The 55,492-nt window shown below is 53.7% G+C and overlaps 17 protein-coding genes across 17 annotated transcripts; 8 read left to right on the top strand and 9 right to left on the bottom strand.

Moving 5' to 3' along the window:
• Positions 1 to 467: 467 nt before the first annotated feature.
• Positions 468 to 2,528, top strand: N0V96_003927 (uncharacterized protein; the record flags this gene model as incomplete). Its single annotated transcript, XM_053187992.1, has 1 exon — positions 468 to 2,528. The coding sequence occupies one exon, from the start codon at positions 468 to 470 to the stop codon at positions 2,526 to 2,528; it is 2,061 nt and encodes a 686-aa protein (XP_053053954.1).
• A 650-nt stretch (positions 2,529 to 3,178) lies between these two features.
• N0V96_003928 (uncharacterized protein) lies at positions 3,179 to 6,124 on the bottom strand (the record flags this gene model as incomplete). Its single annotated transcript, XM_053187993.1, has 1 exon — positions 3,179 to 6,124. The coding sequence occupies one exon, from the start codon at positions 6,122 to 6,124 to the stop codon at positions 3,179 to 3,181; it is 2,946 nt and encodes a 981-aa protein (XP_053053955.1).
• A 1,612-nt stretch (positions 6,125 to 7,736) lies between these two features.
• Positions 7,737 to 8,531, top strand: TMA22 (Translation machinery-associated protein 22; the record flags this gene model as incomplete). Its single annotated transcript, XM_053187994.1, has 4 exons — positions 7,737 to 7,803; positions 7,885 to 7,904; positions 7,970 to 8,057; positions 8,116 to 8,531. 4 exons carry the CDS (start codon positions 7,737 to 7,739, stop codon positions 8,529 to 8,531), a joined length of 591 nt encoding a protein of 196 aa, XP_053053956.1.
• A 184-nt stretch (positions 8,532 to 8,715) lies between these two features.
• N0V96_003930 (uncharacterized protein) lies at positions 8,716 to 9,882 on the bottom strand (the record flags this gene model as incomplete). The annotated part of the gene is made up of 3 exons (XM_053187995.1): positions 8,716 to 9,331; positions 9,385 to 9,643; positions 9,693 to 9,882. The coding sequence occupies 3 exons, from the start codon at positions 9,880 to 9,882 to the stop codon at positions 8,716 to 8,718; spliced, it is 1,065 nt and encodes a 354-aa protein (XP_053053957.1).
• Positions 9,883 to 10,819: 937 nt separating this feature from the next.
• On the top strand, positions 10,820 to 11,772 carry RPN10 (proteasome regulatory particle base subunit rpn10; the record flags this gene model as incomplete). The annotated part of the gene is made up of 2 exons (XM_053187996.1): positions 10,820 to 11,110; positions 11,167 to 11,772. 2 exons carry the CDS (start codon positions 10,820 to 10,822, stop codon positions 11,770 to 11,772), a joined length of 897 nt encoding a protein of 298 aa, XP_053053958.1.
• A 230-nt stretch (positions 11,773 to 12,002) lies between these two features.
• On the bottom strand, positions 12,003 to 12,718 carry N0V96_003932 (uncharacterized protein; the record flags this gene model as incomplete). Its single annotated transcript, XM_053187997.1, has 3 exons — positions 12,003 to 12,366; positions 12,431 to 12,556; positions 12,630 to 12,718. The coding sequence occupies 3 exons, from the start codon at positions 12,716 to 12,718 to the stop codon at positions 12,003 to 12,005; spliced, it is 579 nt and encodes a 192-aa protein (XP_053053959.1).
• Positions 12,719 to 13,304: 586 nt separating this feature from the next.
• N0V96_003933 (uncharacterized protein) lies at positions 13,305 to 13,930 on the top strand (the record flags this gene model as incomplete). Its single annotated transcript, XM_053187998.1, has 3 exons — positions 13,305 to 13,489; positions 13,603 to 13,730; positions 13,809 to 13,930. The coding sequence occupies 3 exons, from the start codon at positions 13,305 to 13,307 to the stop codon at positions 13,928 to 13,930; spliced, it is 435 nt and encodes a 144-aa protein (XP_053053960.1).
• Positions 13,931 to 14,655: 725 nt separating this feature from the next.
• N0V96_003934 (uncharacterized protein) lies at positions 14,656 to 15,998 on the bottom strand (the record flags this gene model as incomplete). The annotated part of the gene is made up of 2 exons (XM_053187999.1): positions 14,656 to 15,212; positions 15,272 to 15,998. 2 exons carry the CDS (start codon positions 15,996 to 15,998, stop codon positions 14,656 to 14,658), a joined length of 1,284 nt encoding a protein of 427 aa, XP_053053961.1.
• A 1,221-nt stretch (positions 15,999 to 17,219) lies between these two features.
• Positions 17,220 to 19,404, bottom strand: puf6 (Pumilio y domain member 6; the record flags this gene model as incomplete). Its single annotated transcript, XM_053188000.1, has 2 exons — positions 17,220 to 19,054; positions 19,128 to 19,404. 2 exons carry the CDS (start codon positions 19,402 to 19,404, stop codon positions 17,220 to 17,222), a joined length of 2,112 nt encoding a protein of 703 aa, XP_053053962.1.
• A 362-nt stretch (positions 19,405 to 19,766) lies between these two features.
• On the top strand, positions 19,767 to 20,512 carry GIR2 (the record flags this gene model as incomplete). Its single annotated transcript, XM_053188001.1, has 2 exons — positions 19,767 to 19,833; positions 19,893 to 20,512. The coding sequence occupies 2 exons, from the start codon at positions 19,767 to 19,769 to the stop codon at positions 20,510 to 20,512; spliced, it is 687 nt and encodes a 228-aa protein (XP_053053963.1).
• A 318-nt stretch (positions 20,513 to 20,830) lies between these two features.
• Positions 20,831 to 21,979, bottom strand: N0V96_003937 (uncharacterized protein; the record flags this gene model as incomplete). Its single annotated transcript, XM_053188002.1, has 1 exon — positions 20,831 to 21,979. The coding sequence occupies one exon, from the start codon at positions 21,977 to 21,979 to the stop codon at positions 20,831 to 20,833; it is 1,149 nt and encodes a 382-aa protein (XP_053053964.1).
• Positions 21,980 to 22,943: 964 nt separating this feature from the next.
• N0V96_003938 (uncharacterized protein) lies at positions 22,944 to 26,454 on the bottom strand (the record flags this gene model as incomplete). Its single annotated transcript, XM_065756980.1, has 2 exons — positions 22,944 to 25,890; positions 25,946 to 26,454. 2 exons carry the CDS (start codon positions 26,452 to 26,454, stop codon positions 22,944 to 22,946), a joined length of 3,456 nt encoding a protein of 1,151 aa, XP_065614193.1.
• An 8,482-nt stretch (positions 26,455 to 34,936) lies between these two features.
• N0V96_003939 (uncharacterized protein) lies at positions 34,937 to 35,629 on the bottom strand (the record flags this gene model as incomplete). The annotated part of the gene is made up of 1 exon (XM_053188004.1): positions 34,937 to 35,629. One exon carries the CDS (start codon positions 35,627 to 35,629, stop codon positions 34,937 to 34,939), a length of 693 nt encoding a protein of 230 aa, XP_053053966.1.
• Positions 35,630 to 36,371: 742 nt separating this feature from the next.
• On the top strand, positions 36,372 to 37,082 carry RIB4 (lumazine synthase; the record flags this gene model as incomplete). The annotated part of the gene is made up of 2 exons (XM_053188005.1): positions 36,372 to 36,577; positions 36,686 to 37,082. The coding sequence occupies 2 exons, from the start codon at positions 36,372 to 36,374 to the stop codon at positions 37,080 to 37,082; spliced, it is 603 nt and encodes a 200-aa protein (XP_053053967.1).
• A 702-nt stretch (positions 37,083 to 37,784) lies between these two features.
• On the bottom strand, positions 37,785 to 40,972 carry N0V96_003941 (uncharacterized protein; the record flags this gene model as incomplete). The annotated part of the gene is made up of 2 exons (XM_053188006.2): positions 37,785 to 40,350; positions 40,704 to 40,972. 2 exons carry the CDS (start codon positions 40,970 to 40,972, stop codon positions 37,785 to 37,787), a joined length of 2,835 nt encoding a protein of 944 aa, XP_053053968.2.
• Positions 40,973 to 48,445: 7,473 nt separating this feature from the next.
• ade5 (Bifunctional purine biosynthetic protein ADE5,7) lies at positions 48,446 to 49,301 on the top strand (the record flags this gene model as incomplete). Its single annotated transcript, XM_053188007.1, has 3 exons — positions 48,446 to 48,860; positions 48,969 to 49,093; positions 49,161 to 49,301. 3 exons carry the CDS (start codon positions 48,446 to 48,448, stop codon positions 49,299 to 49,301), a joined length of 681 nt encoding a protein of 226 aa, XP_053053969.1.
• A 3,339-nt stretch (positions 49,302 to 52,640) lies between these two features.
• On the top strand, positions 52,641 to 55,061 carry N0V96_003943 (uncharacterized protein; the record flags this gene model as incomplete). Its single annotated transcript, XM_053188008.1, has 6 exons — positions 52,641 to 53,059; positions 53,210 to 53,848; positions 53,942 to 54,055; positions 54,118 to 54,216; positions 54,364 to 54,569; positions 54,817 to 55,061. The coding sequence occupies 6 exons, from the start codon at positions 52,641 to 52,643 to the stop codon at positions 55,059 to 55,061; spliced, it is 1,722 nt and encodes a 573-aa protein (XP_053053970.1).
• Between the last annotated feature and the right edge of the window lie 431 nt (positions 55,062 to 55,492).

The raw sequence follows: 55,492 nt of genomic DNA on the forward strand, positions 1-55,492 counted from the left end.
GACCAGCCACTTAGTCCAAGCAGCGACTTTTGGAAGGCCATCGGCTGCCATCGTGGGCCCCTTAATGCCTTTTCGGACATCATGCTCCCAAGTCAGTACTCGAGTTCGAGAGGAAACAGACCCAGTCTAACAAACAAGCTCCAGTATCTCCAAGACAATCACAGACTCCAATCACATCTCCGCTAGCCCAGCGGAGAAGCATGAACGAGCATCTAGAAAACAGCTATCGCATATCACCGGACATATTGCACGCAGTCAAAGCAAATCTTGATTTTGATGACGGGTTCTGGTGGACGGAAGCAAGTCTTCCTTTAGCTAACTCTACGCTTCCAAACTACCCTAGAGAAACGATCGATCGGCCACCACCAATCTTGAATATCCTCACAGCAAGCTGGAATGGCGGGGGAACTGCATACAACTTTCTCCACCTTCTAAAAACGAGCGGCCTAGTTGCGGCCACGAGAGAGATGGAGGAAGCAGTATTCCCAGTGCTGTATCGGGCTAAGCTCTTGCTGCGAGAGGTCATATTCTGGGACCTTCAACAACCGGAACCTTCGATTCGCCTTGACGGAGGCCCGCCCCACCGACCCCTATTCACTGATGAGATCGACCAAGATGCTCACTGTCGTTTACTCTATAATTGCTTGGCACAGTTCCTACAGGCGTTTGAGAGTGCCACGGTCAAGAAGGGCCCACAGGATCCGAAGAGCTGGTCCGCGGTGTTTATTGCACTTTGCATCTTCAGTGTTGTGCGAACAATCTTGGTGGACATTGCTTCTTATCTGCCGAGACGCCTATCATCGCACACTCCTCCAACCTGGAGGGGTACAGGCGGTGTGCACGCCATGAACAGCGTCTACAAGCTTCTTGTCACGCTCTTTGCAAATTCCGGGCCCATGTTACTTGATGAACAGACCGTGGATCTTGATGAACGAGACAGGGCAATCATGGACTCCCTGTACATGGTTATGCGAAAGGACATCTGGGCTCAGCAAGGTTATGTTTCTTCCAAGGATTTCTTGATACATCTTGGAGATGGCAACATGGAAGGCGCTGCCACGTTCAACGGGTTCCTCAGGCAAAGAGTTCCAGCACGTACCAGTACGTTCGTTCTCCCGCCCATCGCCAAACCTGGCGAAGAACCCAGACGTCCTATGCACGACCCCCGAGCTCTGGGCGATCCGTGGATCCCGAACCCTGCCCCGCTATCAGATCGAGACCCTTTTGCCGCTACGATCGGTCCGGATTACCTCACTTCGCCCCAAGGTATAGATCCCTTAGGTCGCAGGCATACAGTTGGAGAGAGTCCAACGTTTCCCCGAGGCCCCTTGAGGCCCTTGGAATCGCCGCTGTCGGGCGGTAGAGGGCGGCCTACCTATCAGCGGCCTCCGTTGCGTCGAGTCTACTGCATAAAGTGCAACGAGTACCCTGAAGGGTTCAGGGGCGAACACGAACTCCGTAGGCATACCGATGCTAAACACGCTTCACTGGTGAGGCGCTGGGTATGCACTGAGCCAGACACTTACAGCCCAACGTTGCCGCAGCCTGTCATACCACTTGCAAAATGCAAAGCGTGTGTGACGCAGAAACGATACGGGGCCTACTACAATGCGGCGGCACATCTCCGGAGAGCACACTTCAACCCGCACAGAGGTGGGAAGGCCAGTGGAGACTGGCCGCCCATGACTATTCTCAAGGACTGGATGAGAGAGGTGCGGCAGTCTGTTGATATTCAAGACCAGGACGACTCTAGTGGAGGGGAAGAGGCCGATTACAAACAGCCGCTTGAGTACTTCACTCAAGCGCCACCTCCACCGCCGCCTGCTCGATCTCCTACGTTCGGCCCAACGATGCTAGCGGCAGCACCGTCGGCCGTCCCCTTGATGATAGCTCCCGCTGAATCAATGGTGTCTTCTCAGATGAGCAGCCCTTCAAGCAAGACTCTTGATAATCGGACTCGGTGCCCTCACCCAGATTGCGGCCGCGTCTTTAAGGATCTCGCAGCACACATGCTTACGCATCAAGAAGAACGTCCAGAAAAGTGCCCGATAGAGACTTGCGAGTATCATACGAAAGGATTCGCGCGCAAGTATGACAAGAATCGACATGCGCTGACGCACTACAAAGGGACGATGGTTTGTCCGTTCTGCCCAGGGGTGGGCACTGCGTACGAGAAGGCGTTCAATCGTGCGGACGTGTTCAAGCGACATCTCACTTCGGTACACAACGTTGAACAGACGCCTCCCAACAGTCGGAAGCTCATCATCAGCGGATCCGGCAATGTCCGAGGAGACGGTGCCAAGTGCTCAATCTGTCAGAGTTATTTCGGAACAGCTCAAGAGTTTTACGAACATCTTGACGATTGTGTTCTTAACGTTATCGTCCCGACATCGGCCAAGACGCCTAGGGACTCGTCGGTGTTGCCCTCAGTATCAGGTGTGGAAGAAAGGGAGCGATTAGGCGACAATGATACCATCAACGTACAGACCGGGTCACCCATAGGCGAGAAGATGGATACCAACCCATAAGGACGATTCGGAGTTGGGTAGATGGGACATTGCTTTTGTTCATGTGTCATGTATAGGCTGGAATCATATTTCCCAAATACCCCCAGGCTTGTAATACTTTTCGATTCAGCTTAACTTATTAATGAAACGATACCAAGGGTCCCTTGTGGCCTGATTATTTGACGACAAACATTCTGCCAGAAGCATATCCCCGGTGATAATTATCGTCCTAGCTATGGACGTACTTGTCTATCATGGAAAGAGGGCTGAGCGAATATCTCATGGAGCACATTGCGTTCGAGGGCAAAAGACAAGGTTGCTGACCGAAAGGTCAAAGTATCATTTAGCTACCAGAACAAGCCTATTCAAGGTGCTCGACATCTAGTCAATCACCGGTATCCCCGTTCCCATGCACAAGCCTCCAGCGCCTGTTGACCGCAACCACGCGCGCCCGCAAAGTTCATTACAGCCCATATGCACATACGTTTCCATACCATATACTTGATTTTTTCCGTCGCTTCCTTACTCGTATCCCTTCCTGCTATCGTTGCGTCTGAACAAAAGAAAGGGGAAACAAAGGGAATTGGGGGTGTAGTATATATATATGTAAGATGTGGAGATAAGGCGAGGGGAGATGTATCAGCATCAGCTCGACTCTGTGCGAGCATTTCTCAAACCTCGAAACCGACAGAAATGAGTCCCGTGCCGGTCTTGGGCTTCCTCGCATAACCGTTCAGCATCCTCCACCCGGCGCCGCATCCACGTCCCTCCTCGACAATGGCAGCGACGCCCTCGACGCTCTTGCCGGCCTCCCTCATCGCCGCGCCGGCCGTCACCGTGTCCGCAAGCCGCAGCTCGCCGCTGACCTTTTCCATCTCGCACCGCAGCAGCCAGCGCTCCCAGCTCCAGCCGCCGACGATGCCCGTGATGTTGGCGACGCCGTCCGTGCTGCCGGTGACCATGGCCTCCATCTGCACCGTCCTGACCTCCTCGCCGTCGGGGTTCTCCCGCACGGCGAGCGGGGGCAGCGAGGGTAGAGGTTTCTGCGCCTGCGTTTGTTGGGACTGGGGGCGGGCGCCCATGGGGAGGCACATCCACGCACGGCGGACCTCGTCGAAGCCCGCGCGCGAGAGGCGGCCGAGGAACATTTTTGTCGGGCTGGGGTCGTAGCCCAGCGTCTTGAGGTCGAAGCCGAACTCGACGCTCTTTGCGAGGCCCATGGGCCCGGCGTTCATGATGTCCGAGTCGAGGACCGAGAACTCGAGGTAGCCGCCGGGCTTGAGCACGCGCATGCACTCCTTGAGACACGTCTCCCACTCGTCTTCGCCGTTCTCGCCCACGAACTTGAGGATGCTGTGCAGCTCGCGCGCCGAGATGAGGTCGAACTGGTCGTCCTTGAAGGGCAGGCGGGTCAGGCGCTCGACGGCTACCTGGCGGTGGTTGGGCGGGCCGCGGACGTTAGAGTTGGACATCTGGCGGATTGTCTTTGTGGTGACGGTGTAGATCTTGGTATTGGGGTACTGGAGGGCGCAGTGCCAGGCCCAGTCACAGGCGGACTGACCTCCGAGGTCGAGAATGCGAGCCCTATCGCGGGCGACGCCGTCGCGGCCGGGGGCCATGCGGGAAAGACGCCCGAGACGCTTGGCGACGGGGGCGGAGATGAGCTTGCCGCCGTTGAGCATCTTCATGGCGGCGACGTGCCAGGTGGGCATGGCCATCTGGGACATAGCCTCGTGTTCCTTTTCGCGGCGCAGCTTCTCGGGGTCGTCGTGGAGGATGTCGTCGCCGCGGGCAACATTTGCGCTGAGGCGCTTCTTGGCGGACTGGGGCACGACGCTGAGCTGGTATTTGCCGAGCAGCTGGTTACGGTGGAACTCACGGAGGCATACGCGCTGAGCCTGGAGAGCCTCGAAGCGGGGGAGCTGGTGGACGATGACGTCCTGCTTGCTGGAACGGACAACGTAGTCCTGGAAGGCTCGGTAGTAGGCCGATTCCTGTCTGGAGAGCTTGGAGGGCAGACGGCGGGGAATATCGGTCTTGGAGACGACTTCGGAGAATCGGACCATCTTCTTCCTGGGCAAAGAAGCAGGAATCTCCTGCTCGGGGAAGTGCTCGACTTCCTCGTCGGCGGCCTCGGGAATGGTGTCGAGGCTGTTGTCTTCCTCAGTCTCCTCTGCAGCCTCGACAGGCTTCAGGTATGCGCGCTGGGCCCTGAGCCAGAGCTCGGTGCGATCCAGGTTTGAGAGGGTAACCTCCTGTTGCTTGCGAGCGTACTCGGGGTCATAGACCGTCACGATCTCTGTTGGTACGTCCTCGGCGTCGGGGGAGGTTGGCTCAGCAAGCGTTACCGATGAGCTCGAAGCGTTGACGGGGACGATGGGCCTGGCAGTTGGCATGTCATCTTCATCCATCTCCTCATCGTCCACCTCAATAATTTGCTCTACAATCGCGGAGGATGAAGGGACAGAGCTGCGATAGAAGTCCTCGGCAGCATCGTTGATGATAAGCTTGGCGGGTGCTGAAGGCACTGGAGGCACGGAAGCGTCCATGTTCCAGGGGCAGCGGTAGAATTGCTCGGCAGTGGTTGATGTTGGCGGCACCACATCCTCGATGGTTGCCGCGGGCATGTGCCATGTTGTCCTTGTCCTAGGAGAAAGTCCAGAGAAGAAGCCGCCAGGGGAAGGGATGTCCAGTTTGGTGAGGTCGGCCAGAGACTGACGGCGGGAATTGGGGGTGAGGACGGCCGCGTGCGGTGCTTCAGGACGGATATTGGTGAACAGGCGCAGAGGCTGTTGACGCATCTCGGGGATGGGCTCTTGAGGAATCTCGAGGACCTGGTCCGAGTGGTCATGGTCGTGATCGTGCAGGCTATCGTTATCACCAGAGAGGGCGTGCAGAGTTGCCAATGCGCCGGGTTGCAGTCGCACGCCTGACCAGTCTTCGTCCTTGCCGTTGTCGCTACCGATGATGGGGGTTGGTGGCGCTGACATGTGTGCCAACTGCTCTGAGCTCAGGCTGCCATCGAGTGATGGTGGTGCCGAAATTGTAGGGATCTCTTGAGCCTGCTTCGCCTGCATGAATGAGAAGACCTGAGGAGACATCTCGACGCGTGTTGGCGGTGTTGGTGGCACTGGTGATGCGAGGGTCTTTTTGAGACTAGCAGCAGACCAATCATCCGTGGAAGTGTTCCGAGCGCCGGGAATGACGAGGGGAGGCAAAGCTCTGCGAGCACCAGTCGCGTTCTGCTTGATCATCTCATTGCGACCAGAGTTGCGCCGCCTCACGGAGGCCTTGCGGGATGGTACTCGGCGCAGCGAGGTTGGCTCATCCTCATCGGTGACATCGTATAGGTCATCGAACTCGGTGACATCGGTCATGACGCTTGATCGGTTGTTGTTCCACGGGTTTGACGATGTCGAGGGAGAGCTACTCTCGTCGGCCGACACAGTTGATGGCGATGACGGCAAGATGGGAGCGGAGAGGAAGTGGAAGCCTCTTGGTGTCGGGAAGTGGTCGCTTAGGGGCGATAGCCAGGCCTCAATGTTGAGGTTTGAGGTTTGACTCCTAAGCTGCCTTTTGTCGGTGGCATACTGTACATCCTCGCTCTCCTCCTCCATTATAGTATTAAGTGACCTCCCCTGCCTCCGAGCCTGCGAAGGGGAGGGAGGTCTGTATGTTGATGAGGGTAAGTGAGTAATCTCAGCCATTTTCCCCTATGCAGTCAGATATCCTGATATAGACTTGCGGTTCCTATGTGCTGTAACGGTATAAATATAGGCAAAATGCGACGTTGGGTGTAAAAACAGCGTTGGTCGTAAGACGGCCGGCGTCGTTGCTTGGTGAATGTTATTATTCGAATGGGAATAGGAAAATCGTGTAAACGACAGGCTGCCTCGATCAACGAAGCCTTAAAGGTTAGTTTGCAAACAGCAATGACGCGGAGAAAGAGATGAGAAAAGGAAAAAGGAGGAATAGAGGAGGCTCGGCGGTTGGCCAGGGCCAAGTGATATACTCTGATGAGGCCTTGTTCATCATCAGTAGCGTGGGCGGGAGGCGGCTAACTAGTAGGCCGCGCGAGTGGGTTGCGAAGTACGAACACGTTATGCGCACACATAAACGCACGACGGAACGGTGAGATGCGCACCCAAGACGGACAGCACAGCATCTTTGGACTGATGCATTGCAGTCAGTCGGTAGCACTTTCAATGCAGCGCGCCTGCTGCACACACTGCATTGGCCCGAATGGGGATGTGCTACCGGCGCATGGGAGGCAGTGATGAGGAGACGATGTACACATCCCCGTCCCAAAAGGTTAACCCATCGAGCGACGAATCAGTCTTCTGGCCAATGGGCACACAAGGAAGAGAATCTAATTTAAGCACATGGAAGAAGAACATGGCCTTTGTGAGCGTCCACGGCGTCGACTGGCTGGCGCGCGCGAAGACGGGAGGCGGGAAGGTGGGAGTGAGCCTGATTGGGGATGCAGAACTATCGTGCCACCGACCAATGATAATGACAGGCGCTCGGCGGGCGCTTAGAAGCGACCTCGATTGGATGGCTGGTCACTTGACAAAGTTACATCTTGTAGTTGAAAGGTCTCTGAGCTGGCCTTGCGGAGAACAAACTATTGATTGTCGCATGGAGCTCATACGGCCTCTTCATGCAAGAATTTGGTGAAATATCGGTCTTGACTGCTCGATCCGTGAAACAGCGTGCGCCGAGCTCAGGCTTGGGCGTCAACGTTCTCATGCTATAATGTTCTGGTTCAGTCCCGCCAAGAGCAAAGGCGGTGACCTCACCTTGAGAAACAGAGGTGAGGGACTCCGTAGACCATCACCGAATGCGAACGGCGAGCGGCGGGGATGTTGATGCAGGTTGAATCACTTGCATGCTGAGTCCGCGTCTTGTTGGTGATGTCTGTGGGGGAAGTGAGATGGAGCTTGACATTGACAGCGGCGTGGTCGGCGGCAGTCAACTTCATTTGTGGCTGGAGCTATGCCTACCTGCCCCTCCCGCATCACACCAGCCACAAAATTACCTAAGCAGAGAAGATGAGGTGGTCTGCTGTGGCAGTTGATCCATTGCCCCGCCATCGAAATCAACCCCGCAGTCGGCCGTCCTTCGAAGCAGAAGAGAGAGAGGCACGCGTTCCCTACGTACTTGATTCCTCCGCTTCACATCCTTTTCGAGCGATCCTTTTACTGTCAAAAACGGCTCTTTCATATCGTGATGGCCGACAATGACAAGTCAGAAACCACTGGTGAGCCTCAAGGCCGCCAAGTAACCTACTGCGGTGGTAAGTTAACACGCCCGAACCTGACTTTCAGAAAATACAAATCCTCGAGGCGCGAATATTGACTTGTTACCCCACGTGTAGTCTGCACCCTTCCCCCAGAGGTATGTTCCAGCTAACCGAAACGCCGCAAGCCTTCGGGATACTCATTGAAACCCTCCCGATTTAGTACTGCGAGTATGGAGGCACCGTAAAGAAGTGCCAGGACTGGCTGGAGAAGAAGCATCCAGAACTTTATGCGAGAATTTGGTCAGCAGGTATGTGGTCCCGCATCCTCAAGCCACTGGGACGATATGCTCACAACTTCATCCACAGAGGCCCTTGAACAAGCAACCGCATCCCTTTCAGTCGACGCCCAAAAGCGAGCTGCCAAAGACGCACAGAAGAAGGCTGCCAAGGCCGAAGCCGCGGAGGCCAAGCAAGCCGACAAGTTGGCCAACAGTATGGTCACTATCAAGCGGATCGAGCGCAACAAGAGAAAGTACGTCACGTCAGTCTCCGGTCTCGAGTCATTCGGCCTCGAGAACAAAAAGGTTGCCAAGGAGTTTGGAAAGAAGTTTGCTACTGGCTCGTCCGTCACCAAGACCCCAAGCGGCAGCGAGGAGATTGTCGTTCAAGGAGACGTCAGCGACGAGATTGAGGAGTTTTTGTTGGAAAAGTATAAGGAGATACCCGAGGATAACATTGAGTTGGTCGAGGACAAGAAGAAAAAGGCTGCCCCAACAGCTTGAGCCTGGAAAGGCGTAATCCATCAATTGAGTATGCCTGGCCGTCATCATGTTTCTGTCATTATTCCCAATACGCCATGTAAATCCAAACCATAGTGATTATGCCCAAGTACGCCCAGCACACGCCCCGCCATGAAAGTGGCGGTATAAAGACAATGAATGGTTGATCCTGTGAATCCTCGCAGACCTAACCCCTTTTCCGCAGTACTCTGGTGGTACTCGCCGCAGATGCCGGAGCCGACTTGGGCGCTGCGGGCTTCCTGGCAGTTGCTGCGCCAACCCCCTTTCTAATTGTGCCCATGACGGTTCTCTTCGCGGGTGCTCCTGCTGCTGTCTTCTTGACAACTGTTCCGGTGCTGCCCTCACTCGAGTCGCTGACTCGCTTGCCCGTCCGCGTTCCAGGCCGTGACGGAGCTTTAGCTGCCGTGGTTGTGTTGGCTCGTCGCGTTCGTGTTGGAGGCGCCGTTCCTGTAGCAGGTGCAGGCGCTGATGCGTTCGAGCTGGCCGTTGACGCATTTAAAGGACGCGAAGGAGCTGTGCGACTAGTCTTCTTCGCCTTCTCCACCATACTCGACAGGGCTGATCGGGCGCTGTTATGTTGCTTAACGGGAGACGATGTCGGTCGCGCAATCTGGGAGGATTTTGACGGCGAGGAAGGCGGTCGTTCGCGTGCCAGCGATCGGGTGTTGGATGAGGTGGGCGACAGGACTTGCGACGAACTCAATGGGGCTGGGGCAGCACGGTGCTTCTTCTTGGGGTTGAGAATTTGCTCGTTCTCCTTGTCTCCGCCCGCGATAGTATCACTACAATATTATGTTAGTAAGGCAAAATGCTATGATTTTATATGTAAACAAACCTCAATCGCTTGGCAGGGCGGGCTGGCGGTGCCAGCTTGTGCGGGCCCCCCCGTGGTGGAAAGTCCTTCTCGGGAACAGGTGGCGGGCGCGAAGCGGCCTCAAGACGTTTCTGTTGCTCGACGGCTCTAGCTACCAGGTCGGCCATAGTCATCTTCAGCATGGCTCTGGGGACACGATTGACGCGCATCTGGATCCGTGATCGAAGGGTTTGTGCCTGCTGGTTGTATTGCGCTCGCAGTCGCCTCGCGCGATCGGTGACTGTGGAATGATTAGAAAACGCGGTCAAACGTACGAAGGATTTACTGACTCTCCAACTGCAGGTTATCGATAATTGCCTGTTTTTGCTCCAGGGAGATTCCAAGTCTTTGCCGCTTGCCCGGGCTGCTGCTTAGCATGGGAGGCGTGCCAGCCTTCGCCGATACCATTTGTCTCTGTGACATCGTGGACTGCTGCTCCATCTCATCTGAGCTTCTCTTATTCGTTCGCGCGGGAGGCATGTCGTCTGCTGAAGATTGCGAGTCGTTGTGGGTAAAAGTGTTTGGCGCTGGAGCAACGTGCCTGATCGCGACAGGAGCGTGAAAGTTGATGGAGCTAAAGGATGATGGGGCGGAGGCTCTATTATGAGTGGCTATTGTTCTAGGAAGTAAACAAACGTGACAGCGGGTAAGACCCTTACCTAAGCCAATGGAAGCTTGCCCAATCCCGGCCATTCATGGATCTCCAAAGGCCCCACCTAATATCGGCAGCCATAACCCTGTGTATTTCATCGGGCCAGGTGAAATCCGGATCCGTATAATCTGGTGCGGTCCTAGGTATCACCCACCGTGTCTACCTAGCTTATTTCCTGAAATCAGCACATGTCATCGGAACATTGCAGATACGGACTGCTGTATATTTATTGCTAGCAATCGGTATGGCGAGGTTCGTAGGAGTACAGAGTAGATAGGACCCGGACTGGAACATCGTGGCCCTGTGCTACCTAGTTACTACCTAAGGTCCCGTGGGAACGAAAGTTATGTGTGAAGTAGATACACTCGGATCTAACACAGCTATGCTCATATTTACACAGTGTGGCTTCCTGATGCGGACATTTGTCAAGGCGTCTGGCTCGGAGTCTAGATACTTGCAAGCAGGCAGCGACTACCCGGTCTTTCAGGTACCTCTACTCATACCTCACGCAACCAGCGTCACCAGGCTGAACTGCCTTACGCAGGAGCTCTCCCACCCTACCTACTTACCTTAACCCACGTCGAACACCAAGCTTCCCTTTCCCGTCCGAAGCTCGCACGATCAAACACCGCTCAACACTGCCATCCTCGAACGGTGAAGCAATTCCGACTCATCGACGACATCGGAAAACATACTGACTCTAAAAATCTCACACAACATCCTCCCCCACGCAATACACGTCGGCGCCCCGCCCGAACCGTCAAGATGGTCCTTGAAGCGGTGATGGTCGTTGTCGACAACAGCGAAAGCAGTCGCAACGGCGACTACCAACCCACAAGATACGACTCCCAAGCCGACGCTGTCAACGTTATTTTCCAGACCATCACAAATGGAAACCCCGAGTCCTCGGTCGGCTTGATGAGCATGGGTGGCAAGGGCCCCGAGGTGTTGGTCACCCTCACGACAGATCAGGGCAAGATCCTGGACGGATTGCACCGCACGAAGACTAAGATCAAGGGAACATCACACCTTGCCACTGGCATTCAAGTTGCCGGCGTTAGTATAGCCGTTGTCACCTTTGCCATGGAATCTCTTGCTAATGCGTCACTCAGCTTGCCCTCAAGCACCGTCAGAACAAGTCCCAACGACAACGGATAATCGTCTTCGTCTGCTCGCCCATCGAGGAGGAAGAGAAGAAGTTAGTTCAGCTGGCTAAGAAGATGAAGAAGGGCAACGTTTCGGTTGATTTCGTACTGTTCGGCGACCTGGACGACGACGACACGCAGAAGAAGCTGCAAGCGTTCAACGAGAGCGTCAAGGGTGGTGAGGGCTCCAACCTCGTCGTCATCCCTCCAAGCAGCAAGCTTCTCAGCGATCAGCTCATTTCGAGCCCGATCCTTCTCGGAGACAATGCTGGCGGAAGCGGCGGTGGCGGCGGTGGTGGCAGCGGCATGGAGAGTGGCGGCGGTGGCGGCAACTTTGGCGAGTTCGACTTCGACCCTGCTATGGACCCGGAGCTGGCACTTGCGCTTCGCATGAGTATGGAGGATGAGAAGGCACGGCAGGAGAAGAAGGCGCGCGAGGAGGCCGAGTCCGGTCAGAAGGGATCTCTTGAGGACATCAAGGAGGAGAGTGAGGGTGCGCCTCTCCTCGGCAAGGATGGCGAGTCAAGCAGCAAGAAAGACAAGAAGGATGATGACTCTATGGACACTTCGTAAACAGATGTTTCCGAATTGTCTCTAACTCGTTCTTCGCCTGATCACTACCTCGAGTATGTAAAATAGAATATTGGCTTGGTCCTAGAGGAACATGCTGCTCAATAGAAGGGCCTCTGACTCCTGCAAACGCCGTATCGCAATGAGCGTTACCCAACCCAAACGAAATCAGAACCCCATGAATCATCCTCTCCGTCGCTGTGTCTATCATCCGTGGCGACGTTGCTCTGAACCTATCGATTGTTGATCTCCCGGATGTATGATAATAATTTCCGTTCAAACATCTCGCAGCGGATCGGCATTTCGAGCTGATAAAACGGGTTCTTCATAACGTAATCGCTGTAAAGGTCGTATATCCTCCGAAGCGTCACGTCGATGTTGGTCTGAGTTGTATCGGTGAAGAGCAGGAACTTTGTGCCCGTCATGGTGTTGAAGCACTGCAGCCTAAAGTTCTCCGTCTCCATGACCTCTAGTCCTGTTGGCGGCTCAGGCCGTGCTGGTATTCCGCCCGCCGCGGTCACGCTGGCTGCGGTTGCTGCGGCTGCAGCATCTTGCCGGCTCATCAGAGGGTTGAGACGGGCGGTGATGGCATGGACGCTTTTGAACGTTGCGTAAGCATTTTCCTCTCGCTATAGACGGTGAAGGGTATCTGCGTTCTCACCCGTGGAACGTTCCTGCCAACACAAGATAGTCATTTGTCGTCAGTTGATTGAGACCGCCCTCGTGAAATGTGCGGTTGTAGATCAAGCCTCCGGCCTTGTTGATCACGATGAGCGCAAATACAGTCCTATTGCCGAGGTCAGTGAATGGCCTTCCTCGCTTGGTGCCAGAAGGTGCTCACATGGTTTCAGTAGTCGAACCAGCTCAAAGCTGATGACTTTTTGGAAGGGAAATATGGTAATGATCTGAGATTATTCTCATCGATGCGATATCTGAAGCATGCACTCATACAGTTGCTCTCGATATCCCCATCTGGCCTCAGGTTAGCTTAGGAGATGTGGGTGATGGAGCTGGTATTTCGTACCGGTCCTCTTACCAGCCAGCCCAGCCCAGCCCAGACAGGTACCTTCTGCACACCTCACCCTTTCCGCGCACACGAGTCCCCAGTCGCTAAATCCACACCAAGCTCCCTGGACAAACGCCCCCCGCGCCCCTTCTGGTGCCTGCGCTAGCCCCAAAGACACTGGAGGGCGCGCTCAGTGGGACACATCCTCTTCTTTTTCCCCGACCTGGATCTTCCTGCCCTGGGCGACAAGGCAAGCACCAGGGGTGGCATTCCCAAGACATAGCACCCGCCTTTGGGAAATTCTCAGCCTCATCTACAACCCACCTTCTTCTCACCTCCAGCTTCCGCCGACAACGGCTGCTCATACCACACCCCCCGCGATTCCATTCGTCTCGTCCAAAATCCCCGCAATCAACGCGACGCCAGCTCCTTCGCCAAAAGGTCGATCCTCTGATTCCTAAATAGCGCCAACTTTTAAGTGTTTTCCAATCCTCGCATCAACGACCACGAGTCGCAAATAATCAAAAAGATGTCGCATCACGCTCCCACCTCGCGCCCAAAGCCTCCTCCCCCGGGCAGCGAAGAGGCATCGTCCATCCTCAACCTCGGCGAATTTCAACACGTCGACACGCTCACATTGTCCGAAGCATCACTCGTCATCAACGCGCTCGTGACCAAGCGCAAGATGGATCGCAAGAACATTAACGAGACCGAGTACGTCCAATTCACAATGGCGGCTTGCTCTTTGAGCGATGCCCTTCGTCGCCACTTTTCTTTATGCTTTTCCTAGGCAGCTGACAATATCGCTTTTCTCTCTGTCTTTATAGGATGTTGACACAGACTCTCAACTACCTGGACGCCTTCTCCCGATTCCGCCAGAAAGAGAATGTCGAGGCCGTCGAACGATTGCTCTCTGCACACAAGCAGCTCGCCAAGTTTGAGCGTGCACAAATAGGTTTGCACCCAACCCAATCCAACGGACTGCTTACCGGATTAGAAGTGATAGAAATGCTAACTCTACTTGCCCCTTTAGGGTCGCTTTGCTGCGAAACGGCCGAAGAAGCCAAGACACTCATTCCGTCCCTACAAGACAAAATCTCCGATGATGACCTCCAAATACTCCTCGACGAGATCAGCAAGCTTCAAAGCAGATGACGGGCTTGACCTCCGACATATTACACCACAACCTGGCGGGGGCAGAGACGGAGAGTTGGGGTGTCAGGAGCTGGGCATTCCCAATAAAGTCACCCTTGCTCCATCACTCATAGCACTGTCCCGGGGTTGGAAAAACGAGGAAGTCAGCATGGCCAATGGCTATAGGGCAAGGGGAGAGAAAATTGAATGGCTATGGAAGTGCTTCTGCGTAAGAAGCATAAACTGCATGTTTGGCGTAAATCGGAAGGGGATCAGATTGTCTTTAAGTATGTGTTGAATACCAAATACCCATGAATTCGGCAGGCAGGGTTCATATTCGTACTCCTAAAACGATGCAATGATCTTCAAAGGTAGTTGTTCGTGGCGTTCACTGATCACTAACGGACATGAGGTAGGCACTGGTCAAAGTAGCAAGGTGAGTTGAATTCTTCATTTTCTTCATTGAGGGGAGTAGAGATAACTATTAATAGGCCTAGCTATGGTTGACCTTTTGATCTCAATCTCCAATTCCAATTCCATTTGTTGCATTTCCATTTGAACCATCCCAATTGTGCGTTGAATTTACTCTGACAAGAACCAGCAAGATCAGGCAACCGCGTATCCGAAAAGCAAGCCTGGGTATCGTCAACGCCTGACAGAAGCCGAAAACCGAAATCATTTCCTTTCCTCAGAACCAGAACCAGAACCAAACCTCAAGATCTCAAGCAGTATCGGCCGACTTGCTCTTAGGCAGCAGGATCCCACTTTGACCAACTAGTCACGTATCTACCCTCAGAACGCTCATGTTCCGTGGCGTTCAGGGTACCGGTGAGGTAGCTGGGAGTGGTCTCCGCCACTGGGTAGAGTGAGCCGCCGTCGGGGCGGTACGGCTTGTACTTCTGCAGGCCGCTACGACTGCTGTGGATCTCGACAACCTTTGGCAGACCAGGAGACGCCAGCTCAGCGATAGCTGCTTGCTGAGGGGGGCCATGGAGCTCAGGGGTGGCAGTGCCCAGCCGAGACATGTAGTCTGGAGTCGTCATGCGGGACGTGAAGTCGGGAGTGGAATTGGCCGTGCGATATCCCACGTCGGGAGTTGTCGTTGCGGTACGAGACAAGAAGTCAGGGCTGGCTGTAGTAGCTCTGAATGTGCCAGGTGACATCGCAGGAGAAGGAATCGGCGGCGGCGGCATCCGCATAGACATCGGATCGCGGGTATCGGGACTAACTGGGTGATTCATCATCCGACTGGCACTCGTGTCATTGATTCGGTTGAAGCGAGTTTGAGGCTCTTCGTAGCGTCCTGGTGGGTTGTTGGCTTCTGTTGCCTTAGACGACAGTGGACAGTAGGAAACAACTTACTTCCATAGGGGCAAAAGACCTCCTCAGGACAGAACGGATTGGTAGTCATGGCCGGCTGGCTGGTCTCGTCCTCTGAACTGTGCTTGCGTCCGTCTTTGCTTATGGAGCTGATGGACTCTCGAGAAGCTCTGAGCTTCTTTCTCTGCTTGGTGCACAGAAAGTAAGCGGCGATGACCATACAAATCACCACCAAAGCAGAGACAGCTATGCCAGCCTGCGCAGCGACCGGGAGGTCATGTTGATCAGACTTGACCGCCAGGGCAGGAGCCGAAGCGTCGATGGCCTGGGTCTCGACAGGGACCGTTGGGTTGTAAGTGTGGGGAGAAACGAAGAACGGAGTTCCAGTGGAATCATCCGAGGCGATGGTAGAAGCTGGAGAACCACGATCGTCAGTGAGCCAAATACCTCCGGTTGCGGTCAGCTCGGGCGTGCTGAAGGTGGTAGTCGGATTATCAGATGAGGTTGAAGCCTGGACCTTCTTGTCAGTGGTAGTGGAGGACGCCTTCGACGAGGATGAAGTAGGAGAGACCAAGACCGGCGCGGCGACAGATGCGATGGTCTTCTGGGCCTGAAGCTCCGTCGCAGTCAAGTAAGGGTTGTACTCGTCTGGACATCTGGTAGTCTCACAAGGGTTCACCTCGCAGCAACCCTCGAAGCCGGAGCAGGTGTAGTGGTATGAACCGATCGGGCACACCTTCGCCTCTCGCGCGGGAATGAAGCCGTCCATGATGGCGGTTGATGATTTTCCTTCTCGAACGGATCAACCGGTGTGGTGATAAGCAAAGGGAAATTTTGACACAGTCAATGGATCGATGGCTTGTGTGCCACCATCGAATCAGTAGCTGCGATGACGATGGCGATGGTAATGGCGAAGGATGAGGCAAAATGGAGGTGTAATAAATGAGCGACGATGAGAAACTTTGGAGTGGGTAACAAGACGGAATTCCTCCAAAGTGAATCAGCGAAGAAGACAAAAGTCGCACTGCCAACTCAGTAGTGATAGGTAGACAGGCTGAAGTAATTTTTCCGAGGCAAGGTGGAGGACGGGAAGGAGCTTTCGACGGGTGGTGGGTGGTTGGCGGTCTGTCACTTGGGACGGAAGGAAGGAAGGGGCGGTTGTGTGACTGGCCTCACCTCGTGCCTGCCTTACCTTGCCTACCTACCATGAGGTAGCTACCTACCTACCTGCAACGTACCTTCCTCTTTTATCACACTGACCTACATGCTCGGGTGATCCGGTGAATGTTGACCACTTCCATGCCGTGCTTGAAGGCATTCAAATTCGGACTGACGATCCCGCCAAGGCAGCACTACAGCCCCCGAATTGCACTTACACGGCAATCTAAAGGTGACCACGCCTCAGACAGAGACGTTCGACGAACGCCATCTTGTACCATCTTGTACTACAGAACGATTCTGGCCCGTGATTCTTTCATGGCCCTGCCCGCCGCGTTCGGGGGACGACTGCGGTGGTGTTTGCTCGCGGATGAGTGCTTCAATAGGTAGGGGTTGAATGTCGCCCCTTACGAAAAGACGCAAGGGCCAGAATCACCAGACGACGGAAACGGAACAGCAACGTCGCACAAGCCCAAATGCCAAATGCATCAGACCCGTTGCTTCTGCCACCGCGTCACGGACCGAGACAGTGGCCGACATAAACGGGTGGCCCCTAGCCGACGGGAAAGGCTCAGATGCGCGGCTAGATCTCAATCACGGACGGTTGCGATGACGAAAAAAGGCCACGACCTCGATGGACGGGCAACGCCCAAAAGCTTTGAATCAGAAACCAACCAAACCAAACTCCATCTATTAATGCCACCACCCCAGCTAAACCTATTGCACGCCATCGACACACCAGGTAGTCAGACTGCCACGCCTGTGTGGGTATTTCAAAACATTGGGAAGAACTTTTTGCTCGCCAGTCCGGTTACGTTTTATACGATATCGCTTACAACTTCTCCAACAGAAGCTTGCTGCCAAGGTTGCCCACGGGCTTGTCTGCCTTCTTTGCACCCTTCTTGCCCTTCTTTGCGCCCTTCTCGCTCTTCTCGCTATCCTTCTGGGCCCTGGCCTCCTTGGCCTCCTTCTGCTCGGCCGTCTCTTCAGTGGCGGCCTTCTGCAGGTCTTTCTTGTGCTTCTTGAGCGTCTTCTTCAGCTCAGCAGCGTGGCTAAAGTCCTCTGCTTCCAGCATGTTGAGAACGACAAAGGAACTCGGGCCCGTGGCCCAGTCCACAATGTAGTCATTGATGACCGGGTACAGAATATCGGCGAACTTCAATGGTGGCTCGACGGGCTCGACCTTGCCGGTCTCCTTGTTGAACTTGCCTCCAGCAATAAGCGTCTTGATCAACCGACCTCCAAATGCTGTCCGCGAGACATGGATAGGGGTAGGGACACCTTCCACCTCCATGGGCTCCGCGCTAGGGTCGCCCTCAGCGACCGCTGCTACGGCCTCAAGAGCTGCCGTCTTGTCACCCTCCGCAGAAAGCAGAACGTCCGCAACCAGCTGGCAACCGAATGGGTCTGCGACCAAAACCGGTGCAGCCTCGACGACGGCTGTGATGAGCGCAGGCGACATAACAGCAATCAACTCCTTCCGTCTTATCTCGGCGTCCTTCTTACTGGTGGTCTGGCGAATTGCATGAACCTCCTTGAGAATCGTAAGGTCGTCGCTCATGTTGTCAGGGAAAAGAGCGCGGGTCTGGCCCTCCAACAGATACAGAAGCGTGGCCTTCGCGAAGGGATTTGATGTAGAAACAACGATATTGTCTGTCGCCTTCTCCTTGTCGTCGCCAATCAGCTCAGGGAAGATGGCCTTTGATGACATCTTCGTGTCGTCAATGACGTCGAAAGCGGCGAGGATCACAATGTGAGCATTAGGGTCACCCGACATCAGCACGAAGTTGTCCTTGTATGCCTTGAGCAAGTTTCTGCGGTCCTTGGAGGAACCGTGGGCCAGAAGCAGAGACACCAAACGAGATCCAGAACGGGTAAAGGCCATGTTCTTCAGCAAATCACCCTCCTCGTCGTCCTTGATCATCTCAACAAACAGGTTGAAGTTCTCCGTGCCGGGCTCGACATTGAGGAAGTACTGCAGCATGGCGTCGTGAAGCATCGTAAAACCGGTCATCTTCTTCTGGACCAGCGAGTTGATCATGTCGTTGAGACTCTTGAGGATGTAGGCCTTTTTGCTGGGGTTCTGCTCGAGGATGGTCGCCAAGTCGGAAGTCGGCTTCTCGTCCTTGCTGCGCTCCAGGAGGGCGAATTCGGGTCCGTACCATTCTCTCAGAAGGATGGCCTTCTGCTCCTTCGTCGCGATTTGTCTGTAGATGTCGTCCAAGATCCATGAAGCCTCGGGGTGGTTGATCAACTTCCGCACCTTGCCGTAAAACTCGGGGATAATGAGATCCTTGATTTCACCGTCGGCTTGCACCACCATCTTAGCGATGAGGAACTTGGCATATCGACTCTCGGCGAGCTGGGTGTAGGTGCCCTGCAGCTCGCGGGTAATCTGTTTCCGTTGGGTAGCCGTGGCGTACTTGAGGGCGGTCTGGACAGCGCGCGTGGCGTCGTGCTTGAGAACGAATTCCTTGACGCGGCCGGTGATGATGGTGAAGAGTTCATCGACAAGCTGCTTCCGCTCCTCGGACGGAACGTGGGACTTCCTCCGCAACCTCTCCCAGATCTTCTTGGTTCGAGCGAGCTCGTCGGCGAGGGGTTTGGCCATCTTGCGCTCCAGGGCAAGCTTCTTCTGAATAGCGTGGGACTCTCTCGAGTTTTGGCCTGTTGCAAATATCACAGTCAGCACAGTTGCAGGCTTGCGCCGGTCAGGCAATGCATCGCCTAGGTTCCTTACCTCTCTCAAAGTTCTTGTTCTTGTCGGCACCATTGGCGCCATCCTTCTTGCCCTTGGCCTGAGCCTGCTGGGCACGATCACGAGGGGTGAGCTGGACGCCGCCGTCGTCAGAGTCCTCGGATTCATCCTCAAAACTTCCCTCCTCATCCTCCTCGGGGGTCTCGACGGGCTGAGCCTTCTTCTTCGACTCGACCTTGGCCTTCTTGTTGAATTTGCCGTCGGCAGCACCCTTACCAGCGGCAGGGGCACTCTTTCTCTTGACGCCGATGGAAGCCATTGTGTGGAATTGGCTGGCTGTTGTGGTTGTGGTGGACAGCCGGAATATCGATCGCAAAGTGTGAACGTTTTCTCGGCGTACAAAGAAAGCAAAGCGACTGGACTGCGCGGGTGGGAACTTGCAGCGGTCGCAATTGCTTAGGGAATTTCTGAAATTTTTATTTGAATTGCCGGGCGGTCAGAACCACGCTAAGCTAGATTCAATTCACCACCCCACCACTGTGCATGTACGTACCTCTCTGCCATCAACGGCCATCCTCAAGCCGCCAGCTGCATCCTCAACAGCGTCTTGTTGTTATAACCCAGCAACCAGCGCATTGCCCCAAGCTCCCAGAACGTTCCTGGAAGATACAAACACTCAAAATGGGGCGCGAGGAACAAGTCGAGGAGCGTGAGGTGCTCGAATCCATCTTCCCAGATGAGATCACCGGTACGATTACCCCACCGTGCCACCTTGAGCCAGCCCATCCACTAAACCCCGGGTCACAGATATCTCAGAGACAGAGTTCAGGATACAAATCGCCCTAGACATCCCCGGCGAAGAGGAGGACCCGCCAACAATGTTCCTCCAGGTCCGATATCCAGACGCATACCCCGACGAGCCACCCACCCTCGACCTGCAATCCGTGCGTGATGCCGCGCCCTACGAGTGGTTCAGCGTCGCGGAGGACAAGGAGCGGCTCCTCCAAGGTCTCGAGGAGACGATCCAGGAAAACCTAGGCATGGCCATGGTCTTCTCCCTCGTTTCGGCTCTGAAGGAGGCCGCGGAGATGCTCGTCGAGGAGCGCAAGCAGGAGAAGGAGAAGGAGAAGGAAGAGCGGGCCGCTGCCGCGGAGCGCGAGGAGAACAAGAAGTTCCACGGAACACCCGTGACGCCCGAGACGTTCCTCAAGTGGCGCGACGATTTCATCAAGGAGATGAAGGAGTTGAAGGAGAAGGAGGAGGAGGAGCGCCTCGCCGAGTTGAAGAAGGCCAAAGTCAAGGAGCCGGTCAAGTTGACGGGCAGGCAGCTGTGGGAGCGTGGTCTCGCTGGCAAGGCTGACTTTGATGACGAGGAAGAAGGAGGGCTGGCGGAGGGTGTCGAGAAGCTCAAGGTTGAGGCGGTATAGCATCCGTCATGAAGGGGGAAACAAATTCAGTGCATTTACTTGGCGGTTTTTTTTTTTTTTTTGGTTTTTTTTTTTTTGGAAAGGGGCAATCTAAGAAGAAAATGGTTGCGGTTGTGGCTCTCGAACCTCATCTATATATGCCTCGATGAATGACCCTCTTGCGGAGAAAGAGGGACCTCATGCCTTTTTGACAACTTTTCCCAGTACCAAACTCCAAACTCCCAAATCCCAATCGATGAAGAAAACTTCCCAGTGGTCATAACGTTTATCATCAACGTTGTTGTCTTATTTGAAGTGCCAACCATGCCATGCCGCCATTTACTCTTCCATAGCCTCGCCATCATCACTGCCGGCATCTTCCCAACCATCATCGTACTCCTCATCCTCTGCGCCAGCCGGGGGCTCGCCCAGCTCCTTGTTGATAGAGGCAAACAGTTCCTTGGCGTGCTCGCCCAGCCTCTCGTCCTCGTACTCCTGAGCCTCGTACAGCTTCAGGCAGCGCATCAACCACCGCCGGGCCGTATCCCATGTAACCTTCCAGTCCTCCTCGTCCTCGTGCAGCTGCGCAGCCTCGCTCTTGGCCTTGGCTTTCTCGCCGGCAATGAACAGAGCCCACCCGCCGAGATACCACGCCTCGACGCTCTGGTCGTCGTCGCCGACGAGTCTCTCGAGGACTTCAATCGCCTCCTGCTCCATCTCCACCTCGAGCAGCAGCCGCACCAGGCTGATGCGCGTAGGGAACGCCGGCACGTTGGGGTCCAGCGGCGGCAAGTCGACCCACAGCTCCAGGCTCCTCGTCAGCGCCGCCTTGGCCTCGTCAATCTTCTCCTGCGATATCCGCACGTTGGCCACCGTCTGCCACGTCTCGGCCGAGTCGGGCGCGACCAGGCCGGCCTCGGTGACGAGCGCCTCGCACCTCTGCTCCGCGTCCGCCTCCCACGACAGGTCCGTCATGTACACCTCGGCCACGGCGCACAGCGTCCCGCCCAGCTTCTGCTTCTTCTCCTCGAGCGCCGTCCCCTGCTCGGCGCTGCGCTTCTTGTCGCCAATGTCCACGAGCGCCTGGATCTGACCCCGCAGCGACTGCGCGCCCTTGTCGAACCAGTTGACGCTGTCCTGCCCTCCTTCCTCGCTCAGCTGCGCGAGCCAGAGGAACTTTTCCGGCCCGCCCCCTATGCGCTCGTCGAGGGCGCCCTCCGGGTCCAGCTCGACGGCGCGCAAAAAGTAGGCCCTCGCCTCGTCGACCTCGCCCATCTCGATGCTAATCTGGCCCAGGAGGTTCAACGCCGCCAGCTCATAATCGCCTCCCTCGCCCGTGACATCGAGGGCTTCCTTACCAGCTGAGTAGGCGCTCTCCAAGTCTCCTTCTGTCAATTTTGTGGCGGCTTCGACGAGCTTGTGTGCCGCGTTGGCGGGCTTCTTTTGCGTTCTCTTTTTTGACTTTTTGTTGGGGCGAGTTGGCGCCATTTTGTGATAAGACCCTGTTGTTTGTACGATGAAATATCTGATGGTCCTTGGCCAAAAATTTATGGATTTTTCATGAATTGGACGTGAGGAATCTAATCAAGTGATTTGAGTGAGGAGTGAGCTGCACTCATGAGGCAAGGCAGAGTCGCAATGGTGGGTTGAAACTGGGCCAGTCGAAAAAAATTCTTATCGCATCAATGTGATCTTATCGATAACACCATGACGATGGCGGGGTTATTCGATAGGTAAGGTAGGTACCGAAAACCTGGTACTCACCGATCCTCACCGACTTGCAACCTTACAGTGAGTGGTGAACAAATTAGGTCTATTATTACTTCTTTTCGCAACGATTGTGGTATCATCAGTTATCAGACTGGGATGAACGTCAAATTCGGTGGCTCAGTTAAGTCACTAAAGTTTACGTGGTGTATCTGTAATAGACTACCTCAGTCCGGTGTACCCGAGACCGAGAAGGCCGGCTGTTCCGTACCGTGATAGCTCAACTGAACCCAGCTACATGGTTTACAGGAACTTTGAGAGGACGACTCGGCGGGACTGGGATACTCCGGGCAATGAAAAGAATAGTCATTCATTAAGATGTTGATCTGGGACTGAGCAACCTGGTGGAGGCAGTGTCATAACTAGTTGTAATTCCTGGCCCCGCCATCGTCCATAAAATAACGAGATCCTCGATGATAAGAATGACAGGCCGCCCATCAGATACCAGCCTGGTCCAGTTTTTAAGACGCCGTCGCTAATAAGCACCCAAGGACAATTGTACCAACCGTACTCCGTTCCCGACCATGTCCCGCTTCGCTTGCTCAGAGGAATTAGGTGACCCCTCTTGTAGATTTATACATCGTGTACAATAAGACTCATTAGCCACCTTGAGTTGGCATTAAGTGACTTATTCAAAATAAAATAGAAAAAGGAAAGCGCATTGGTAGAGTGACAGGCTGCGCTACTAACCTCTGCCTCCCGCCGACGAACTCCTGCTGGAAGGCCCTCGTTCGTCGACGAGCTCGGCAGAAGTGCCTAGTAAATCGACATGCTGATCGGAGCCAGGGTCGACTCTGCTGATGCTGTGTTGCGCGACTACCCCATAGCTAGTTGGCCGCTCGGTGCTTGGCGTCCTACGGATGTTGAACTCTTCTAGGGATGAGCCGTTGGAAGAGAGTCGTTTTTGATGAGATTCTGTCCGCTCGAAGGGAAGTCGCCCGGGGTTTGGGGACGACGTAAGGCTACCCTGTGCTGTTGTGCTTGCTGAGGGCCCGCCATTCGATGGCCCGGCGGGCGACGTCGGCGGTATAAGATTGAACGATGGAGCTGGGGAATGCCCCCGGCCCATGCCGGAATCTCTCTTTGAGCTCTTCCGCGGTATTTCGGGTATGTCCGACCCTGTGGATTGGCGCCTGTGTTTCTGTGAGGCTGATCTGCTTGCCTTGGAAGGGACCCGACTGGGCAGCTTGAAGCTGCCCGAACTCGCGATTCCTGGCAAGGTTGGTGGTGCATCAGACACTTTCTGTATTTCAATCTCTTCGATCTCCGATTCGACCGAGATAACCGAGACCCCATCATCGTTGAGCAGATTTTCCGAGTTATCTGCATTTTCGGTGTGTTTCCGTGGCGCTTTATTCTTCGGTTCATCGTCATCCGATTCAATGGGCCCGTTTCGCAAAACACCCATGGCCACAGGAATTCCTTCTGGTGGGGGCTCGGCGTCGTACTCTGCGTCGGCGGCTGCACGCATAGCCGGTGGCATACGCGAGCTTCGCACAACCTCGAATCCTTTGCCCTTCTCCTTTGTTTTGCCCCCAAACATGTTGCGGAACCATCCGGCAGCGGTAGCCATTGGTTTGGTCGGGTCGGCAGGGCCAGTTCTCAGCTTACGGCCGATGCCCTCCGAGTTGAGAGCGGGTCCTCGAACGCCATAGTAGAAGTCCACCTCTCTCGTGGAGTAGTCCGCTCTCGGGGTCAAGTTGATGGCTTGAGGGGCGGGCGTTGGGCCCCTTGACAGTTGTGCCTCCAAGTCTGCTGTAGCGTCGCCAAGATGTACTCCCCCCTGGCTGTAACGTCGAGAGTCGGCGACGGAGGCCCTGTGAGGAAGGGATGTGGATGATCCATTGAGAGTGTCGCCACGACGTCGCGGAGGTCGATAGTAAGGATCGGCAGATTCGACGGTGACGGCAGCGGGAGGTCGTGTGGCAGCAGCAGGCGACGGCAGGAAAGAGAATGTACTCACTTCACCTGGTGTTGTCGGCGTAAAGTTGCTGCCACTGTCGAAGTTGCGAACTTGGCCGGTATAGGGGTCGATGCTGTCTAGTGCGGAAGAACTCCGTTGCTGGCTTCGTAGTAGAAAACCACTTCCCGCCGACTCGCTTCTCAGTCTGCCACCCCGCATTACGTATCCAGTCTTTGAGTTTTCATCGGCATCGAGCATGCCCGTCGTTGACAGTTGGCTGGCTCTTGAAGGACCATTCTCCCTCCGAGACGTACGACGTTGCAGTTGTCGCATGCCAAATATCTTTGATAAACCGCCCCGCTGCAGACCCCGTGTATCGTCTCCTCCAGCACCCATTAACCGCGCAGTTACCTCTATTATTGTTTGTAGTGCGTTCAGGAAGAATCCAAGAACCAGTACACAGGCGTGAATAAGGAGGATGGTGTAGCCGATCCATCCTTTAGGACCTTCCGTAACACCCATTTGGGGTACGAACGCCACCATGAGCATCACGGTGGTGAACCGCAAGGCAGAAAAGAGCGTGTGGTAGGCGTTCATCGATGTCGGAGACTGGAAAGGTCTGAAAGCGTGAAGGGTCAAGAGGTGGACGACTTCACAAATGGCAAGTAGAACGATTTGTGCGATGCCAACAGGCTGCACGGCGCCGATTGCAATGCCGCGGATGAAAGTCAGCGTGACGGGAATAAGCGCAAATGCTGCTGCCTCATCCGAGTAGGTGTTGTAAAGGGGTCCATAAAGTAACACCGTCGGCAAGTCATCGAATAAGACGGCTCGGGGCCGGGTCCTGAAGATCAGATAAAGGAGCCATGCGGCAAAGCATACCAACATGAGAAGGGTGATGACAGCTAGAGCAACAGCAAACTCGCGCGACTGACTGGCAACCACTAGTTGAAAAGTCGACAGTGCCACAATGGGCAGCAGCAGGTAGTTGAAGACGACACGCACGACATTACCCACAGAGAACGGGATGTTCTTAGCACGGAGGTCCTCTTCAGGGGTATCGCTGATAAATCGGAGCACCCAGCGGAAGAAAAAGCCGATTTGGATGAGAACGAAAAGGGCCGCAACGATGACGCAGACCCAAACCATCGTTCCCGCCCAAATATCTTCGACATCGGTCATGCCCACCATTTGGGCATACTGGTGCAGTCCATAGGTGCCATTGGTCACGTAAATGCCGTCTTGAATCGATTGCCAGCCTGGGGACTTGCTCACGAAGCTCTCGTTGAACATCAGCGCGGACCAACCCACCTGACTGACAACTGGTTGGTAAAATCCGGGATAGTTGAGAGTCAGTCCTCCGGTGAGAGCCACAAATTGGATGTACTGAAGGCAGTCTCCGAAACCCGGGGTCACCAGGCGCAATAGATCAGCATCTCGTCCGTAATTTGTCGTCCAGTGGAATATATCTGTCGAGCCCCACGGGCTGAATACAGAGGCGAACATGGTCGCAAATCCTACGAAGAGCAGAACAACAAGCGGCAGGTAACGCAGAAGATCGCGTAGACTTCCAAGATCCGGAGTTACAGTGGCGGAGGCACACGCGATATGTTTGGCAGAGTCGTCACCGTATATGACCTGCAATGTCGCGGCTAGGGATGTAAAGGCGTATGACGAATCCATCTTTGCCGTGATGTTGACGGAGGGCAAGTTTCCGTACGGGTAAGTACTTAGAGATGTCAGTTGACTTGCGACAAAATTGCCCTGGCCGAAAGGATACTTACATAGCCGTGTCATTAAAGACGGGGGAGAGAGGGCAGGATCCATTGACCAGACTATAGTTGCAGAAACTAGAAACGTTGCTAAAGGGCTCATAGGTCAAGAAATTGACCTTGCTGGCAAGAGTTGTGACTTTGTTCCCTTCCCTCGTGTAGTCGAGAATTTTGCCATCCGTGTGGGTAGAATCGTTCCAGAGCGGATCGCCTTTAGCAGGCAAATCCACCTTGTAAAGAGAGCCAGACACATTGCCCCATACGATGATTTGAAGAAGGTGATCTGGGTTTTCGGTATCGAAGCGAGCGTCTACGTATACGGGACTCCATTGTAGCGGCAAGGGGTTGAAGTTTCGGTAGCTGTCGGGCAGGCAGTTGTCGAAAGGGATCAGAACTGCGGAGGTAGGCCTTATCAGCAGGCAGGCGAAAACGATGGTGAGCAGCGCGCCGAAGGAATCCACGATAGATCTACGTGTTCGGGATGGCAGTGGCGATAGTCGGCGACCATGGCTTCTATCCATCGTGAGCGAGTGTGATGAAGGATATTGGGATCCTTGGAGAGACGAGCGAGGATTCTGCCTCGACAGCGAATGTAAAGACTTGACGGGTTGGAATGACAGCGAAGGGACGCGCTTTCCACGTCCAGGGTGGACTATCACTGCATGTCTTGGAACGCTCTCAGGATGGGGTAGGTCTCGTGGAGGAGCAGATGGAGGCATTCGCATGTTTCGGACAGGCGTCCCGCTTGGCGTGTAGTCGAACGCTGCTACAGAAGCAAGCGGGACGGTTGAAGCGGCGTGGGGTGAACGAAAGACGCACTGAGGCAAAGAAGAGAAAGACGGAAGTGGTGTGCTAAAATCCCGGCATCTTGGGGGCACTGCAGCGGTCGCCTCGTGTCGTATTGTCGCCGTGATTTCGTTCCTCGATTCCTTGGGCGCGATATCGTGACCTCGAGCTTGCTGGTCTTTTGTCAAATTGTTTTCCTTCTAGTATGCGTACGATTTGGCTCGTAGCCGTTGATGTGTTTGTCGCGTAGTAGGTTGGCCTGTGCTATGGAAGAATGAAAAATTCGAAGAGGGGAGAGGGAGGAATGTTGGCTGAGTGGGTGTGTCTCTCTCTGTCTGACAGAGCGGCGTGTGTGTGGTGGTGGTGGTGGTGGTGTCGGCGGTGCAGGTGCAGGCAGGAAAGACGGGATGTTGTTGCGCGGGAGAGCAGCTCAATGGAAGGAAGAGTTGGAGAGAGCCGGGGGAGCAAGTACTTCGAAAGAGTACCTTAGGTACTACGTAGGTACGGGAACCAGGGATCCTTCTCTGGTTTCTCGTCCTTCCATTCTTTTGCGAAAAGTGACTTTGGTGAATGTACCTCGCAGACCCCCTGTCCATGCCCGTTCAAGCCCATGCCCCCGTCAAGGTGAGCCTGTGAAGTGCGGATCGGTCGACCAGCTCAGCACATGGAAGACAGCAAAAATTGGCCCAGCTCTTGGTTCAATTTTGGGGAACTTTGCGTCTGAGGTGGGATGCAGGCAAAAGAGCTGACCTGAGGTGCGACACGGAAACGATTCTACTGCAAGATGGATGTGGCTGAGCATCCTCACTTCATTTTCTCGGGTCTTGCGTCCGCACATTTACTCGCCCTTGGTGCCCCTTGTCGCTCTGCCGCCCTCCCGTGCCACGGACAGCTCACACATTGTATGTAAGACGATGGATGGAATGATTTCAGTGGAGGTTCACTTCGCCTTCGGTCCTCGGTGCTGTCGGCCATTGAGGACTCATCAGTGCGCCGGCCAAGTGCTGGGAGCAGCCTAGTTGCCCAGCACCGTCCGGGGCGAGGCCGCAGGAGGTGGACGCGAAGGGATAGGAAGGACTACACAGTAGCAGGTTCAAACTTGGAAGTACATTTCTCAATGTATTCGTATGATTGGAGAGGAAGATACTTGCTCCGATGTACCGTACCTTCCTTCGCAGCAACTTCCCGTCCTATGTACTGCGTAGGTAGGTAGGTAGGTTGCCAGGGGGCACTCTGCTGGCTGCCTGCTCACTGGGTTTCCGTTTCCTTCTCAGGTTCCTGTCCTTCCACTCCCCATCAATCCATCCATCCGCATTATTCTTCCCCCCAAAAAGCCACAAATCCAAGGTCCCCGGGCGCATACAAAGTTGCCGGTTGGCTGCCCGTTGGACACCCCCCCCAGCCAGGCCATGGATGTGCAGTTCTCCACTCAGTAAGGCGCAGCCGAGCCCCGTCCCTGCCCGCCTGGCCCATCTCAACCCATTTCAATTCAGGTCAGGTCAGCCAAAAGTGGGAGCGACCTGAGAAAATTGGTTACCTTATTACGGATACACACACTCTCTCGGTCTCTGGGCCTTCGATATTCTGTACTTTTGTCTGCCCACCACTGCCACTATTTTCTACCTTACGGAGTACATGTCACAATGAGCCCACCCGACCATTTGCTCAATTCGACTCGTCGCCCAGTCGACTCGCTAACAAGGCCCAGACATGGCTTGTCCGCTCTTTACCTTAGTCTTTGCTTCGCCGCTATGAGTACCCTGAACCCCTTCTTTTCTCTTCGGGCTACGAACACCTAAAGTGGCCTCACGCAGGAACACTGTCCAACTACATGCCCTGCGAATACACCATCTACCCGTATCGCTCTCCAGCGCAAACCTCGCTCGAACCTAGGCTCGTCCAAAGCAGACAGACGACGGGGGCCGGTACATAAGGTAAGACAAGGGCGAGGGGAAGAAGGTTTCCCAATGGCAGTGCTTGTCTAGCGCCCGGCCTGAAACCCAAGACTGCCACCCTATGACGTGCCGATGGAATTCCGCAAAGCCAGGTCACCTCGATCCATTTCAACGCCAACAGCTGGCGTGAGACCTTGTCTCTGATTTGGATGTGTCTAATGTCATCCGTCGCGCACTCAATGGAGCCGTCTCAAATGGAAATAACACGCCAAACTCGATGCAATTTAAGTAGGCATCACTGTCATCATGGCATGGCAAGTAAGGCACCGTCTTCCTCTAATCACCAAATCCACTACTGCTAACTATCAAATGGCCCAGCAGCATCATAACGCACCGTGAGCTCATGCAGAGCAGAGCATAGCAATACAAGGACAATGACACGCTCAGCCCCAAGCACGCTTCAGGCCTGAGATGGCAGTTCAATCGCATCTGTGACTTGCATACGGGCATCTCTAGTCGTCCCCATGCTTACAGCGCGCAGTCTACACCAATTCGCCCGTCTTTCTGTGTCTGGACGGACTCTGTTGTAACTTCACTACATCGAGAATGGAAAAATCTTCTATACGTATCCGTATAATGCTACAGTACCTTACGGCAACAAGCACACGGCACGCCTGGCCGACAAATTTCTGCCCTTATCCTCGTCTCCCCTTCCCTTCCGGTTACCGACACACTGTTCGCCTTCGGGAAACAATTTGGACGGAGATGAAGAGAGTCGCGCATGGGCCAAGTTGCCAGGATCATCAACTAAACATGATTGTGGCAGGACAGAACTACGACTTCAGACGAAACCTAGACCACCGATCGATACAGTACCTGTCGAGTCCTCTTCGTCTGTGCAATTTGTTGGCAAGAATTCAGCGAGACTCTTCATGCTACCTAGTAAATGAGCATCAATACTATCATCAATGTCACTATTCGCGGTGGAGGGAGATGCCAAACTGAGAAAGGCACCGGATCGAGATCCCAATGTATCTGGCAAATCCAGTTTCCAAGGCACTGAGCAAATAGCCCACATACGTCGCAGAGGATCGTCCATCCCGCGGCACCGTGTGCAACGCTCCAATCCCAGCAGAGGACTTCTCCAGCGCACAGAGCCAGGAATACCTGTCGATGTTGTTGCTGGCTGAGCCACAGAAACCCGAGCTACGACGGAACACTAGTAGCTTGAACAGCAAGAAAAACTTGCCAGCAGGGACCAGCCTTTAATCATGATTGACGGGTTCTCCATGCATAGCATCTGGCTGCTATACCTCCAACTGCACAACTCAACACTTCATTCGCACAACACATCCTTGGCCATAGCCATCCCATCGTATCTACAGATGTACTGGTGCATGCTCTCAAATCATCATCGCCCGTCTCTGCGAAAAGAAAATCGACTCGGATCGCATTACAATATGAGATTTCAGACTTAATGCGCTGCTAATTCAGTCAATACCTAGACGCTAGACTGATCACCTCGAAACTGGGAACAAGCCAACACCTCGATTATCTTGGTACATAGAACCTAACCCACTAACCTTGCCAACCTTGCCGTTCTTGCGTAAGTATCTCAAGCAAACGTACGTCAAACTTTGGTAGTGAAACATTGACTCTCTTCGTCAGAACCCGTCATCCGTCAACTGCGATAACTCGCTGGTCATCTAACCCAATCATACCGTCTTTCCCTCCACCACCCGCGGCGACAACAAATAGGAATCAGATTCCTTCGCGTCCCTAATACGAACTTCTGCACAAGCCAGTCTCCATATGTCTCGCTTACTTTTGTTGTAGCTATTTTCGGCAACGTTTGGTTTTATGCTCCAGACAGCGACTTGGAGGCTCTTTTCCCGGCATGGTATGCATAATTTCGCACCGCTGATTTGAGTGTCATCACGCTGTCTGAACGACGTTCTTCAGCCCCACTTGACCCCGTTGTTGCCGCCATCCCGGACGACGAAGCTGGTTCCAAGCATGCCGCCTGACTTCACGATCTGTTGCGAAGGAGGGGTTAACTATCATCTCCATAATCGACAGCAAAAGTCTCGCGAGCTTTCTTCTCGTTTGATTGCCGTCTACATGATGAAGTGCTAAGATGTTTACAGGGAACCGCAGAAACCCCGTGTTGCCTGTACAGGATCTCAGCCGTTGATATGAGAGCGACCAGCAGTGTGCGGAATTCACAGATGATGATACACAGAGGAATATGACTTCAACTCACTCTCTTGGTTCCCATGCGGTCATGCCTCACGCCCCGTACTCACCTTGACCCCCCATTGTATAGCTTCTTCCAATAAATGGCCGGTCTTGCCTTCTGTCCTATAGGCGTATTCCCGCTTCGCAACCACCTACACTATTTCTAGGCCAGCCCAACCCTAACCTCGCGGGAACCAAATGTGAGACAGAAAGACGCCAGCAAGCCGGAGCCTGTGGGACGCCATCACCGGGTTCGCCTCACATGCGCCGTTACGGGCCAGCCACAGGGCCAACCCGAGTCAAATGGGTAGACACTTGTTCTGTGTCACCTTGAGCCCGAACGGCGTGGTCAAGAACGGACCCCGAAAAGTTGTTGCAGAAGAGGTTCAAACTACTGCGGCCTTTGTACGCCAGCTAGGATGGGAGGCACCGGCGCAGTAGGAATACGATGATGCCGGCTTCCTCAACCCAACCCCCACCCGTTGCTGAGATCCATCATGGAGTAGGTATGCTTCCAACCACTAAGGCTCTCCCCAAGTTTCCACACTCTCATATTGGTGGGGAACGGTTCGGCTGGAAGCCACTGGTGTATTCATTGTGGACTTCACCGCCATGGCAGCGGAATGACAAACCGACCAGCACAATGGAACTGATAATCTATGGGATACGGACGTGGCATCAAGGGTAATCGTCATGTCAGGCCAGCCGAGTCTCCCTCCTTCTAGCCGGTGCCACTGCATGCAACGCGGGAAACCAGTCCCAGGTCCACAAAGACTTGACAGGAAAACCATGTACGGAACATACACCAAGTTACGTGTATTCGTCCAAAGGGCCGGGGTTTTGTGGACTCCCGTACCATCGTTGCCTTCTCGGATCAGCGGCGCCACCTCCCCATCCACCCCTCCTCTTTTTTCCAATACAGCCTTCCATTTTCCCCGCTGCTTTCGCAATAGAGTGACGTACCCTTGAAACGGCATAATTGGAGTTGGCCAACTTCACTGCTTTTCTATCCGCCTTTAGAGTGAAAGCAGTGCCATCCTGGTGAGATGAACTGCAATTCTTGTGTTCCTAACACTCATTTTGACCTATTGGTATATGATGCTATGTAGCCAGGCAGCGTATCAAGCATATGTATACATACAGTTTCTTGCAAAGCATCTCTTCCGTTGTTCACGAGTAAGCATGTCACTTCTATAACTTGACGAAAGCCCATGTCCTGGCACGATAACAAATATCTGTCTACTCTCGCAGCCCCATAACGTGCCCAGGTCAGACTTTCTTGACAGTCTTTTAGGGCAGCCTTCCTCTGTACATACCCAACCACTGAATGTATTTGACGTTTCCAGCAAACAGATGTATCGCATAAACTTGCTTGGCGGTGTTGGAAGTCCATCGACGTCATGATTCCTGTCAACAGGCCCTACGTTCTTATTCGAGATAGTCGGTGTTATCTCTCTAAACGGACCTTGTCACCAGATTAGCTAGATAGAAAAGGCCATGGGGTGGAAGAAACTAACGATTCAGAGACCGACACCCGCATGTGGGCTTCTCACGGGCAAGAAATACTGTGCAAGCCTTTGACAGTAAGATGTAGCCAAGCGAACGTAGGGTACGTGAGGCAGATATGCGCCCATTAAGTAATTTCGTGATTGTCGTTGTCTATATAAAGCAAGTAAAAGCCCTATGTGCACATAGTGATTACTTCTCCCATAGCAAAGCCGCCTTGTAACGCAATCGATACCCGGCCCATGAACGACATGACCTTTACCGTCGAGCAAGATCCATCATCCCACTATGCTCCTAAGTCTCCTCCTTAACACAATGCACCAATATCAATCTCAAGCTCCACCTCAACTCCATGCTTCTCGTACACCCATGCGCCCACAATTTCTTGAAGCTTGTTGCTGGTATTCTCCATTTCGTTCTCACCCATGTGAAACGCCACTTCCTGGATACCTCTGGAGATATAAAGATCATAATCAGATGCATTGCTGACCTGCTTCCGCAAATCTTGTAGATCAATTGTAAGTGACCGTGTTTGAGTATGAGGATCAGAGAAAAGCTTCTCAAATGGAAGCATCTCCGATCTCATCCTCTTGTGTATCTTGATTCTCGACCTGGACCTAGATGCTAGCCTCTTCTTCAGGTATCTTCGGGGAGACATGTCTGGCAGGGTAGTTGTTGGTCTCCGAGAGAATGATCTCCCTCGTTCTTCCTCTGCATTCTCTACATACTCATCTTCAGTTCTGTGGCGTAGAGCGTTCAATCTCTCCAACATCTGCCGCTCATTTGGCTGTGGGCTGACTTGCTGATAGCGATGCTTTGACTTCCTCGTCTCTTCGAAACCATTACTGTAGTTATCTCTTCTGGACTCAACTGAAGGAAAGCAATAATCCGACATATCCTCCAGCTTCGGGTGCTGTCTCTCTCTTCGTGTGTCAGCGGTAAGCTTGCTTTGTCTCAGTCCGTCCGCCCTATGGGGCTCAAATCCCCGAGCGGCCTGGGTAGGCTTCAGCGCTTGTCGTCCATGACGGGTTTTACCTTGTTCAATGCGAGCAGGTACACGGAATGGCTTTCGCAATGGACTGGAAGACGGAGGAGGCGTGCCAAGCACACTACTCTCGTCAAGATTCGCAAAGGGATACGGCGTCTTGGCACCGATGCGTTGGCGAACACCTGGGCCCCTCTGCGGCATTATTTCCAGGTCTTCAATCTCGTGTCCAGCAATAGATGAATGGAATGTCTCTTCATCTCTTGAAATTCTTCGCTGTTCTTGGTGTCTTGGAACCTGATAACTAGTTGGTGGGGCGGCAGGGTGTTGTAGTATCGGTGGCTCAAAGGTATCTGGGTCGTAAATATCCTCCCTTGCTGCTGCAGGTACCCAATAGGGTTGAGATTTCTGCTGATGGGAAAATATTCGATCTCCGATGTCCTGGCTGATTACTTCATCAGCTTCCTGCATAATCTCTGCTGTCACGGGGACATAGGCTTGCTGGAGAGAAGTTGTGTCGCCCAGGTTGTTGTCACTATGCTCGCCTGTGAGTCGAAGGCCAGGTATGTCTTCGCGGCGAGCAGAATGTTGTGCTGCCGCTTTTCTGGCCAAAGACCATGGATTCGGTTCCTCTCTTTGTATCTGCTCTTCCATTTGTGACTGGATGAACTGGTGTATACCCGCACTGGGAGGCCCCAGGAGAACCGGTTGCGTTTGACCCTCTGGACTGGCAGTCTCATCTCTAGCCATGTTCACTTCCCAATCGGTCCGAAGGAGGGCTTGGGTGAGCCCTGGCTCCTGCGTGTCTTCCTCAGTCTGTTGGCTGATTCTCTCTTGCCCTAAGTTTGAGAAAGAGGAGCTGTCTACGACAGTGCCGTAGTCAACATCTTTTGAGTTGTGATTCACAGAAGCGGGATGACTCGAATCTTCCACCGCCCTAGATACACTTTCACGGCCGCGTAAATGCTCTCTGTCGAGGGATCCTGGCAGCTGCTGTCCACTTCCAGGGGAAACCAGGCCAGTCGGCAATCTTTCCTGACGCTTTCCGGTGACTGAGATCAGTTTCTGCAGGAGGCCATTCTCCTCTTCGTCGTCGTCTAGAAGAAAATCTGGGCTTTGATGTCTATTTTGCTCGTTCGCACCTTGGAAGCTTTCCGTGACCACTTCAGCTGTTAAGCCGGGCTCGTTTGGCCGGTAAATATTCCTGCACATGTCTTCGAACAGGGCCAGTAATTTTGGTTCATTTGCGAAGATGACCTCGTCTTTGGCCGTGGTTACATTGGGATCGTAGCTTCCGAGAATGCATTCGACATTCAAGCGTATGAAAGGCTTGGAAATAGACTTTGAAGGACTGTCAAGAACGACACAGCGGAGTAGGTGTTGTTTGTAAATATCGACAAGCTTCTTCATCGTGCCCCTCGTGGTGGCCATAGGTCTCGAGTCAACGGAGATGAAGTAGCCTTTGCCAGATACCTTCAAGGGATCAGCATCGGCTCTCGGGAGAAAAGCCTCGAGTCTCATGATAGATGCTGGTGTGTCTGGTCTTCCTGGTTTCGTTGCTGAGATCGCAAGAGTGGTTCCACTGAATGTCTTCTAGACGCATTGCGAAACCAATTCGGACCCAAATACTTGGAGAACTGCTTCTCGGATATCACCCTCTTTACTTGGAGCATAAAACCACGAGAGCTTGTCAATTTTGATGACTTTCAAGGAGAGCCTAATGTGAGGCCGAGTGAGTGCGTACACCTGGATAAGGTCTTTGATCTGCATGTATATTTTCTTGCTCTCCTTCAGAATTTGTTGCCTGCGAACCGGAATGTTGGCAAACAAGTCTGAGACGTCGACGGTCGTCCCGACGGAGCCCGAAACATGCTTCTTATCCGTAAAGCCGCCGCCTTTGGGGTTGAGTACCAGCAAGACCGCCACTGGATCTCGGATCGTTCTCGTCGTGATAGTAAGCTTCGAGACGGCATTTGCGCTTGCCAAGGCATCGCCGCGGAACCCAAGTGTTTGGCCTCCCTTGCATTGAAGCTCTTCGAAAGTCCGAAGCTTACTGGTATGAGACCGGCGTCCAAGAGCATTGTAGTCTTCTGAGCTGATGCCGTGGCCATTGTCTCTGACCTGGATCTTGTCTACTGCGTTTGCGGAGATCCTGATCTCGACATTGTTTGCATTGGCGTCGATAGCATTGTCTACGAGTTCCTTGACAAGTGACACAGGAGAAGGTATGACGACAGAGGAGCCAAGCTGACGAACAGCAGCCTGAGGTAGCTGAGATATTGACATGCTGCACGAATACAGGACTCAAAGGGATTGGCGCAAATGTGTAAGACGAGAGCAGATGCCCTGAAAGGGAGAAGATATCACTAGATAACGAGGAACAACATGTACACGACGACGTGAGAACGATGGCAAGGAAGATTGTGAAGACGGGATGATGGAATTAAGAAGGGAAGAGGAATCTATCGAGCTCAGACTTGAGACAAGGGCAAGAAGAGACTGGACGTACTCGATAGCAAATGTAGGAAGGAGGTGTGTAAGTCGTCCCTTCCCGTCCAAGCAGGCGACGGCCGGCTTGCCAGCTGGTCCCAGTCGACAGCCTTAATGAGAGCAATCCGTACACACCAGCCAGGAAAGCTAAAGTGCTGTTTCCTGCAGCCAATTCCCAGGGGGCCGAGCCCCGCCGCAGCTTCCCTCACAGGGTGCAAGGCACGCAAGCACCTCAAACCGCTCTGCCCCGCATCGCAAGGTCCTCGTTCCTGAGAGTCCGCCCGCCCGCCCGCCTTGCTACCGCCATCCTGTAATACAAACACAAGTCATGCTAAGCGATTCCTAAGCCAAAACCCGCACCTTACGTAGCTCTTCCCAGCTCCCCAAGAAGAAGCGTTGCTGTCCATCCCACCACTTGCCATCTTCAAACCACCCCGCCAAAAAACTACAGAGCTGCCCGCCCACCTGTCGCGACTACGAACACAAACGTCTTGATACCCCTCCTCTTCCCAAACCACCACCACCCACTCAATTCAAAATGTCCGACATCAAGGGACCTACCCCGCAACAGCACGACGGCAGCGCCCTGCGCATCGGTATCGTCCACGCTCGCTGGAACTCGTCCATCATCGAGCCCCTCGTTAAGGGCGCCAAGGAGAAGCTCCTCGCCTGCGGCGTAAAGGAGTCCAGCATCGTCGTCCAGTCCGTCCCAGGAGCTTGGGAGCTCCCCATCTCCGTCCAGAGGTGAGTCAAGACTGGTCCACCCGGGGCTTTCGGAACTTCCGCTTTTCGCAATTCCTCCAACCCAGAAGAGCTACCTTTTTTTTTGGCTGACAACCCTCAAACCCACAGACTCTACCAAGCCTCCCAAGTCCAATCCGCACAATCCGGCACCGGCACATCGGCCGGCGACCTCCTCGGCGCCTCCACCACGGACCTGACCTCCCTCCCCACCGACACCGCCAGCGGCCAGCCCTTTGACGCCATCATCGCCGTCGGCGTCCTCATCAAGGGCGAGACGATGCACTTTGAGTATATTGCCGACGCCGTCTCCCAAGGCCTCATGCGCGTCGGCCTCGACACGGGCGTCCCCGTCATCTTTGGCGTCCTGACCGTCCTCAGCGACGAGCAGGCGCAGGCCCGCGCCGGACTCACGGCCGGCGGTCACAACCACGGCGAGGACTGGGGCCTGGCCGCCGTCGAGCTCGGCGTCAAGCGCAAGGCTTGGGCCGCGGGTAAGATGGAGTAAAAAGGTAAGAGGGGAAAGGAAGAGGAATCCTCCCCGTTTGACACAACTGCATCTTCGAGTTTAAATGGATCGGCAGGGGGAAACTCTTCATGTTTTAGACGTTTACTGGGAAAAAACAAGTAAAAGAACCTGAAAAAGGAGAAACAAAAGACAAACGAAACAAATCATACCAAGGGTCTGTCGTGGATAGAGACCGACCCATTGAAATTTACTTGCCATTTGGAATGCATCAACATCTACTAGTTCCTGTAGGCAACGATCGAACGAACAAACTTTTGGTGCTCCAGAGTAGGCTGTACACCTAGCACAGCGCAAGCATAGTCATGGCAAAGAAGAAGGGCTCATCTTCAAGTTTTTTTTTCTCCAACATTAGTTGATCATGGTACCAAGAGCTGTCTATCATGACTTTGCAAACAATAACCAAGTCCTTTCATCTTGCTCTTTCACTCCCGCAGCGACGCCCGGCAAACAGATTTCTCCCAGAATGTACACTTGATGAGGGTGCGCCGAATAAATACCCTACACCAAACCCTAGATCGAAAAGAGAACCCAAACACGCCTAAAATGAGTTGCGTGATGTGTCTGTGTTCCTTTTGGTGGTAATATGTCCAGTCTTTGTTTTTTGTTTTTTGTCGTATTGCGATTTCCCGCCTCTTCTCTCATCCCCCTTTTATCCATGCGGCATCGTCATTTTGTGTACCCTCACGAGATGAGTGCTCCGATTTCGCTGCCGATACTCTTCTTCGTCCTCCACAGTCCCCTCTTCTTCTCCTTCTTGGCCTTCATCGCGGCCCACCCTTCTTCATCGTCATCGTCCGAGTTGCTGTTAGATTTGTCAGGCAACTTGTTCTCCTGCTGCTGGACGACCTTGGGAGGCTGGTCCCATCCCATGGCTCCCGACATGACCGACATGCGTCGGCCAGAGTCCAACTGGGGCGCTTGCGTTACGGGTCTGTAACGGCCTGGTAAGCCCACGTTGCTGCGTTCCGAGGGTGCGATCGAGGGAGCATACCCGGCACCTTGGGCGTGAATACTGGGTGCGTACCCACCACCACCCATGCCTCCGTGAATGGATGGAGCAAATCCTCCTCCTGGGGGTTGAATCCATGAAGAAGAGCTGGGCTGAACCATGCTCATGGTTCTCGTTCGGGGGTCGAGTCGAGGGGGCTCCAGCATGGAATCCCCAAAGTAGGACTGGCGCTGGCTGTCGTGGACCGAGGGTGTCCCAACATGGCTCATCGGTCTTTGCATGCCATTCATTCCGTTCATTCCGTTCATGGCGTTCATGTTCTGACCGCCCGGAGTCGCCATCATCTGCATGAACTGCATCTGCATCTGCATGAACTGCTGCATCTGCTGGGTCATTTGAATCTGTGCCTGGTCTCCTGGTGTAAGCATCATCTGGGGCATCTGAGGCATCTGAGGCATTCCGGGCATCTGCTGCATCTGCTGCATTTGTTGCATCTGTTGCATCTGCGGCATGCCTCCCATACCACCCATTCCGCCGTTCATTCCGTTCATGTTGCTGTATACCATGGAGGCCGGAACTCCGTTGCCAGGGCCAACGGGTGCTCCCGTGAAGGGATCGACATTAGCCTCAACGTTGGGGCTACCTCTGCGCATAGCCCGGGCTCGTTCCTCGCCGGCAATAACACCGACAAGGCCACCCACGACGGCTGGCTGCTGGGCGCCGGGTGCAGGAGAGCCACCACCAAACGTAAGAGACTCGCGCGGAGGTCCGTTAATGAGACCAGCACCCAAGAACGGGTCTTGCGGGAGTTTCCTCGCAAAGGCGGGAAGGTGACCACCGTTTGTTCCCCTCGGCCCTGTTCCCTCGCCCATGCTCGACCCCGGTCTCGCAGGCTGGGGCTGATTCTGAGCGGATGCACGCAAATCAGGGTTCGAAGCCATGTTCAGGAGTCGAGCAGGCGGCTTGTTTTTGTTTGGGAATCCGTGTGCAGCCAGAATGGCAAGCGGCACTTCTTCGTCCTCCTCTCCTTCAGAGCCATCTGACCTGCCGGTCAATGGACCCGCGGGGACGGTCAGGTTTCCGAGGTTGGGGGTGCTGAGCGACACCGATAAGTTTGGCCGGGTGGCATGTCCGGAAGGGCCGGCCATCGGGTTCTCGCCCGTCACCTTCATCATCTGCTGTCGGTAGACGGCCATGTGAGCCTCCTGCTTCTTCCTCTGTTTGGCTGCTAGCTTCGCCTTTTCAATGTCATCCTCGTCGTCATCATACTGATCTTCATCGTCATCGCGGTTATCGTCGGAGGCCTTGACCGTTTCGCTGGTGTTGTCATCGCGTTCCTTGTCTCGACGGTACTTCTCGAACTCGGCGGGAGTCATAACTTTGTTTCGGGGCGGGCTGTGGTTGTTGTTGTTGTTGTTGGATGTGTAGCGTTGCGTGTTCGCGGGTGGCTTCGGCGGTTGTGCTCTGCTATTATCGAACATGTTCTCCTCCTCTTTCTTGCTGTCCGTTGCATCCCACGCTGTCGAGAATGCATCTTCATTTCTGCGGAATCTCCCGGGTGGAGACGGGTTGCTAGGCTGACTGGAACTGCCAAGAAATCGACTAGCTGCCACCGAATCCTTCAGCAAGTTCGCATCTTCGTCTTCAATGATGTCGGATGGCACATTGTTGCGGAAGGCCAGTGGTGAGCCGTGTCGGGGCACTGGCGGTGGTGCAGTGGCCGGGGGAGAGTTGGAACCGGAGTGCAGCAGATTATCATTAGAGTGTTGACTGCTCCATGAATAAGGCGAGGCCTCGACTTTGATGGACTTGTCGATCTTGATGGGCGACGGCTGGGGTTGGTTGACTCGGTTCGTTGTGAGGGAACGAGGTCCCATGTTGGACTTGTCGTTGCCGGGAAGCGTCATTTGGCTAGCTCTTTTGTCGAAACCGGACCCTTTGAACATATTACCAAAATTACTGCCAAAGTCGAGGGCAAAGTCCTCCTCGCTGAGCTTGGGGGGCGTGGCGGTTCTGTCGGTAGAATCTGTCAAACCTCTTGGTCTGCGGGTATTGTGGTCGTCCTCCAGCGACGCCTGGGGAGGCAAGGGCGGAGGAGGTAGAGGATGATCGTCGACGGGAACTTGATTCTTCTTTTGACCGCCAAAGGAAAAGGTTCTGCCGGCTTTGCTAAGGAACCCACCAGAGCTGTGCTTGGGAGCTGGGACTTCGGTCTGTGATTTTCTAATCGAGGGTTTCCATTCTTCCTGAGCCCCTTGGTGGCCGAGGTCAGCCGAAGACGGTGTGGTTGAGACGTTGCTGTGGCGCGAAGAAGTATCTGTCGAGGTTGTTTTGGTGGTATTAGATGACCCACTTCCCCTTAAGCTGAGTCAGTCGACGTTAGACACAATCCTTGCCATGGCCCTGAAATGAATTGCAGACAGGGGAGGGAATCGAGACAGCAAGAAAAAAAAGACCACTAGCAGGGCAACAATCCGCCGCTGAGTCCGAGACATGCCGCTGTGGAATGCATGCCAACCCTCTTTTTTCTGCTTGCTTTCTAGGTCTCGCTTTCTTGCTTTCTCAATCCCACCTCCTTCTGCCCTTCAGGGCCGAGAATGTGTTCTGAAATGGAAATGTGATTCAAGGAAAATGTACGGATGCACACATACCGGTTGTTCTTCACGTCTGCAAACATGTTGTTGTCCTCGAGAGACAAGTCTGAGTATTGCTTGGGAGGAATTGCCATCGTGGTTGCCTTGAGAAGCCTGTGACCACCATCAAATGACTTTTGTCCTGCTCCAATTCCAACTTCGGTCCTTTCCAAGACACGGAAGGAAGTCGGCCTTTCCTTGGTCGTTGTCTCTACCGGCTCATCATGGAACTCTTCCGAGTTGACGGTCGATCGCCGCCTGCCGAAAGAGACGGAGAATCTAGGCATATGGATGATTCGCTATTCGTATTTCCCGGCGGGACAGAAATGTTGAGCGTTTACACGCCGAATAGTTCGAGAAGCGGGCTTCGTAAGGATAAATCCTTTGGGGCTGGCTGTCCTTCGCCTTGGGCTGGGGCCGCAGCGCAGAAAAAAAAAAAGCGATACGAGGCGGGTCAGCCGATGTGGGATGACGACAGATAGCTGAGGTTCGGAAGGGCTTTGTTTGTGGTTCGCGTCAGTACTCGGAGCGGAGTGTGACACCAAAGTGCGGTAAGCGAGGCGATACTGCGTAGCGGAAATAATTCAGAGTGTCAGCTGCAACTGCGATCCGTCGTCGGTTGACTTGTGCGCGTGTGTGAGGTATCGCAAGAGTGTCTCCAGTATGCGACTGAGCTAGGTATGTGGCCACTCGTGGGGACCGAGGAGACGGGAGAATGGGGAATGAGGGTATTGCGGAAATGGTAGCCGCCAGCAGCCTTAGCGATGGACCTGGGCTCTCAACAACAATGCAATGCTTCTCCCGCTTTCTCGCGCGCCGTGATGTCGCGAATCCGAAGGGGGAGCGCAGCTATGTATAGGCCTGGGCCGGTGGGCTGAGGAATGAGGGAGGACGTAAGGAATGGCTTGATGATGGCTTACCCAAGGGGTCTGTCCAACAAGACAGAATGAGACGTCGAACAGTCGAGAAGGCGAGTATTAGTCTATAGAGCGTATTCGAGGGCGTGAAACCAGAAGCCGTATGATCTCATTCAAACTTTTTTTATCCAAACGCAAAGAGATGCAAAAAAGCTGGACCCGGGCTGTACAAGGCCAGAGGCGATGGAGATGATGGACAAGCGGGTGGGCTAGGGGGGTTCGCCGATGCGATGTGATGGGGAGGATGGAAACTGGGGTATTAGGATATGAAGAACGAATGAATAAACAGGAACAAAGTCAAGTCGTGGGATGGATGGGCACGACACGAAAGGATATGCAACAAATGATGGCAGCAGCAGCGAGGGTCGGCGAAGCAGACAACGAGAGGTTGGAGACTTGGAGCGAACGGTGGGCGGGTGGGAATGTGGAAAGGAGGAGGCGATCCGATCAGTAAGGAATTAGGCAAGGCAGAGAAAGTGAGTGAGAGAGAGCGAGAGAAGAGCCAAAAAGGTACGGCTAAGTCTAACGCAGGCCAGCCAAGTGTGAGGGTCCCCGTCGACCAAACAGGGGCATGTCAGAAAGAACGTGAGCAGGGCCAGTCCAGGTCTCCAGGTCTCCAGGAGAGAAAATATGAAAGGTCGATGCTCTCTCTCCTCTGCTCTCTGCTTTGCTTTGCTTTGCTTGGCTCCTCTCCTCACTTCTGCATCCCGTGTCCCGCGTCCCGCGTCCTGCGTTCTTGGTGGGCCAGTCGTCCAGTTCCTGCTGATGGTCTGCTCTGGGACTCTGGACTCTGGTCTGCTTTCTCTCACATCGACACACTTCCCTGGTTCCAACACCCAGTCGCAGGGCCTATTTTTATTAGGAGAGTGGAGAGACCAAGCAATAGTTGCTGGGAAGAGTGGGCTTGACGCAGCGCTTCACGCAAAATGTCGAGCCAGCCCACCACCGTTCCTTTCACTTGTGACTTCACAGCCTGGTCGGCCCGCTGCCAGCATACCTGCACAGCTGCCTTGCCTCTTTGCTCTGCAGTTTTTCCCTGGTATACCCTGCTAGAATTCTCTGGCCCCAGGGGTTCAGGGTCAGGGATCCAGGGGAAGGGGGTGTGTGCGGAGAAAAGACGAGAAGGGGGGAATGGCATTGAGAATTGAGGGTTTTGGGGCTGCATGGAATTGGATGGGCAGCTTGGGATGACGATGGGATGGCCCGGAGATCGCTCTACTGCCATGTCTAAGGAACGCATAGCAGTCGTTCGTTCGTTCGTTTATTCGTTGTCCGCCGTCCTGCTGAACGCTGGTCCAAGCCCGCCTGCTGCGTGAACCCTACCCAAAAGACCGGATGGTTAAACGGGAGATGAGAGACGCCTTCGTTTTCGCCGATGTCATTCTCTTGGATCCTCCAGCAATTGATGGCTTGCGCTCTCGTTCTCGGTACAAGCGCGCGACATGGTCCACGGCCCCGGGGGATTTCGCCATTGTCTCTCTTGATCCTGAATTGAACCCTTTGAAGGAATCGCCCATTGGGATTAGTGTCGTTGGGTGGCGCCCATCGTCCATTTCCCCCTGGCCGCACACCCTCTTTGGCGGTAATCATACTCGGGGCGGCTTGTTTCTTTCTTCATGCGGAGTAGCGTAGCGGTATGAGCTACTCGAATGTCGCACTGCATCGTCCGCCTTCAAGGTTCTCGTTACCGATGCGGTACACTCTCCCCTCAGGCCTCAGCTGCACCCGCCATCCAATTGCTGCACCATGGCACTCGGCCCAGCCTCTCGCTGAGGTGTCCTGCATGTTTTCGTTGCCCGGGGCTGCGAGTTCTTGACATCGGCTGAAGTGATGGAAGCTTTGAAGTAGTGTAAACGCCGCCCAGACTTTGGTCTGCCATGCAAGATGTGCCGAAAAATGAGGACAGAACGTGCTTCTCTATGCGATCGGCCGGATTTGAGTTTGGAAAGAGGACCATCCCGACAAACAGACGAGCGCGAATAAGCAGGAGGCTTTGCGTAGGGTATGCGAGCTGGTTGGTGTACTGAGTAGGTAAGCTAGGCCCTCCTATGTAGCCTGTCGGCAGCCTCGGCAGCGACTCGAGGTCTTAAAATTAAACTCGGAGCCGCCGCCATCGAACTTTGGAGACGACTGCAGGTCGAGATTCCTTGGCTAGTGAGCTAATGGGGCACAAGTTACAACGGCGACCAGCAACGACAACGTTTTTCTGGCTCATGCCATGTCTCATAGTTCCTTTTCCGTCGGCAGGATGGGGCTTCGAGAAGTGGCTGCAGAGTGTGTAAACAGATGGCTGGTTGCGTGTCTAGCACTCGAGGTTCGGACATCTAATGACTTTTGGTCAGCAGATGCCGGATGACTGCCACTCTCGAGTATTGCTGATGATGAAATGATTCGAGAGTAACTGTCTCATCGGTACTTTGCGTTTTCCCGAAGCAAAGCTTGGTCCCTGGTTCGATCAACCTGCCAGATCCACGCCAACATGAGCTTACCAGGAGCAGAAGAGACTTGGTCGGTAATAAACCCGCCATAGATTTGTCCGAGACCGATCCAAGTCCGGGAAATAAAGCAACGATGGAGGTTCAAACTGGCAGGCACTCGCATTCTGTCCAGGAGGGAGTGCGTGATCAAAACGAATGGACCTGATCAGACTCAAGCTCGGTCGCTCCTATGGCATAGCATGTAGTCTGGGACGCTGGGTCGATAGCACTTTTAGTCACCCCGGCTTGGAGAAGCCACAAGGGAACGGCTCCCTGTAGGTTGTCGCCGGGATCGTGTCGGGTGCACGGCGGGTGGTTGGCAGGGCAGAGCAAATGTCTGTCCCGTGCATGTACGAATACGTACTCCGTACAACATCTGACTTTTTTTTTGTTCCTGGAGACTCTAGAGCGTCGTCCAAGAATGCCTAGACCGAAAAGCAGGCCGTCGGGACAGATAGGCGATGGAGACGAGACTCGGACGAGACGTTCGTAAAGTTGCTTGATTCTCTTTGATGTCTTCTTGACAGCGTTTGTCTGGGATGCATTCAGGAAGGAAACAGGAGACAACCGTTTGACGCAGGTGTGGATATGGGACGCCGTTCCATCGGCAGCCACATGTTGCGTCTTCGAGACCAAGACGAGTTATGAGAAGATGCTGGCAGTCTGGCAGAGCCTGTGGGAGGCGAATCGTGTGCCGATTCGCTGAATTGAAGAATCGTGGTCGTCAATTGCGATGTGGGAGGGGGCGTGAATGGAAGCGAGGGGCAGAACCTGGAAGGGACAATTTACCGGTGTGGACGGCTGGAGCTGGAGGCTCCCGAGGTCAGGGTGGACTTGGAGGTTGACACCTAACGGAAGTACCTATGTATGTACCTACCTTAGGTACTTAGGTAACGTAAGTATGGCGAGCACCGGTGGGCTGCCGCTGCAAGGTACCTTGCCTGGACCTCCGTTACCCTTCCGTATGCCCCGGCCGCTTATAGGACAATTCTATCCCGCAATCACGCAAAACACAATTGACCAGGACAAGAGCAAGACGGGACACTTGGAAGAAGCTCTCCCGAATCTTTATTTCAACTCATACCGCCGTTGTCAGTACGGATACCTATGTCGCCATCTACCGGTACTTTTGTTCCGATCACGACTTTGGTCCATAATTCCCAAGGACGAATACTTGGAAAGAGCCGCTGGACAGGATATACCTGGTGCTCTGGCCTTAATAATACCTTGGCATAAGATATTAAACACGAATGAGAGCAAGATGCAAGAACTTGCCCGAGATGGGGCGTTAGCGTGACGCTACTCTCGTAGCCCCAGAAGGTCTCCTCAAACACTGAAGACAGACTGTCCTGGAAGCTTGAATAGTGGTTCCTTCAGGCACCAAGACTCTGGCCGTCACTTTGTCTGCACCTTTCTTGACTGCTGCTGCCGGTAGCTACTAACTGGCAAAGACGCGTTCGATGGGAGGAGGCGCTTCACATGTTGATGCCTTTGCAACCCTCCCATGGCTGCCTGCCTTAAATTGTTTAGGGTGCCTTCCATTGTTGATATCTGCAGTTCATCGACTGAAGTGGCGTGCTTTCTGAAGAAACTGAAAGGAACGAAACATAGAAATTGTGAGAAGGGACGAAGGGACGTCCCGTCGGCCTGACCCTCTGTCTCTCTCTTGCGCCTCCACTTCCCGAACATCCAGTGACATGGAAAGTCTGATAGCGACGCGGTTTCTCTAGCTGGGAAAAGATCTATGGCACTCTGCCTCTGCCTCGAGAGTCGAGACTAGAGAGTCGATTGGAACTTGGAAGGCCGCTGATGAGGGTCTTCAACCTGGAACGGGCCAACTCACACCTCTCCACCTACCTGCAGGGTTTCGGACTTGTTGTGAACGTCAATCACTTTTTCCAGCTTCTATTTTCCGCACATGTACCCAGTTACCTCGTATCGAGAACTCGTAGCTCCAACCCATTCGTTGGATTCTTTAGCCGTACCAGGAAGATGAAAAAAACCTGCAAGATGGCAGCCGAAAGAGATTTACGCCGTCTCTTAAGAGATAGACCTCTATCAGATATAGAATACTCGCATTACTATTGTGTAGGAAGCCACGCCGTCTCCAGCAAAATTCTATCTTGAAATCCTGCCGTTGTGATTTTTGGTACATGGGAAACTCCACAGGATGATGTACGTAATAAGCAAAGCCACCCCCCGATAATGGCCTTATCGAAGTTAATGTACGAATAGGAAGCCAAAGTAGCATGTTGTGCATAGTAAGATATTTAGCGTAACCTGCCACGGCCAGACGCATTTTACCTACCTTTGCGCCTACGTCGACGACGTCTCCTCCAAGTATCCATCCGTACGCACATGTCCGTCGAGGCAGTAGGACAACCAGCGCGTCCGTTCCCACTCTGCAACTGTCCGTCGCGCATTGGCCTGTAGGCCGCCGCCCAGGCCGGAGTAGCCTAATAGCAACGTAGCCAATACTGTCCGTCAATAATTCAATCTCAATATGGCACGTCCGAGATTCGATCGAGACAGGTCGACCCAATCCGAGCCGATGACAGCGAACTAACCGGTCATTGACCCGATCTGATTCCATGAGCTTTCAATAATGCGGCACCACGATGCACGAAAAAGGGAGAACACTCCAAAGAAAATGGATTACACTCACATTCGCACACCCTCGTCAATAGTCGGCGGATTAAAGCTCCGTCACTTGCTGCGCATCCTGCGTTGCTACCAATACATGCCAGGGCGAAGCTCAAAGGGGGAATGTTCATGTCGCCTTGGACACCCGTGTTGGTTTGGTCCGTCTTGGTCTCGTCGGCTGCTTTGCCGCCCCAGACTTGACCCCTGTTTAGGAAGGTTTATTCCCCTGCGGAAATGGACGGTCAAACGGCGTCTTGCTGCTCTCCGCCGTTGAGGGGCCGGGCCTCTAGTGTACTTTCGCGTCCGAGTATGGCGCATGCGGGCGCTTCTGGTTGGCAGGGGTCGGAGATCACAGATCTGACGATGGCCGCTCATGGGTGCAAGAGCAAGCCGCAGCGCCTTTTTATTGACTTGAGCTCATGTCTCATGATGGGAATTCGGTTTACGGATAGGCCATTCACCATGTTTAGACTAAAAAGTCCGTCGGTGAGAGGTAGGTAAGAACAAGCTCATGCAGCCACTTCAGGGAGAATTAGTGAGCCAAGGTCATTTCGAGGGAGTAACCTGTGCTATGAATCTCTCGTGGCAGACGTTGTGTCTGATGGGAACACACTACGGATACAATAACTTCTATCTCCTGCCGTGAAGACCGGCCATGTCCGTTGTCGGAGAATTGCTCGTCGTCCAATAGAGCGGTGAGGACAGAACGTGGTATTTTCCTCAATACACGTAACACTTCTTATCACGAGATGGGTACCATCGCAAAGATACGAGCTCTTGGACCCCGTCTCACTATTGCTTGTTGCCCAAGTAATACCATGTGAGTGGAAACATTGAAATCCTCCCGAGCAATCCACCAGCCAGAGCTCTTGGGCGCGGTCTCGGGCTAGATTCAACTACGAGGCTCTGTGCTTGGCTTAAGGTTAGCCCGACATTGAAATTTCATGCTTCTTTCATATTCTTCTTTCATATTCTGGTCACATTGTTCCTTCTAGCCATTGCTATAGTCGTAAAAGCCTTTTACTGTCCATTCAAAACATCAAATTGCCCTCACCTTGAACGACGGCCAAAATCTTGCGCGAACCCACCAGGCTTAGTAGCTCTTATTTGTTCCACTGCTTCACTTGCTACTCATAATTGACATCGGATCCCAGTGTACGTCAATAGATGCTTGAAATTTCCCAATGAGTTGAGTGAAGCCAACAGTTGCCCATTTGTAGAACTGAGTGAGTGAAAACTCAGGCAAGAGCGACCGGTAGCACCGAAAGTTCAGTTTCCCCAGGCTGTCTTCGAACCACACTTTGGTTGGATCCCGCCCCGAGTGACTGCCCGGCCAATGACAAGCTACCCCGCCCTTCCTCACAGAATTTTTTTTAGACCTCTGGCGCAAGGCACAATCCAAGACTTTTAGGTGAATACTTTGTGTAACGAGACACCAGAAAACCCCCATGACAAACATCTGAACCCCAAAGAAACATCTACAACAAGATCCAAGAGGCCGGAAAAAGCGTGACTCTCTTAGACTCTGTGAAACTAGCTTCGAAATTGCTGCCTTTTTGTTTCACTCACACTTGGACAACCAAATTGGTCACAGAACCAGAATATCTCGAGAGTTACCCCTCCAAGCAAGAAGACTCAGACTCACCTCCTTCCTTTCACCCCGTACCAAGGCAAACTCACTCACACCCAGTATCTCTCACTTTCACCAACATCACATCCAACCATGTCGTCATCATCCGCCGAACACTGCCGTCTCGTAGTCCTCTGCTCCGGCTCCGGCACGAACCTGCAAGCCGTCATCAACGCAGTCGCCGACGGCACGGTACCCCAGAGCAAGATCGAAAAGGTCATTGTGAACCGCAAGACCGCCTACGCCGTCCAGCGCGCGGAGAAGGCGGGCATCCCGACGCGGTACTTCAACCTCGTCTCGGGCGGCTTCACGGCCAAGGGCGAAAAGGACGAGGCCAAGCTCAAGGAGGGCCGCGGCCGGTACGACGCGGCGCTGGCCGAGATCGTGCTGCAGGACAAGCCGGACCTGATCGTCCTCGCCGGGTGGATGCACGTGTTTAGCGCGCCGTTTCTGCGGCCGTTGGAGGCTGCTGGGGTTCCTGTTATTAATCTTCATCCGGCGCTGCCCGGTAGGTTTTTTTGATCTCCATGTGATGCTCTAGAAGGGGAGGCAAAAGGAGAGAAGGGGAAATTGTGGTGATCGGGAGATTGTAGCGGTGACTAACACTGCTTGTCAGGCCGTTATGATGGTGCCAATGCCATTGGCAGGGCATACGAAGACTTCCAGTCTGGCAAGCTTGAGAACAACCGGACCGGAGCAATGATTCACTATGTCATTGAGACGGTGGACCGTGGAGAGCCTGTTCGTCTACTCCCGGAGGTGTTTCCCCTTTTCCAGTTGCACACTAAGCTGACGACAGCCGTGATAGATCCTCATTGAGGAAGTTGAGATTCGCTCGGGTGACAGTCTGGCAGATGTGGAAGAGCGTATGCACAGCGTCGAACACGGTCTCATTGTCAAGGCCACCGCAAAGGTTGTGCAGGAGATTTTGGAAAAGAAGAAGCAGTAGCTCTGAACATTGGCAGTCAGGGGGCAAAAAAAGGTTGGGAAGCTTCGTGACACACGACTTCAACGTCGTCATACATCATCAGTCAGACTCACCGCTAAGCGCTGTATGAGCCTGGGTTTAGCTTCTGCCTTCAGCTTTTAGGTTCAGCTTTCAGCCCTTTGATCCTTCCAAGATGCAGGGCCTAGCTTATGTGGCCGGTTGTGTTGGCTTCCTGTATCATTCAGGGTCAAAGGCCGGGCGGGAGTTCATTGGCCTCAAAGAGTCATCAGGTCATGAACAGGCGCAGTAGCCTATCTCACATGGTGAAGAGAGAACCGGCAAGCCATGTTCGCATTGGAAGGGAGAGTTTGCCAATCAATTGGATGACCCGTGAAGGCGAGTTTTTGAGGAAACATGGCCCCAAAGGGGTACCTAGGAGCCGGATCAGAGCAGACCGTGGCTCCTCTCTAGAGTCTACTCAGCTCGGTTCTCAGGGAGAACACGCAATGAAAGAAATCTCTGAGCCAATGGACCACAGATTTCGGGTTGAGATGGCCAAAAGACACTGTCCCCTGTCATGATTTATAGTGGCCCTTTGTCGGTTGTCGATGATCCGAACCAAGTAGGAAGGTCTAAGGGAGAAGAGGCACCGAAGAAGAGGGTCTCACTACAGTGATTGAGTTCGAAAGGACGGCAGAAGTAAATAACATTGTCCATCACAAAAGAAAGGCCTAAGCCCCGAATCGGCTCAAGTTCGGCCCGTTGCCCATGTCCGGGCAGCAACCCAAGCCGAAGTTTGCAAAACGGGTCGCATCCGTGCCAGTTTCCAAATCGTGTATTTTTATTCTTTTTCGCGGGGCAAACAGGAAGGGAAAGGAAAGGCCGTCGTGATTATGAAAGGGAAGCCGGAGCCGGAGCCGAAGCGGAGGACCCCTCATCAGGTGAATCAGGTGATGGCGGACAGGTACAAGAAAAAAAAGGTCGCCAAAAGTTGCTGCGAATGAGAAGAAGATGCGGCTCTGCTGAGATGTTCTGCAGGTCCACGGCCCAGGGACGGGGGAGGGGAACCCCTAACCAACTTCCTTATTGAGGAGCCAATGACGAGTGCAGGGCTGATGGAATTGGGTAAACGTGGGAGTTGAGCCAGGGTTTCTTGAGTCTTTTGACAGTTGAACAACAAGAGTATCTAGTCCTCTACTGTCTTGCTGTCTCTTTATTTCGTTGCATTGAAGTATACACTACCTACGGACTATCCGCACGTCCTGGGTTACCATCGAACATGCCGTAATGCCAAGCCACGGCGCTATGCAAGCATCGTTACTAGAAACTCCATCGTCTCTTATGCCAGAGTTGAGACGGGAGACACAACTTGATTTTCCGTTTTTGCCGATGTGCTGCGCCTCGGCACGAAGTCTCAAAGATGAGAGTTCCTACCTAGCAAAGGGGAAGGGATAAGCAGGGTCGAGTTGGGAGCAAACAGTTACCGTTTGATCTGAATCTTGGCGGTGGCTCGAGTAGAGCTTCCTTTTGGTAAGTGATGGGAATGGTTCAGACAATTGGGGGCCCTGGAGGCTGGGGTCACCTCAGATAGTACACTATGAACTTAGTCAGTTGGTGCTTGGCTAAGCCAACTCTGGAAAAGGGCAAGACAATACGGAGTTTGTATGGGGGGCCAACGCGGGCCGGGGGTTGAAATGGATTATGGACTCGGAAGTGGCGGTAAAAGGGCAGGTTGAGTCGGGGAAAGGGCACTAATTAGCCACGTTGGGGCCTTTGGGGGCTGTACTCAACTTTTTTCACTCAGGACTAGCCGAATCAATCTAACGAGATGAGAAAGTATTGGCGCGACTGCGAGCTCTCCACAAGGTACCTCTGTGTGTGTACGGAGTATGTGCGTGTGTGTGTGCTCTGCTTGAGTTGAGAGTTCAGAGAGAAGGGGAAAAAGAAGGGCTGGCGAAGTTATGCAATGAAGTCATGAACCCGGCAGCTGAAAGGTCAAACCTAGTTTCGAGTATCCCCCAAGGTAAGAGAGGCTCGATGTTGCACAAAGTGCCAGAAACCCCAAGAGTCCGTGGGTTGCTGAGCACCTTCAAGAGATGGTGGCCTATGGTCCATGACTCCATGGAGAGAGAGACCATTCAGAATAGCAGAACGAGACACGGGAGACAATGCGGAAGGGCCGACGTCGGCTCAAAAGGCAACTTGGCGCGAGGCCGTCCGCATTTTCCAGCTGAAAGCTCCAATCTTTTTTTTACAATTGCCTCGCCCCAATTGAGAGTGTCGCGACCTGGTTGGCTGGGGGCGTTCTTGGAAATGGAAATGGGCAAACCTTTTTTTTCTCTCTTGCTGAGGCCAGGGCCGGGGTTTTGTTCTTCGGGTGGACGGGAAGGGCAACTCGAAACTAGGTATCGTTTGTATCTGTCCGTATACATACTGCGTACTAAGGTAAGTGTACGATACTAAGGTACGGTTAGATAGGCCAAGGTACCTACCTACCTTGCCTGTCTGCCTTGCCTCGATGATGACAGGGGAGCTCCCTCGTTGCGCATCTGAGCAGCGAAACGGTCAACGAGAAAGAGCGAGAGAAGGGGAGAGAGAGAAAAAGAGAAAGACCTACCTCAAACACTCAGGACCTTACCTTGCGTGCTTACCTGGAAAAAGCGCCCCGAGGAGCTACAGCAGAATCCATGGCGTTGCGCAGGTTCAAACGCCAGTAGCCACTCCTCCGATACAACATTGGTCGGGTCTGCCAACGCCCGTACCGTGAAGCTCCCCAAGCGTCTCTTGGTTTTGTCGAATCGTAGCCCCAGGAAGCTCCACGCGAGTGTGAGCTCTCTCCAAAGGTCCCCTTCCCATCCAAACCAAGCCCCCCAGACCCCCAACCCACTGTCTCGCCGCGCCTTGCCTTGCCTTGCCTTGCCTTACTCTACCTTGCACGGTAGGTACCTACCTTACCTTGCCGGCTGCTCGTCTCCTCAGACCCTCCGGGTCCATACTGCATACTCCGTCACTGGGGGGCCGCCTTTTCTTTACACGTCCACGCGCGCCGGTACCTGCCAATTCACAGCTTGGAGCTGCCTGCTACACGCCGACCACGAGATTATCAATCTCATCTATTATCTTGGCCTTCTCCTCGCATCGCGCCGGCTAGTCTTCCCTTTTTTCTTCTCTCTCTCTCTCTCTCTCTCTCTCTCTCTCTCTCTCTCTCTCTCTTCCTCCTTCACTTCAATCTTACTTCACCTACCTAACCTAACCGTCCGCCTAGCTCCACTCCATTCCTTCTGTTCCTCCTCCCTGGTCGTCTCCCTCCCCAATTCGACCTCTGCCGTCATCGCCTCTCTTTCTTTTCCTTCGGCCACGATGAGCTCGCCGCAGGATCATCGCTCGAGCAGCCCTCGAGTAGGCTCATTCAAACGTCCCTCAGTACTCAATGCCGACAGCGACCCATCACTCCTGGCTACCAGAGGCAGCGGCGCCTTGGTATCGCTGATCCGGAACCGCTCCAATGCCACTCTGCGAGAGTCGCTCAAGAGCCCGGCCTACCACCAGCTGGGTCACGATGAAGAGGAACATGAGAGCACCTCTCTGCTTGGTTTCCTGCACAGGGACTCGGACGATGACCACCACCACCGCTCCGCCGCCGAGGAGCGCCGTCTAAGCGAACTCATTTTCGGCCCTCAGATGAGGAGCATGCGCCTTATCGGGAACAGCAACCCACGCTATCAATGGGAGCGCTACTGGAAGACGGAGGCCGAGCTTGAGGTTATGCCAAAGCATATGTGAGTTCCTGCTGTGCAATCGTGCCGCCCCGGATTGCCCAGGCGCAATTCGTGGTCCCCAGTCTACTCCCCTACTCCGTCCACTGCTCTCCATGTACCAGTTTGCGGGTTAAGTTGCGAGTTGCTAACGCGCATTTCTAATTCCTAAAGCCGCGAATATTACGAGAGAAACAACGATTTGATTCGCATGTATCTCTACATCGACCAGCTCTTGGATTCATCCGTGCCCCACGATCTGCTCAACGAGTATCACCAAGCTCTAGACGCCTCGGCATACCGCCCAGTCGATGTCCCCCAGACCATTACCGAAGAGTCGCCAACTCCCACCTCACCACCGTCCAGAAGCGGCCTCACCTACGGCAGCACTACTGCTTCAGCTCAAAACAGCAGCACGGAGCAGAGTAGTTCGGCAAACAGCATACAGCAAAAGGCGAAACGCAAACCCAAGGACATTTTTCGGTCCACCGAGGCGACCCCACTTCTCAGTGGCTCCGACGAGGAGGAAGGTTTAGCCGATCAGCCCAAGCCCGAAATCCCATGGCTTGAGGACTCCGACCTCGACAGCAGCGACCCCATCGTCACTTTGGCTATTTGGGTCAATTTCATCGCAAACGCAGCTTTGCTGATCGGAAAGATCCTTGTCGTCGTTTCCGTACCTTCAGTCTCAGTTCTGGCCAGCTTGGTTGACGCAGTTCTCGACTTCCTCAGCACGGCAATTGTTTGGACGACGACTAGGCTCATTGCCGCCAGCCAAAATGACCAGCATTCATATCCTGTGGGCAGACAGCGGTAAGTATCAATTTTGCCCCCTTACCTTTTTTTTTTCTCTTTCGCGATGCTCCCTTCGCGTTGCATTCCCAGCCGCGTGCTGACTCGCTACAGTCTCGAGCCTCTTGGCGTGCTGGTTTTCTCCATCGTAATGGTTACATCCTTCTGCCAGGTCGCTCTGGAAGCTATCCAGCGTCTCATGTCGCCCGACCACGAAATCGTTCAACTGTACGTCTCACTAGCTCCGCAGTTTTCACAAATTCGCAATGCTAACGTCGCGGGAACTAAAGCGGCATTCCGGCCATCTCCATTATGGTTGGTACCGTGGTGATCAAGGGCTTGTGCTGGCTATGGTGTCGTCTCATCAAGAATTCGAGCGTTCGGGCGTTGTAAGTTGACCTGACACCCTGCTCCTCTTTCGTCGTAACCTCAGCGTTTGCGTCGCAACGGGTTTACGTAGCCGCCTCCTGATCGGCGCCTATCACGGAATATGGGGAACTTTCATAACTAACTCTTTGTTTTTCTCTCTCCTGCAGGGCCGACGACGCCATGACCGATGTCATTTTCAACACTGGCTCCATCCTATTCCCTATTGTTGGCTACTTTGCCAAAATTTGGTGGCTCGATGCCCTCGGTGGTCTTCTCCTGTCTCTCGTCGTCATCGTCAACTGGAGCGGAACCTCGATGCACCATGTCCGAAACCTGACGGGCTTTTCGGCGACTTCGGATGAGAGAAACCTCCGTGCGTAACTTCTTTTCTTCCTCTGCTGTCCCCTTCTCCTGCCCTCTAACTTACCGTTTCGCCTCCCCCACATTTTCTATACTTAGACCCTGTTATAACACCCCCTTGTCATGCCTCTGTTTCCTCTTTTCCTCTTCCCCTTCATTCAAAGCTTAAACCCGTACTGCAAGCTGTAGAGTCTTTTGGCCAGTCGATGCGTTAAACATTCAGTGAAGTCATCCATGAACTAACATCACTCCTTCAATAGTCCTTTACCTCACCATGCGCTTCGCCACGTCCATCAGACAGATCCAGAATCTGCGGGCATACCATGCGGGCGACAAGCTCTTCGTCGAGGTCGACATTGTTCTCAATGCCAACATGCCCCTGAAAGATAGCCACGATCTCAGTGAAGTTCTGACGTATTTCCTCGAGTCGGTGCCCATCGTCGACCGCGCCTTTGTGCATGTCGACTACGCAACGTACAACGTTGACACGCACATCACTCAATAATCATGCAGTGAAAGCGTTGCTGCATAACACAAAACTCTGTCATATTAAGTACGGGCTATATATTCTGGCAGCCCTTGTCAACATTCTTCTCAACCTCTCCGTACCTCTTGTAACGGTTGGGAGCGTCGGTAGATCACCACCGGACGGGAAAGAGTGGGTGTCATTGTGCAAGGTCAGCAGGAGTACAGGGCTGGAAACGAACCATAAAAAAGGACCAGGTCACAAAAAAAGGCAGCATCTTGGGTGGATTAGCATTTTCAAAGCGATTTAGTGGTACATGGCCATTGTTGTATTTTTTTTATATGTTTATTTGCTCGGTGTATCTGGTTGGCTACGAAAAGAAACAAGGGGCGGCTGTCTCCCACCTTCCCTTCCGTCCCGTCAGTGTGGGGATCGACAGGGTCTTTGGATGTTGTTTTGTTTGAGAATCC

The sequence above is a fragment of the Colletotrichum fioriniae genome, assembly GCF_027942845.1.
Source record: "Colletotrichum fioriniae strain IMI 355084 chromosome Unknown scaffold_4, whole genome shotgun sequence".
Classification (NCBI taxonomy): domain Eukaryota; kingdom Fungi; phylum Ascomycota; class Sordariomycetes; order Glomerellales; family Glomerellaceae; genus Colletotrichum; species Colletotrichum fioriniae.